General features: G+C 41.3%; 1 protein-coding gene across 2 annotated transcripts; it reads right to left on the bottom strand.

The window, feature by feature from the left end:
• Positions 1-51,614: 51,614 nt before the first annotated feature.
• Positions 51,615-68,275, bottom strand: RWDD3 (RWD domain containing 3). 2 transcript variants are annotated; one of them, XM_040998705.1, is made up of 4 exons: positions 68,098-68,275; positions 55,301-55,788; positions 52,211-52,326; positions 51,615-52,112 (listed from the first exon to the last, which is right to left on the bottom strand). In XM_040998705.1, exons 2-4 carry the CDS (start codon positions 55,712-55,714, stop codon positions 51,998-52,000), a joined length of 645 nt encoding a protein of 214 aa, XP_040854639.1. In that variant the 5' UTR covers positions 55,715-55,788; positions 68,098-68,275; the 3' UTR covers positions 51,615-51,997. The 2 variants fall into 2 exon arrangements, with proteins under 2 accessions (XP_040854639.1, XP_040854638.1); XM_040998704.1 differs by lacking the exon at positions 68,098-68,275 and adding an exon at positions 67,815-67,938.
• Between the last annotated feature and the right edge of the window lie 3,814 nt (positions 68,276-72,089).

Genomic DNA, 72,089 nt, shown 5'->3' with positions numbered 1-72,089 from the left:
GTAACAAAAGCTGCCCTTACCATATAGATATTGCTAAAACTCAGAAATAACAAAATGATACCAGGTGAAAAAATGCCTTAGGTGTGGTCTGCTAACCACAATGAGAGTGTGCAAATTTATCAGCTTATTAAAATATGAAAAATAAGAAAAACATTGTAAATTACAGGGTGTTAAAGGTGAGAATTCTTTATGATAGTAAAGAAAAGATAGAAATCCTTGAAACACCAGGGAACAGCCATGAAGAGGGAGTTTATCTTTTTTTTTTTTTAACACGAAGCCTGGCATCTCACAAATAACGTATGTTCCATATTATGTGGCAGTTGCTATGGTAACAACCTTTATTTTCTGAAACAGTACACAGATGTGTACAACATACTAACTTGCTGGTTATAAATTACAGGTTTTCTCATAGTTCAATAACTTAAGAATGCCACGTTTTTGAAGTCTCAGAAGTTCTGTTGTTATTAAATTTCTTTTATGAGATAATTTTCCTTGTACTTTCAAAATGAGAGCGTTTCCAGACAGGCCAGCGACAGGAGCCATGAGCACATGGGCTAAGTCAGAGCAGCAGCAGACTGGGGACCGCTTGTGCAGAGGCTGCAGGAAGCCCGCGGGAAGCAGCTCGAAGTCCTGCACACGAGCCACGAGACATCACCAGTAAAAGCACGTCACAAAGAAAGTCATACACTGATCTCATCGGATAAGGTGCCACACTTGAGGTTTTATAATAAAGGAAGATTATTTCTTAGAAATGTTACAACATTAACATAACTTTACATCCTATAATGATGTGGGAGAGCACTAACGTGATGTTTCAAATGAATTTTCAAAACTTGCCAAGAGCCGACTGGGGGAGAAATTGTATATTGTTTCATTTAAAATATGAACTTGACAGGTTATAAAAACAAAAGCCAGAGTTTTACTGATTAGCCTATTTATCTTTTCATAATCTAACCTTAATCAGCAAATATTTACCAAGTGCTTTCTATGTGCGGGCAGCGAACTGTCAACATTTACGTGCATATCAACATGTACAGCAATGCAAGTGATAGAATAGCTGAGACCTACATGCAGTTTGCTGCCATTGTTAAAATCTACACTACGTTTTCCATGTGCTGGGTTTGAACAGTTTCTTTAAATAGACCATTCACACTACAGATTTTTCAATCTTCAACAACAGTCATCCCTGAAGCGCTAATCAGGTTAAAGTTTATTCCCTTGGAAATGTGTGACAAAATAAGGTTACGTGGTCATCAGTTACAGCTTTAAAATAATTTCTAGATTTTGAAAAGTGTTCTTATTATAAGAAAATAATAAGTAATCTTCTGTAAAAAGTAGCAAAGCACCCCCAATTTAGACAGTCAAGAAATTACACTGCTAATAGATTTTCCTAATAAACATGAGATCCTTAGAAATGCTATTTCAAGTCACAAAACAGTTACATTCAAGTTCCAAATTGTCTTACAGCAGCAATGACAGAATGAGAAACAACTGAATATCACACAGATAAGAGCAAATCATTCTGGAAAGCTTGCACCATTAAGTGGTTACTAAATTTTTGCTAATGCTTTCCACACACTCACACTCCTCTGAGTGTCTTTCCTAGATATATTAAAAATAGGACCATGACTAATCCATTGAAATCCTTATTTTATCTCAGAGAGAGAGAGAGAGTTAAGTTATCACCTAATGGGAGCTCACAGGCTAGGCTCCCAACCCAGTAGAAAAAGAGTATTCACTGTTAGATGCATTTTAAAAGTATGACTTAAATTACATTGAAGTCATAAGATAATTATGAACTTTCTTCGCTTTTATATTTATATGGCATATTTATTGAATTGCACAGTATGCTTTTACAATAAAGTGCTTTTTACGTTGCTGCCTTTGTTCATCCAAAATAAAACTGACAGTTATCCCTTCATAAGCTATTCCGAGAACATTTTCCCTTCTTTGAAGCTGATTGATGCACTACTTTAAATGTTCCTGCAAATATCTTTTCAATTCAAGTTTTTGCATAATGTAATAAGAAGATAAAAGAATTCTATACTTCAACAAGAGACATTACAAAGCAAGTAGAGACATTATCAAGGGCATTAACATGCTCCTAATAGCAATAAAACCTTTTAACTGTCTGATGTAGAACATGCTCCCACCAAACCACCACATATTATGGTAATTGGCTCCAATTTCTGAATCTTACATTGTAAAGTTACAAAGAGTTAGGGAGAACTGGAAAACAAATCTCGAGTACTCATCTTGTTACCGCTCCCATTATAAAATGTTCCTTTCTACCTCTAACGAGAACTGGGCTTGTCTCCCGTGCTGCGTGCTTCGCTGCGCTATCACATTTTTGCATCCTGTCTCATTTTTATTTCTTCAGACTGATATGAATACATTTCCTTTTTCCAAATAACCCTTTTCCAACTCCGAAACCTCACTGTAACACAAATAGCATTTTGCTCCGAGTTTCTGTGTAACAAATGGGTTCTCTGTGCGTGCCTCTGCCGCCTCACATTCACTTTATGTGTTCTCTCATCACGGGGAGATACAAGCGGGACAAATATTGCATGAGGACGCTTTGATTCTTCTTTACAACACACCACTAAATGACATGAGTAGCCTTTCCGTCCTGGCCGAGAGGAAATATCATTTCAAACGAAAGTTGAGCCTGAGTCCTGTTAAATTAAACGGCCAAGAAAAAAAAGAGTCCGTGGCTCTCTCCATCTTAGGTAGGAAGCAGGGCAGTGGGGAATTGACACGAGCCGCTCCTCGGTGATTAACCCGCAGTTTGTGGTTGTGTTTCTAGCTGACGTGCCCATCACGCAGGGAGCTTCTCCGAGGCTCCTGCTTTGAGCAGTGCACATCTATCAGCACCCGGAATCGGGCTAGCAAAAAGCTGTCATCTCACGTCTCTCCTACAGCCTCTGATTTCGTGTACAAGATGTCAAGAAGCAAAGGACAATGAAATAAAAACCAAAAGAGGAGAACTATTTCAATTAAGAAGCGTTTCTATACCAATTCTTGGATATCACACAAAATAAAAGCTGTCAGCATCAATCTGTGTTTAAAAGGTTGATGCTTGTGCTGCTTACATACAACATGCAAGACAGGGGAAAAAATACAAACCCTTAACGCAGAGCAACCCAACTTCAAAAATTCTTAGCTCCCTCGATACATAGCTGGCTGTTACATTTTCCTAATGGATCAAGGGTGTGTTTGAAAGAAAGATGCTTGGAGCTTGAGAGAGAGAATGAAAACAAAAATCACACAGAAAAGGTGGGACACAATCTCCAGTTCTGTAAGAAAAAAGCAGCTCTATGCATTTACAAGAATTTAATATTTGTCAATACTTAAGAACCCAGTATAAGATTCTAGAATTTACCTTTTATTGCTGATTTTCCAAAAAGCTTTGGATGCCTTTTTCTGGAGAAAAAGAAATGTTTTTTTTTTAAGACTGCCCTTTTACCCCAGTAATCAAATATCCTAAAGGTGAACTGAGAAAAAAAAAAATCTTTATGATATTTGAGCCAACCTTTTAGCTGAAAGTATACTAATATTAAATAAAGACATAAACATTGCCAAAAATAAACAAAAAATCCTTCCAAATGCAACTTCTTATTATGAAAGACATTGCTTTTGTTTTCATTTGTTTTCTTTTTCTCAAATCCATTTAGTCTTGCAACTGACAGGTAAAATTGCATGTATTTATCAAATTGCAAAATGGCAAAATCCAGTTGATTAAAATCTGTTCATGTGTTCATGGAATATGCTCTTCTGAAAACATACAGCTCCAACTTAGACTTGTCCTTAGATGTTGTATTGTGTTATTTTTTTATTCCACATTTTCAATTGAAAAGGATGTTAGATTGAGAGAAAAAGAAAAGATAAATTCACTTCCATCCCACAATTGTGGCTGTTTCGGGGATACGCCCTTGTCAATAGTCCTGAACCTTAACTTTTCTGAAAAATTGAGTTTTTCTGAAGAAGAAAATTTAAAGGAAAAGTCTGTCCCCTATCATTAGATCCGGAACTTTTCTTAAAGTAAAGCTTCCACGAGCAAGAGAAACAGCCTATGTACTATTTCTAATCAAAGGAGAAAAATAACCAAAATGAGCTCGCCTGTGATTTCCTTAATATACTTGAAAGAGATAAAATCCCATTGACGCCTCTAAAAATAAAAATGAGGAAAGGGTAACTTTATTGATTCCCAGCAAGCCAATGAACGTGTAGCTTATTGATAACACTAAACACCATCTAAGCCTTCAGTGATTTTCAACCAAAAGTCTGCCTCTGAATGAAGGTTTAAATCATCATATTAATATATTAGAGGGGAAATTACCATGGGAGACACTTGGAAATTAATTAAAAACCCTGCACTCAGTTTGTTTGTGAGAGAAGATAAATATCACACATGGGAAAAGATGCCTGACAACCGCCAGAGTTCTCAGATCCAAAATTAGACCCTGACAGCGATGTCTTTGTAGGACTCTCCTTGGGGTATGATAAGTAGAGATGGAGAATATGAAGATTTCTGAGAGGAGTATTTATTACTGACACTTCGGAAGCATTCCATGTGTGCCACAGCAAAGCATGCTTCACCTCAGACAGAAATGTCAGGTTTGCTTCCAAGCGCTTTTTTTTTTTCCCCTCTATTCCTCTTTTCCCATCCTCATTCCTCCCTCCCCTCAGCCACCGCCCCCCCTTCTCCTCCAAAATATGATCGTTTTTTAGAAGTTCAACAGCAACCCCTGGTGGAACTCGGCAGTTGTTTCATCCTGAGCACAGTTGTTGCAGCAACTCCCATCTATTCCATCAATGGAACGGAAAAATCGTCTGGGAGCAAGCAGGAAGCACATTGGGGCATGTTGTTGCCACAGGTCAGGGATCAGAATATGGCCCGAAGACGCAGGTGGAGTGCCTTATAATGGTCATTTCCTCCAATCTTAGGAGCTGAAGTTTTGAAAACAGTTATGTGTGTGTAACCCACAGAAACCTCTGTCTCAAATGTCATATTCCTTTTCTGCATGAACACTTTTAAGTAACTGCTCATAAGCAGTGAGTGTCATGGAGCATGTCCATAGGAATGGTGACCACCTCGTGTTGCGATGCATTCAGCTTTGTCATTTAGCAAAAGAGCTACACAAAGTGACACAGGAAGAATTTCTCTGGATCACAGTCCAGAAACACCACAGAATGCCCCCTGTCTGGTTCCATCAGAGTGACAGGCAGGGCTGAACCAGAAAGCCCATGACAGTGGCCTTTGCTGCCAGGGTGATAGTCACCAATGTCCACCAATGAGGAGGAAGTGTATGATTCCATGTTTGCCAAGGGCACGGAGGGTCCGGTCACTTCACAAAGGTCCCCAGCACAGGAGTTCTCCCCCTGACTGTACCTGCTCTAGAGCTGTCTGCCTAGAGACAAAGGCGTTTTTCTCCAAAGGTAGAGTGCCTTTGCACAGTTCTGTTTTTGAGGGGCGGCATCTCTCTGAAGGGGCTGCCTTCTTCCTTCACACAAAGGCCCCCTAGAAACTAGTGGTGGCCATGCTGCAGGACAGAGAGGGAAGACAGAACGAAGAGGTGTCTCCACCGAGACACCTCCCAGAGTGCTGGCGCTGGGAACACGCAGATATTCATCCTGCCTGAGGTTTGTGTTAGGACAAAAGGAACAATTGGAGATTTACTGACCAACATGAAAAGGTTAGTTTTAGTAACTTTACTCAGTATCCTTCACCTGTGTGTTAGGCTTTTCTTAAATCAGGTCATTCATTAAGAGGAAAAGGAAATAGTCCTTCTAAAGCTTAAGGGCTTTACGATAAATACCAAAGTGTTTTTTACATCTCCAAAGTGCTGTCCTTTACTTGGCATGGAGGCCATGGGGATTTCTTCGTTGATCCCACATGAAGCTAAATCAGCAAGCTGACATACCGAGGCCACAGAGAACCCTGTGATGGTCCAATCTCTTAGCACTTACAGGTGCCAAGAGGTGTGAGGTATAACAAGAAAGAAGACTTGGTCTTCAAATGAGGTACAATCTCATGGAAGAAAAAGATAGCATGCAGATAATATTTCTGCAATGTGGTCACAACATGGAGAGTCCTAAGAAACACACTGGGGATAGCAGATCATCGAAGACTTTCCCTTTGGCTGACATTTGTCCTGAGTCCTAGGGAAAGATTTGAAGTTGCTTCTAGAAAAGTGGGGGAGAGGACCTTTGAGGAGGAGAATTGCTACAATCCAAGACATGAAGGCATAAACCTATCTAGTTTATCCAGAGAACTGCAGGCAGGCTTGTGCCTGCCAAGGACAAAATGTACGTTGGGGGATGATGGAGTAGAGACTAAGAGGTGGGGGCAGGCAGTCCTAGAGAGATTTCTCCATCCTTTAAGGAGATTGTATTAACTGTGGGGGAGGAGGAGTGAAAAGTCAAGATCAGAGGACTGTATAGGAATTTGTTGTGATTCAAGTGGATTCTGGTGATGGAAATGAGATTGGAAAGAAAGGATGAAGAATTTAACAGTTAAGAGGAGTAGGTTCTTGTTGGCTACGGACCTTGAAGGAGAAGTCTTGGGTGACTCTCAGCTTTTAGATGGGAGACAACATTGCCAGTTGTGCCATCAGTCGGGTTAGACACTGCAGGGCCCAGAACAGATTCAAAGGGAGAAGAAGTGCTTCTCAGAGCCTGCCCTCCAGTTCCTTCCATCAGCTCTGTGGAACACTGATCATTAACACTGCCCTCAGCGGCACAGCTGGAGCGGAGCCTAACCTATCATGACATTCTGTCACTTTCAGACTGTGTGTCACAGGGACAGGAAGGGCAGCAGGGCAGACAGAGCTGCCTCCCCAGGTGCAAGGCTGGGACCTACTTCTGCCTGTGGTATATATTAGAATCCTTCACAAGACTTCATTTAAAAGAAAGTCACTATTGGAAAGCCACTGGCACCACTTCCTTTGACAAAAAGCAAACGTGGGCCACAGAAGTGCCATGATTTGTCCCTAGACCAGAGCTGGTAGCAGAGGAGAAGCTAGGTCTGGGTACACTCCACTGCGTGTCAGTTCCAAGTGTCTCCTAAGCTACAATTTCCTTCCTAAAGAAATCACTTGAGTTGTTATGTTTCATGACTCTGGCATCCAAATCTCCTCATTAGACACTCAGCAACTTTTTCAATTTTATTCATTCCATAGACTTTAAAATTTTGTTTTGGACACATAATTGTACGTGATTATGAGAACAGTGTGATGTTTGGAGGCATGTATACATAATAAAATAAGCAAATCAAGCTATCATATATATATATATATCCATCATTTGCATAATAATAATTTTCTTGTGGTGAGAATATTCAGTCTTGTTTTCAAATACTTCATACAACGCTGTTAACTATGATCAATTTCCTGTGCAGTAGGTCACTGGAATTGAAATATTCATCCATTATCTTATGTATACCAAAGATTCTTTTCCTCAGACTACTCAAACACTTCTGTTTGAATCCCCAGTTGTAATTTTTGATTCTTGGGTAGATTTTTCGTGATTCCCCTATTTAGTATCAGACAATGGGGCTATTTTCATCCCAAGTAAAAAAGCTTATTACCAAAGTGATGTCTTTCCTGTATTACTGGAGAATTACAGTTTACTTATATGTTTAAATATTTTTGATAATACACTTTTTAAAACCAAACCTTCCAAGGTATAATAAGGTACCATATATAATTTTTTAAAAAATGACTTCTCCTATGCTACATCAATCATTCCATATTCCTTCCAGAACTCAGTGTAGATAAACTCAGCACCCAAATTCAGTAAGCCTACCTTGATGATGCTGAAAACTGTTACCTGAAATAATTGCAATATAGGCTATTGTCAAAAAGCAACACTACAGGCCAGAGTTGCCACCATTTGCAATGCCTCATCCCCTGTGGGAGTGCTGGGTAGCATCTTGGCTTCTCCTCTTCAGATCCATTGCCTGCTGACACATCTGGGCAGCAGCAAAGGATGGTTCAAGTCCTTAGGCTCCTGCCACCCTTGAAGAAACTGGGCTGTGCTCCTGGCTCATGACATCTGACAAGCACCAAACCCAGCCTGTTCATTACAGGTATTTGGAGAGTGAGCAGGTAGATGGGAACACTCTTTCTCAAAGAAATAAAAATACTTTTTATAAAGAAAATTTTGAGATACAGAAGATTAAGCTGACATCCCTGTGGGTGTCAGTTAAGTTCATGGTGGTCTGCTTCCTATCCTGCCCCATCAATAAGCTTGAAAAGACAGTGAAAGATGGTCCAAATACTTGGGCTCCCGTCACCCACATGGAAGAACCAGATAGATTTCCAGACACCTAGATGGAAGATTTCTCTGTTTCTCTCTCTCTGTTACTCTGCCTTACAAATGAATAAAAGATACTTTAAAACAGAAGAAAAAGGAAAAAAATGAGCCTTGGCTTCTTCATATATGAAAGGCTCATCATAATTCTGAGTTCACAATTGAAAGGATCAAATAAATTCTGGAATGTGAAGAAAAAATGTAATAGGCTCATCAAAGTATGCAACCCATGTTAGGAATTATTATGGTTTCTTTTCTGAACATTTCAACTTATTGCTTATCACCAGGATTAAAAATATTGTACAACCCTTACAATAAATTTGCCAGAATTTACTTTAATTATCATGTTAGATACAATCTTCTTTCTGGAAACACTAATGTACCAGGTGTAAGCAAACTTTTTAAATTATTTTCATTGCCCCTACTTCCCAGTCCTTTTATTATTTTAGTTGGGATAGGGTCAAAAGTCAAAGTAAACATCTTATGAAGTAGCAACATTCTACATTCACCTGGAAAGCCCTGTTGATTTCAGAAATTGATTACAAGTAAAATGGCCTAAAGATTCCTTGGAACATCTTTGATAGTAATACTTCTTTTTCTGAATTATCAGAAAGCTCTAGAATACATACACACATCTTTAAGATAATCTGCATCAGTAAAATTTACTTACACATCTATTAAATATATATTTTATGTAAGTAATGTGTATAGGGCTCTGAGAGAAGTTAAAGGTGACATATACACCCTTGTCCTCAACAGGCTTGCTGTCACATAGAGCTGTCAATTTCCTCTGATGGTTTTGATTCCATACATTTCCCATGACAATTGTGAAAACAGCTGAATAAAACTGAATTTTTTCTAAACTTTAAAAAGCCTTTGATTGAACTACTATGTCTTAGACCATAGCTTCAAGAATATATTTTCCTTTATGCATTTTGATATTTGAGAATAATGAATGCAAAAAATTACTGGGAAGAGAAGGTCCGTAATTGACTGCCTAGGGAAACTATGCAAAATCCCTTCCAAATTCCCACCAAGGGTAGAAGAGAAGTGGATTCAGACACAGTCTGAAGCCTTCCCAAGCTTGCTCCCCTGGAATTATAATTAGTAAGAATCCCTTCAAGCAATTTTAAAGCTGCTTAATTTAAATACAGGAAGTGTTTCCTTAGGCTCTATAATACTTTGGCAGAGCTGATCCTATTTCCTGAGATTAAATAGAAGAAAATTCTTTCCTCAGGAGATTGAACCATACACAATAAGATCATTCATTAGAATGTTCATATAAATTCAAAATCTACCACGGGAAGAGCAAATGTGTTCTTCATAAAGGGTAACTCCCTTGAAATGGACTTGTAACTGGTTTTACTCTTGAGTTTTGGCCTTCGTGGAATATAAGTTCTCCAGGAAGAATATCTGAGGTGATAGCTCATTTGCCAATGAAACCAACAACGAGAGAGCTTTGTATAAAAATGAATTATTTTTCCTAAGTATAAAAGAAAAAGTCTGTCAATATTATCTGCATTATAGAAGTTTCATTTCCAATCATGAAAATAAAGTCGTATCTTCTTTAATCTAATTCAGAATCCACTTTGCAATAGGGAATCTCATAAACTTTTGAAAGTCTGCACGTCCAGGAAGGGGCAAGCTCCTTGGCAAAGGCTGCTGCTTCGGTACCTGCCTGAATGTGCTTCTAAACTTTCCTATTGCCCAAGAACACAGAGGGGAGCATTCTTCAATCTCCGACTATCCTTCTGCAAATTTACATCACCTTACTAAATTTGATAGCTAAATAGTGTTCTGACAGTGTTGTTGAGACTCGGGTGTCAGATTTAGAAATGTTATTGTTGAGGCTTACTTTGATGGTGAGATTTTAGAAGCCTATTTCCCTGCTAAACAAATGTATTATAGAGTGATGGATAACAGAGATTCAAAGGATTACAATGAGAGATCAAGAAGTTCACCTGCAATATCTGTCGCATTGACAGCCGACTTTATTGAAGTTTCACAATATTAACTGCCTCTCTGTGGACTGGCTTAGCTGAGGAGGTGATTATCAATTTATCACCAGTCAAAACACAAATTGCTCCATGTACAATGTCTGTGGCATAATCATGTACCCTGAATCTGATCAAATTGAAATGATCCTACCAGGAAGATGCTTGTAAGAGAGAACAGAACATTAACTGGAAAATTCTCTAATGAAATTGTGTCTAATCCTTGGTTTGATTGACCATCTTTCCTGGCACCCGCATGAAGAATGCACCAGTCCAAAACAACGTGAAGACGAAGCCTAAGAGACAGATGGAAAGAATCCTAGAAACTGTTCCCTCGCTCGTCCTGAGTCTTACTGCCACCCCAGTGACAGCAGGTAAGAAACTGATGAATCCTTAAAATCCTCTTTGCACTGAAAAATTTTTACCCTACAACTCCACCCATCAATATGGGAGCTGACTGAGTGACACGTGGAAAGCTAGCTGGATAGCAATGAACAGCACTGAGATGCCTGTATTGTCACTTGGACTCCATTGTCATCAACAGAGCAAAACCCCATCCTATTTCCTGATTCTACACTCTAGCAAGATCTCTTCCTCCACATTTTGAGTTCCATCAGTGGCCACTCCAATTAACATTTGTTAAGAATGTATGACATGTATGGAAGAGATTTAGGCTTTAAGTTTTGTCTGATCAAAGTAACAATTAATAGCTACTAAGCATGTTGTCTACTGTGTGTCAGATACTTTCTAACTAGATAAATCCAAAGATGATCCACAGATAGATTGGTTTAATCTTCTTAATAAACAAACCGAGGAACACTATTCTTTTCCCTCTATTATCAGTGAGGCTAATGACTAATGGAAATATGATGTAACTTGTCCAAAATTATGCAGTCTGAAAGTTGACCCACCAAAGGTGATCCTAGAATCCTGAAAGTTCTGACACTCAGCCACCTTTCAGTCATAAAATGGTTGGATTAAGTTTCTATGTCCCAATTTTAGCTGCTTGTCACTCTGTAAAGAAAGGCAGCATAATCTACAGTCTGTACAGCTTTTCATGCAAAAATACACAGCACTCAATTTTAAAAACACCAGGCACATCAAGAAATAAGGCAAAAAGAAAACAGATTGACTTGGTGTTGCACGCTAAGCTTCTGCCTGCAACACAGGCATTGCAAATGAGTGCCAATCAGAGTCCTGGCGGCTCTACTTTCACTTCAGCTTCCTACAAATGTGCCTGTGAAGTCAGCAAAAATGGCCCAAATCCATGGACTGCTGCACTTGCACAAGAGACAGGAAGAAGCTCCAGGCTCCTGGCTTCTGCCTGTCCCAGCCATGGCTGTTGTGGCCATTTGGGGAGTGAAGCAGTGAATGGAAGAGTCTCTCTGTCTCTCCTCCTCTCTCTGCAACTCTGTCTTTAAAAAAAATAAATAAATAGAAACATAAAACCAGGCTCCAAAATAATCTAGATAGTATAGTTATTAAACATGGATTTATATGTTCAAAAACATGTCAAGTAAAATTCAAAAATGAAAAACTATTAAAGAGTACAAGTTCAACAGATGAAAAATCCATAAGAGATTAAACATAGCTAAAAAGGGCATTAGTTCTGTAAGATACTTCAGTAGAAAATATCAAAAACACACACAAAAAAAGTATTAAAACAAAATTCTAATAAAACGGTGTCCAGAGCTCCAAAAGTGAAGCAGAATGAAAGTGAGGCAGAAAGAGCATTGGAAGAGATGCATATGAGAATTTTCCAAAGCAAAGGAAGGAGATCTAACCTTAAACAAGATAAATATGTGGCTGATCATGTCATAGTGAAACTGTCATGTGGCAAAGACTAAGATTATACATCATTAGATCAGCCAGATAAACGGGCATTTGCCCTACAAAGGTGTTACAACAGAAACCAGCAAGGACAGGAGAAAGCAAAATGGCATCTCCAAGTGCTGAGAAAAAAAAAAAAAACTGCTGACAGCTTTTAATGGTATTAAAAAATAAAGACTTTTGTTTAAAATCGGTAGCCCTGCATTTACAGAAATCCTGAGGGTACTGCTTTAGACAGGAAGATGATCCCAAATAGAAGAGAAAGCATGAAGGTTGGCTTTGTGGTTAGTAGGTGAAGCCACCGCCCTACAGTGCCAGCATGCCATATTGACCCTCATTCATGACTCAGCTGCTCCATTTCTGATCAAGTTCCTTGCTAATGTCCTGGGAAAGCAGCAAAGGATGGCCCAAGTACTTGACCTGCACCCATATGGGAGACCAAGAGGAAGCACCAGGATGCTGGTTTCAGAGTGGCTCAACTGTGGCCACTAAAGCTAGTTGGAGAGTCAACCAGCAAATGGAAGATGTTTCCCTGTGTCTCAACTTCTTTCTGAAACTCTGCCTTTCAAATAAAAGTAAATAAAAGCAATGGAAAGTTAAATGTGTCGATATGAATGACTGACTATAAAGCATTTAAAACACATGTTTAATTAAAATATGTGATAACAGTAAACAGTCAAGGAGGGTGAATGGATTTGTTCTTAAATCTTAGTATTGTCTGACAATACTACTAGCTGATATTGTATTCTGATAAATAGAGGGCATGTTATTAATTCCAGAGGCACACATTTGATACAGAAGTTAAACCACATGTTCATGTCCCACACAGGGGTACCTACCGTTCAGTTCCTGATTGTCATCTCCTAATTCCAGATTCTCGTGCAGTCCTTGGCAGACAGCAGCGATGGGCCAAAAAGTTGGGTATACACTGCCAACATGGAAGACCTGACTGAGTTCACAATTAGCTTCAACACCTCAATGATTGTGGACCTCTGGGGACTCAAGCAGTGTGCTAGAACTCTCTATCTCTGTCTCTGCATGCTTTAATAGGCAAAATTCCAAACATATCAGTAGTTATATTAAGTGTAAATAAACTAAATGCTTGAATTGAAAGGCAATTTGCCTATTTGACCAAAAAATCAAAACTATTAAAACACACGTTGCCTAAAAAAGTGCCTAATACAAAAAGAACATGAAAAGGCTGATAGTAAAAGGATAGGGGATGGCAAAAACCACCATCAAACAGAGACATTTCATAGTGATGTTTAGAAATTAATCCATTAGATAGTACCACTCAAGGATTTAAAGAAGAAATGAATCAAACTAAAAGTATAAAGAGATAAATTCACAATGAAAGTATAAAAGGTAAATTCATACTTTCCTCTACCATTTATTAAGTCTTAATCAGACTAGGTGGTATTATTTCTCACCTTGACTTAATTGCTGTGTACAAAGTCTGCATCTATTAAGGGAACATGGGATATTTACCAAACCTTACCATATGCCAGGCCATAAAACAAGTCCCCAAATCCCAACAAATTGCAGAGTATTGAAACCTTTCCTATATTCTCTGAAGCCAGTAGAACTGTGCTAGAAATCTATAACCTAAGTAATCACTAGAATATCTGCCAGACATTAGGAGATTGGTCAAAGAAGAAATCACTTCAGAAATTAGATGCTAAATCAACTGTATATTTTTGCAGTCTGGTGATTTTCCTCCTGTGTGTTATACCTGGAGAAAAGGTTTATTTTACCTAAAGAAAGAAAGACTAAAGAAAGTAAGACTAGAAATCATCCCTGACCTTCCTTTTTGTCACATCCCACATCCAGATCATCTCTTGACGATCTTGCTAGCTTTAATTCAAAATACCTCTAGGGCTTTCCTTGGTACCTTTGCAACAATGATCTTATTTAGACAAACAGCATCTATTTACTTCAGAGCTTCCAAGTGGCCTCTCTCATTCTGCCCTCACTGCCCACAGTTGGCTGTCAACACCATTACTAAGGGAAACTGCTGAATCAAATCGTGTTAAAAAAAAAAAAACTCTTCACAAAATAGCCCAGTTGGCTTTTCATTTCACTCACAAGGAAAAAACAAATATTGTTAGGACCTTTGTCTCCACTTAATGCAGACCATCCTCCCCTCCCCTACTTCACCCTCTACTGCCCACATCTGCTCCAGCTTCTCTACCTCCTTGCCCTTGTCAGAACGGGCCAGGCAAGTTACTGCCTCAGCCCACTGACACTCAACATTCGTCCTCCCTGAATGCTGCTTCTAGATTCACACAGTGCATCTCTCAACTATCACCATCTTCCTGAATATCTAGCATTGTAGCTCCCTCCACTCACAACCATCTCCAGTCCCTCTTCAGTGAAGTTCATCAAGTATTGATCAAGGGTCAGCGTGAGCCAGGGAGTTCTCTGGGTGCACAGCACAAAATAGTAAACAAAAGAGCTGGAGACTTCTGCATCCATTGGGGCTTAAGTTTTCATAGAAATAAACAACAAGAAAAAAAAAAAACCTGATTGATACACTGTGATAGAAGGAGGGATAAATACTGTGGAGATAAACAAGACAGGGTGTGTGATGCTAATGACACTGCTCAAAGGAGATGAGAAGCAACTTGTGTTATAAGCAGGTGGCTCAGGGCAAGGGCTAGTGAGAATGACACCTGAGCAGTGTTTTTAGTGTTAAGAAGATAAAATATATAGATGCAGGAGGAGAAACATTAGAAATGTTGCAAAAGCCAACAGTAGCAGGTATTCTGACATGGATGAGGAATAGTATAAAGCAGCAAGCAGTGACTGAGGTTTTGTAGAGCAAACAATTGTCCCAGTTCTCCAAGGACTCAGGAATTGCCTGGGATGTATGACTTTCAGAGCTAAAACCAAGAGAATACAGGGTAAACCAAGACTTCCAATTGACTGCCATTGAAGGAAAAAGTAGCTGGAGGTGAAGTCAAAGAGGTAGTGAGGGATAGGAGTGGCACAAAATCACAAAGAATCATTCTAGAACCCTTCACTTAGAGACTGAGAAAAATGAATATTGGGATATTTTGAAGAGCAGTCATGCAGGTAAGAGATGGTGGGAGCCTGGACCAAACAGGTGTCAGGAAAGGTCATGATGCATGCTTATCTTTGGAAAATATTTTTGTTAATGCTGTTTCCTAACAAGTTAGGTGAGGAATGAAAGAGAGAGGGGAAGAATGCCTTGCAGTGTTTTTATCCAACTGGGAAGATGGAGTTTCTATTAGCTGAGGAAGAGTGAATACAGGAAAAGTTTGATGAAAAGGAAATCAGGTCCTTGTTAGATATTCCACATCAACTATTCTGTGTTATGTTCCCCTATTCTTCTTTGTAACACAATAAAAACTACAGATCTTATTTATTTATATCGGTATTCATTTTAGAAGTCAATGATTTTTTAGTTTTGTTCACTGCTAGATCGCCATTATCTAGAAGGAATTCATATATTTCATAATTGATATGGAGTGTCTTGAAGATTATTAGAACTGGACTAGGTTCTAGGAACATAATAAGCACATCATGTGTTCTGAAGATTGCCAGATAAAATACAGAATGCAGGAGGGGAGCAAAGAGGGAAATGAGAAGGGCAAAATTGCCTTAAAAGGCTATTTTAGGGAGCAATAATGAAAAAATGAGAAAGAAAGCTCTACTTGAAGAGTAGAGGTGGGAGTATTTTAAAAATGTGTTCTGCAAGCAGGGATGTTAAGGAGCAGAGGTGAGGATTCTGCATGGCAGAAACAGCATCCACCCACGCTCGGAGGAGAAGAAAAGGTAAACAACATAAAATGTGGGCAAATAAGATAAGGTCTTAGAAGGGTTTATTGGATTTAACAATTAAGAGGTCACTGGTCATTTAACCTCTCTGTGCTTCGGTTTCAATACTTGTTAAATTAAATTGGAAAATAATCTCTAGCAACTTACGCACAAAGGCTCTCACTAGGTGGGGTCTTTTTACACACAAAGACGCACAAACACTTCCACTCACTTAACACACACTCCCAACACACACACTAATCTATTTCCTTAATCTGATTTTTCTATCTCTCAGCAGCTATATTTGCCTTTGGAGAATTCCAGTTCTCTTTGTTTAATTACAATAATGCTTTGAGAAGATCAATTATGAGAGTCTATGGTGCCCTGATAAACTGAGCTGCTGTACAATAAACTGGTTAATATCAGTTCTTGTAAACATTTGTAATGCCTTGTAAATACCTTTTATAATGCAATAGACTCTTTAGAATGTGGATACCAGATATTAAATTTTTTCTATTTTATTTTATTTGAAAGGCAGAGAGAATCTCCCGACTGCTTTTTCACTCCCTCAAATGTCCACACTAGCTGGTACTAAACAAAATCCAGGACCATGGAACTCAATCTGGGCCTCCCATGTGGGTGGCAAGGACCTGAACTGTCACCATTGCTTCTCAGTATATACAGTAGTAGGAAGTTGGAATTGGGAATGGAGCCAGGACGTGAACCCATTCACTTTAGGAGGTCATGTGAGCGTCCCAAGTGACATTTTAACTGCTAAACATCACCCTTGCTCTGAGAGACAGAAAGTCAGAATGAAAAGAGAGGAAAAGACTGTTCCTGCTGCTGCTCGTTCCCAAAAGCCCACAACAACCAGGGCCAGGCCAAAGCCTAAACAAGGATTTGGAAGGAAGCGAGATGTTCCACAAGGGTGGCAGGAATCCAGTTATTTGAGCCATCACTGTGCCACCCAGGGTCTGCATTAGCAGGATGCCAGAGTCAGGAGCCAAAGGCAGGTGTCAAATCCAAGTATTGCAATATGTGATTCAGGCATCATAACCTGTATCTCCATTGCAAAGCAAAATTCATACGTTTAATTGTCTAAAAGAAGATTACATTCAAAACGATGAATGTTCCAAATGCATTTATGATATTATATTTAGTGCATTACACAATATATACCTATATCAAAGCATCACATTGTATTTCATAAGTATAAAGAATTACTGAAACAACAAATATAAGATTGTAAATGAAACCAACTACATTGAAATCAGGCTGTTATTTTTTTTAGTTGATACTGTATTAAATCAGTAATAAGTCAGGTAATTCTCCTAATAGCTATTATAACCTTGAAGTTGTGATTTGCAAAGACAATGCCTTTGGTTGAATAAAACCCTGTGAGTGTCCCTCAAAAGTTCATGGAAAATGTGTACCAAAAAAAGTAGGAATTTAAAAGACATTGGCAATAAAATGAACTCATTTCTAAGTTCTGCTTTTCACACACATTTTGAAGTTCCCTCCCATAATGAATTAAGAAACTATCTGTGTGCATTATTTTTTAACATATTGTTTACTCAATACTATGTCAATTAATTCCATAACATTGTATATTGTTGCTGATGCTATGTGAGGGCTTTTAATTGATCGGGATTTTACTCTGCTGTCTCTACCTTCAGACCAGAGAAGGTCTCCCCAAGAAGCCGTTGAACTTATCTGGACAATAAGATGCTGGTCTCTATGCTTGGTATATGCTTGCAATGAAGGAATCTCAACCGAACTTGAACTGTGGTTACACAACAAGGTGGAGGAATCCACCATGAGGGGAGGGTTATAGGAGGGGTGGGGGTAATCCCAGTGCCTATAAAACTGTGTCACATAATACAATGTTATTAATAATAATTTTAAAAAAGAAAGTATCTGTGATCTCTAGTAATAAAAAATCACAAATATGGCTAATGATTTTGTGATGTGTTGCCAACATTGATCATTCAATAGGTTATTACATTTTAGTTACAGATTAATCTAAGAAAAAAATTATATTCTCTCTGACTTCACAGGTACTCCAGCACCCTGTTCAAAGGTGCTCAGCTCAGACCCAGGACTTTCTGTTTCAATACCAGAGCCCCGTGGTACAGCTCCATCTCTGAGACTCTGATTTGCAGCTGTGCATTCCTGGGGGCACACTGCCATCCCATGGCGCCTGCTGAAGAGGTTAGCATTAATACCATCTGCAACAAAGCAGCCTTTTAGGACATTAGACCCAACCTGCAATTAATGCACTGGTTCATCACAATTCATTAGTCAAACTCAGACTAGATTTAACAACAGATTATTAAAGACTCAAAATTATATCCACAGGGGGAAAAGAACACAGCTTCCAGAGGGTCAAAAGTAATATGAATGGCTTTGCATAAAATCATAAACCTGCTACTAAATTAAAAACATGAAAAATACGTTCAACTCTTTTTTTTTTGTCCTACAGGAATGCTACACAGATTCATTTCTTCCCTATCTCTGGCTACAAAGTGAAAACTAAAAAGATAAAATGTAGTGGTTCTTTTGATGTTTGGCTGCTAACTTACACTAACACATACTGACTAGGGTGAAGAAATTAATGAAATGACTCCCATAATGCATTACTAATTGAATGCTGTCACTGCTTTCACCTGCAACATTCTTCTCACCCACAGGACAGCCCTTGGACCGCCCAGTGCCTGGGGACCCATTCACTTTGACAGTGGTCAACAAAGCAGAACTTGCTACCTTGCCCTACCAAACAGATCCAAACAGGTCTGTTCTCTCTGTGAACAAAAGCAGAATGGAGAAGCTATGACTTCCATTTTTTATGCTCCTTAGAGAATGTACGTTGACCCACTGGGGATTCCTAAAGACTTAGAACCATTCAGAATACTGTCATTTGGCAGATCAGAATGCTGCCACCAACTGTGCCATGCATTTATTTTTAAAAGGCTACTATTTTAGAGTAGAAATCAGAAAGAGTATAACAGTAATAAGAGGTACAGAAGAAACAAATTTAAAGAACTGTATGATTTTGTGTCAACTTTGCTCTTTCCTCATTAAGGCTGCACCATTGATTCTTGTTTTTGCAGAAATATTTGTGAATATTACCAGCACACATTGAACTAGGTTAATTTCCATTTCTGGATATACACTGTTTTATTCAAATTATGTATGTTTGATATTTCTAGGGTATTATTGTCTCAGTATTGCCCATTATAAACTCAAAATTCATAAAGAACAGAGACTATGCCATTGGGACTCGTACCTGAAGGTAATTAATAATCTCTGCAAAAAGTATCTGCTATACAATGTTTATGCCAACATCTAAAACAAGATGTTATGGGGAAGGCAAAATATTACAAAATTACATAATATATGAACAACGAATTTTGAATTAAATTTGTAGTGCATATATATGTATATCTGAACTAGCAGTATATTAAAGTTCAAGATACTCAACATCTTCAGTGAACTTTACAAACGTCATGAGATCTTAACAAGACTCAAGTTGGGATTTTGATAATGCGATTGTGGTTACATCACAAACAGAAAATACATAGTTGAGTTTTGTCTCCAGCTCTGCCAACCTCCAGCACTCTCCCAATAACTCAGGATCATCATTCATCTTAACACGGCACTACTGAAGCCTCCTAATTTTCCAGTGGGTACTTGAATCGTATTCACCCTACCAAGGCACAATACCTCCCACATAACAGGTATATTCCACAAATATTGATAGGAAAAAATGAAAACTCCGTACTGTCTTTCCAAGTAATAACATATTATGTTGAGACGGTCCTTCCCAAACCAACTTAATCCTACTTATTTCCAGTAAGTGTTACCATGGAGGTGAAATGCAACAAAATAAAGGAAAATATTTTCAATTTATGTAGTGAGCCTCCAATTTCATGCAGTTGTTTGCTATTCTAACGCAAGGGGAAATGTACACGCCAGAGCAGAAAGCTGTATTTGCTTGGAAATACAACTATAAAACCCATATCATAAAAGCAGGGGATATTACAGGCACAAAGATTATCAAAATTGAAACAAACCTTAACATTTTGAATGGTAGTGCTCCGGGCAAAAGAGTACTATTGCGACTCCTTCCTGCCCTAAAGTAAAATAAGTGGACAAATTATCGTAATTGCTACAGTGTATAAAACTCTTACAGGCTTCCGCTATTGGGGGACATAAAACAACAGCCCTTGATGTAGATGATGTAGATATTAGCATCGCCACCTTACTGCGCAGGAAATTGAGAGTTTCAGGATCACGCGTAAGGTCACACGAGGGAGTTGAGCTAGCATTCTCCGGCCCAGCTCCGAAGCCCCTGTGACCGGACTGCTTTCTGCTGCTGCTCACAGGCCCTTTCCCCTGGGTTGCTCTCCAAGAGCTCCTCAAATGGCAGCAAGCAAATACTGAATACGCAGTCCTGGGCCCTCATGGATCTTGCTGCCAATTCTCTTCTGTAAGTGGCAGAAAAGCAAAGCACTCAGCGAAGTGCCCGAATTAGCCTCCCAGTTCTCTGCTCCGTGTGTTTGACACTTTGTTACTTTATGTTTCGGAGCCCTCATAAGTGGATGTGGCAGTAATGATTCTTGTGCTCTAGTGACGAATAAGGGAGATAGCAAAGATGAAGCACTCCCCGCTCGACACGTGGAAAGGGCGAAGTAAGTGTTTAAATGTTACATGGTATTGTTTGTCTCTTTTGACTGCAGTGGAATGCAGATTCAGTCACCCACAATTCAGTGTCTTAGTTGAACAGTTGTTAATTACCGGGTTTTGTTGAGAGATCAAAACACTGCCGCCTAAACAACAAAATATGAATGAAAGTGGTCCGACTCTAAAACATGGAATTGTAAAACACAAGGGCTGATCAGCAATTCCTCAGGAAGCACAGACTGCACTCAGGGCTGTCCCACTCCTCAAAGAAATACTGCGGTCTTTCCCTGAGAATGCTTGATCCAACAAGTTGATCCTTGCCAGCCATGATTTTTGCTTTTGATTTATTGTCTGTTTGTTTTTTTAACTACGTGATATTTCATCCCAAAATCTTTCTGGATTTCAGTTTTGGGGGAGGGGTTAAGATACATTTATTTTTTATTGGAAGGGCAGATTTACACAGAGAAGGAGAGACAGATCTTCCATCCGCTGGTTCATTTCCCAGATCTCCACAACTACCAGAGCTGTGTCAATCAAAGCCAGGAGCCAGGAGCTTCTTCTGGATCTCCCATGAAGATTTAGGGTCCCAAGGCTGTGGGACATCCTCAGCTGCTTCCCAGGCAGTGAAGTTCCCATTCAGTTTTTTAACTTAAGAGTTATCACTTTCACTACCCACTGTCACTTAAGAGTGATAGTGAAATACACAGACCTTGGGCACAGTACTTAAGACACCACATGAAACTTCTTCACCCTATTTCAGAGTGCCTGTATCTGAGTTCCAACTCCTTGCTCCAATCCAACTTCATGCTAATGTAGACTCCGGTAGGCAGTGGTGAGACTCAAGGAGCTGTTCCTGCCACCACCTCAGGGGGCCTGGACCGAGTCCATTGACCCTGACAGTTCCCCGGCCCAAGCGGTAGCAGGCATTTGAGTAGTGAGTGCGCCAACAGACGAGATCTCTCTATTTATCTCTGTGTGTCTGTCTTGCTCTCCCTTTCAATTTTTTTGTTTTTAATTAAGATGCAATAATACGAGATATGTAGATGAGCACATGATCAGTGAAAGCAGGACATAAAAAGAAAAGATGCCACAAACTTTGTTCATGAAATCACTAGAGCTCCCAAATTAATGTATTATTTTAACAGTGAGGAAAGAGGGAACCAATCCCTAACCTTGCTACATCATTTTACTGCATCAGCATCAGTGTAGAAACTGAGGCCCCAGATTACCCAGACGATAATTATAATACTGAGATTTGTGCTCACAATCGCTCATCAGGTGTTTATTATTTCTATAACCTCAAACATCCTTTTCTATTACTGTTATTTCTTAGCTACAAACAGTTCTCACACTTTTCACCAAATATATATTTAAAATAATACAATGTTGATAGCATGGAACTCTATCAACTACTTTAGGTAACACTTTCTATCTAGCTCTAGTGTATGCTATAACTAATAATCTACTTTTTCAATTTTTTATTTATTTCACTTTCATTTGAAAGACAGAGAGAGAAAAAGAGAGAGATGAGAGGGAGAGAAATGTTCTATCTACCAGCGCATTCCCCAAATGCCATAACAGCCCAAATCAGAGTCTAGGTCTCCATGCAGGCCTTCCATGTGGTTGGCAAGGCCCATGCTTGGGCTGTCACCCGATGCCTCCCAGGCAGACTCGCAGGAAATGGAATCAGAATTAGAGACAAGATTTGAACTGAGGCACTTCTGTGTGGAATCCAGACAGTCCAGAAAGCATCCTAACTGCTAGACCAAAAGCCTACCCCTAAACATGCAAGAAGTGTCATTAGAATGGATGTCATACCGAATTACAAATTACCAGCAAGCAGCAGTTACACTCAAACCCAAAACAATCCTTGGAAACACCTTATTCACTAATAGAATTTTTAGCAACTACTTGTATTCTCTGCTAAGGGGACATTTTTTTAACATTACTCCAGACTGGAGGACACAACAAGTTCTCCGGCCAGCGATGGTAAAGACTTTCTAGATCTTTCCTTTGCTTGGAACAGCAACGGTGTTTTATTAGTTCATAGGAGAGTAAATGAGAAAAAATAACATAGCCATCTAAGGTAAGATACAAAGTCCTTGTCTGAGGAACCTGCTCCTTCAGTCACTCCCGAGCAAACTGGCTAAATGACAGAACAACTTAAAAAATCCACATACCCACACATAAACCCAGCTGGCAAGCCTTATCCTAAGCCATGGTTCATAAGAGCATTCTCTCTGGATCAGTAAAATGCAAATACTAAAATTATCTTGTTAACCATCAAAATAAAAGGAACCTGGAGAGTCAAGTTGTCATTCTTAATTAAGATAGGCTCTTTAATTCCTTCCCTTGAACTAAGTAAAGTAGATATTAATACTATAAACACTTAACTAACTAAAGAAAGAGTCTATCCATACCCTCAATTAGGAAACACTTAACTGATATATGATATAGCTCATAACTATTGAGCAGTGTACTTGGGGTAAGTCTCTTTGGCCTGCTTTTTAAGTGATTAAATACTTTCAGTCCTCATGGATAACTGTCTTCAGAGTTGCATTTTGCATGCTAAAACATTCTTGAAACCCACAAACCATTGCTCAGATTTAAGGGAAAAAAAAACTGAGCAGCAGTTCATTCATTATGTCTTTATTAAAACTGAACTTCTGCATAGGGTTATGTGTGGCTGAAAATGGGGCTGAGTTTAATAACAAAGCAAGCATTCCTCACAAAAAAATATATGAAATGTTAATGTTTAATGTGTTCCTTAATTATAGAAATCTCTATAAAGGATAACATCCTTGAAATTTGCTATGCAAATGTTCTTAATTTGTGACAAATTGCTCCTTAAAACACAAGTATTAAATCTCTATTAGATTTGTTGGGATAATGTACTAATATGCATCACTAAGGTCTTAGATGTCTAAGTAGCAATGCAGTTTGTTAGATGCAAATAAAGATTACCTTAATTAAAATGCACCATCCTCAGCCTCTCAGTAGATTTAGCTCAGTCTCTATATAGGATAGGTTCATTATCTACCTCATGTTAATAAAAGCATGACCTACTGTGGTTATTTCTTTTAAAATTTAATTTTAATTACTATTTTGCAAATGGAAATAAAGCACTAAAGAATTGTGAGTATGATCCAAAAGCAATTTTGAAAACTTAATTAAAATAACTCTTGAAAGCTTCAAAAGGAATTTGCCACTTACATGGTTTGATCATTGATGTCCTTGTAAATAAAGCACAAGATATGAACTCTATATAAAAATATTAAATGAAATATATATTAAAAATATCATGATTCCTTAGTGTGCATCTATCTTGAACTAATGATCCAAGAATAGGTGTAAGCATAAAGCTTTTCATTCAAAATTTCAGCATTAGGCAAAGACCCTTAACAAAGAGATGAAATGAGTAACCATCATGCAATACTTTTACAATATGTAATCCTTAAGTGCAGTCAGAGTTTTTACATAAAACCATCATGTTTTAATCCTGAAAATTGCGAATGTTTTCAGTTTGTCTTCTGGTCCTAAGGGAACGTGAATATAAAATTAAAAAGCTGATATATGTTGTGTAAAATTCAGCAACAGAGTTTTAGCAGGCAGCTTTCTCTCCAATCTAAATATCAAAGGCTTACACATTTATTATTGATCTTATCTGTGAACATATTGGTTCAGTAAGGAGTCTTTAAACATAACACAATCCATCGATTTTATTGAAACGCGCTACTCCTCATGAATAAGATAAGCATATAAGATGAAGGGTATAACAAAGAGCCTGCTCCAGGCAGAAAACAGTCTTTGTGAAATTCAAAATATGTTTAGCAGCTCTTAAACCACACATCCAGCAATGGCATTGTTCATAATAATGCACTGTGTGTTTTTGTATCAGACTACTTATGAGTTCCACTCAGTAAAATCTGTGAATTTATTAGCAACAATGATTTTTGGTTTTTACTGATCTATTTAATGAAAAGGGGTTTTTACCAGCAATCATTCCCAACCCTGTCAAACATCTTTTTTAAAGAAGTATGCTATTCTATTTAGCATAAAGTCATGGATCTAGTCTTTTATCACAGTGATTCCAAGTTCAGAAATAAAATATAATATTACTAAAGTGATGGGATATCAATTGAATTATTTCTGAATTTCTATAATTCCATATTAACATAGACACATGATTTAAATTCATAGTCACAAATCTGACCTAACAGCACTTACTAAAAAAATTATGTAAATATGGAAAAGGACATTTTAAAGTATTTCTTCTTATTCACCACATAGAAAGTTAACAGATTATAAATGAGTTGTTTTCCCAGACTTCATTCACATGTCAGTTTTTTAACTTAAGATGAATGTTACCCTAAAAGCCATGTAGTGATTAAGTTTATCCTATAATGCAAGTGTGTGTGTGTGTGTGTGTGTGTATGTGTGTGTGTGTGTGTGTGACTTAACCTTATGGAATAGCTTGTAAATCTACAATGAAACATAATAGAAAGCAAAAATTATTTCCATACTAATAATTAAAGAAAATGAAAAGTCAAATTGAATAAAAGTTTATTATTCTTAAATCCACCAAAAATAATATATTTAATTGGAAGAGAAAGTAAGTATAGATGACAGATTCTCTGAAGTCGACTTTTGAGGTTGTTACCACCAGTTCTGAGTAACAAATAGCAAAATTGTTTCAATATTAGTCATTAAAGAAAATGGAAAGTCAAATTGAATGAAAGTAACCTATTATGCATAAATGCTCTAGGAATAATAAATTTAATTAGAAAATAAAGAAAATGTAGATGAGACATTTGTGAGGTTTCTGATGAAGGCTTTGGCACTTTCTCAAGGTCCTCTGAAGGATGCTGTTACAGTTCTGTATCAGGACTTAATGAATACATAACAACATGCATGGATGGTGCAATTACAGGAAGTTAAAAATTACTCCCTTTCCCTTCCCTTATTAAAGATATTCCCATTATTAATTCTATTTTTGCCAGCAATGGTAAGAGTAGATATTAACTTATAATCGAGATGAAAAAAGAGCAAAGAATAGGTATGAATGCATTGGAAGAGAGAAGATGGGGAAGGAATGAGAACAGGAAAAAATAAGAGAAAAGAAATGCAGTCTAAGAAGGAAGCATGCACATACCAGAAGCACATTCATTATGACTTCTAGCCCACTGGTTGATGGAATTTCTATTGGAGTTTGTTGATTAGTTCTCATTGAGTTTATTGTGTATTGTGGTGCATTACCTCAGGACACCAGGAAAATTCCGAGGCTAAGTGCAGTACAGGTTCCCAGCCCCACCCAGAAATGCAAATCACTTACCTAGGAAAGCCTGCTTAATCATAGGAAAAATTCACCTTAACTGAAGAATTGCTACTACAAGTATATACATTCAGATTATAATCTGTAATATAGCATTTCTTGGCTTCTAGTTTCTTTCCCTGCCCATTGCTCCCTTGCAATGTGTTCAATAAATCAGCTCTTCTCATTCTGTCTAACTGCTCTAGTGAATTTTCTTTTTTAAGACTTATTCATTTTTTTTTTATCGGAAAGTTGCTCTAACCAATCTCTTCACTACCTGTAATAATGGCCTCAATCAGTCACTTCCTACGATGTTTGTGTGTCTATGTGTATTTAATAGAGAAGTGAGAGGGAGTGAGAGAAGAACACAATATTCTAACACTTATTTTTATTTTGAAGTTAATTTTTTCAACTGTATTATTTCATTTGAAGGCAGAACTTGCCAAAATAGTGGTTGAGACACACGATCCCTTAAATACAAAATAGAGTGACCTGGGAGAATCAACATGGCGGAATAGGGTAAGGACACGTTTAAACAGACAGAGAAACATTTAATCAGGATGAAGCAGAGAGGACAAATTCCAGGAAACAAAAGAAGACAAAACAACAGCAGGGGGGTACTTGGAGACTGACAGACACAGGAAAGCAGTGAAAACAATGGCGTGGTGCAGTGACATACTCTAGCAGCATTCAGCCATTAACTTGCTCATGCACATGGGTGTTCATGAAGTGTGCAGTGCTGTAAGCACGGGTCTGGAGTTTTCTCAAGGGATAGTATTCTTCAGAATATATCCTGGGAAAGCTGAGCTACTTGAGATTGAGACAAGGATCGACACTGACCACTGTTACCCAAGAATTCCCCTGCAGGTGCCAAGGAATGCTTCCCTCCCCCTGGGAAGGTTCAGGTCTGCTGAATTACTCAATTAACTGGCAAAGGAAAAGAGAAAGAGATCTTCCAACCACTGGATCACTTCTCAAATGGCCACAACAGCCAGCTGTGGGATAGGCCAAAGTCAGGAGTCTAGAATTTGGTCTAAGTCTCCCATGTAGCTGACAGGGACCCGAGTGCTTGGACCATCCTCTGATGCTTTCCCAGTATAGTTAGCAGCAGCCAGGATGGAAAGTGATACTTACATTGGGTACCGGCATCCAGGGCAAGCTGCAACTTAAGATGCTATGCCACAGTGCCAGCCCTTTTAATCAACTTATTAGGTTTTACAATTGCCTTTTTTTCAGAGGCCTGTATATCAGTGTCATTTTTGAGACAGCATTTTTCTGAGCCCTAATATCCACTAACATCCCTATTTTATAATAGTGTTTGGGGATCTAACTGATCAGTGCAGTAAAATAAGACAAATATGGCATAAAGGGGAAAAGACAGTATTTTTTGTTTGCAGGTGAAATTAAAAATCCAAGAGCACCAACTAAAATTCATTAAAACGAGTAAGAGAATTAAGAAGAGTGAGATATAAAATCAATAAATTTCATGTACACTCATACCAATCATATAGAAAATACAATAGAAAAAAATCCCACCCATAAAAGGCATTTCAGAAGGAAAGGGTGAGATTGCTCGAAAGAAAAATGGGCAAGGAATATTAATAAGCAATTAACCAGAATATGCAAATAGTCAATTAGCATATGAGCAGATGTTCGAACTCAATAATAATCAAAGAAATATAAATTAAAACAAGATGCCATTTCCCCCTTATGAGAATTGAAATGAGTGAAAATGTGGTTTATATCGAATCTTCATACAAAATGTGGAGGGAAAAGACACTCTTATACAAGTATTACTCAGAGTCCAGACAGCAGACCAAGAGTGTTCTCAAATTGGAGAGTAATTAATACAGGATCACTCCTGAGGGTATGGATAGGATAGACAGAATGCCCAAAGCTGCAAGCTTAGGGACAAAGTTAACAAAAGAGGTTGAACTACCCATATCTGTGACTTCAGTTCAACAGAGCAGTCAGCCACATCAATAATCTCCCATGGGAAGCCAGAAGAGGCAGTTCCTCAAATGAATTGTCCTCCTTCACTTTGTTCCTTTCCATGCCTCCCGCTGACACAACTATACCTTAATCCTAAAGCTGAGGGACCTCTACCTCCAGGCCCATCTCCCAGAAAACAAGGCAGGGTGGAGAAAGGGTATGAATGGAAGGGAATGCCAGAGAGATCACCTAAGACGTCACCTTGGGGTTAAGTGTAAATGAGTACATCCACACCAGCAACAGAATTCAAACCTAAGCAATCATATGTAACATAATATTGGGTAATTAAAAAGATAAATGGATAATATTAAGCCATTAGCCATGATGTCCCATGGAAGGGTTGAAATACAATACAATACAAGTTCAAGCCACTGAATTGATACTCTTCAACCTCGTGGTCCAGAAGTAAAGAGTTCCCCTTGTGTTTCAATTAAAATTATCCCAGCAAATGTCATTAAGTGAGGTGAGTCTGGATTACGTGGCCAGCCACTAACAAATGCCATGACAGGGCAGGGAGCGGGACATGGCAACCAACTGTTCTAGTATGTGTGCCCATCCTGTGGACAAAGGATGTGAGGTTTTTGAGGATTTTGAGTCTCAGGTTGGGATAGTGGAAGCAAAATTCTCCCAGGAGAGAAATATAGGGGTAGGCAGGAAAAAGATAAATAAATATTATATAAATAATAACATGAGGGAAATTACTTAACATCCCTATTTCCTTATATATACATCAAGAAAATTATGATAGTATGCCCATCAGAAATTTGCTGTGGGATGAACCTGGTAGGTAAATCGTATTATGTTTACTTTCCTTTTTGTTTTGTAAAGAAAACATTTATTCATTTTAATCAGAAATAAGGAAAAATTTCTATTTTAAGGATAACAAGAAGCCAACAATATTAACTGAAGAAGAGCTATCAAGCAGAGTAATCATTAATGAGTTAAAATATATATTGCCTTTACAGTCACCAGCTACAAAAACCTCTCAGTAATTGCTGTCTCTTACATGTATTACCAAATATAATCAAATTTATGAAGTCTGTACAGCTTACATTTTTACTCTAACTCATGTAAATAAAGTACGCTGCACAGAGCAACAGTCTAGATAGCTGCAGCACAAACCCAAGTCCCCCAAAGCAGGATCTCCAACCAAGGCCACGTGGCATCTGCCCCTCATTTTCCTACAGCCATGAGCTAAGAATGGTTTTTGCATTTTTTTGGTTGTTGAAACAACTGGAAAGAATACTTTCTGACACATGGAAATTATATGAAAAGCAAGTCTGAGTATCAATAGGTAACATTGTATTAGCATGTAGTCCTAGTCCTCTGTCTTCTCCTCAGCTGCTTTGGTGTCCCAGTACCTAGAGAGAATCCTTGTAACAGACCACAAGGACCACAGAGACAAAAATATTGACCTCAGGTTCTCTTCTGCAGACAAAAAAAAAAAAAATTAGCTGACCTCTGGTCCAAACCCAAAACATCTTTTTAAAGTATCTCTTACTGCAAAAAAATAATTCTCCCCTTACCCCTTGGTGGCTGCTAGAGGCTAGGGAGTCTGGCAGCCATAGCAAGAATAGTTCAGTGCAAGAAAACAGAAGAGAATAAACATTTCAACTTGGAACTAGGGAGAGAGGAAACCTTCAGGGAAATGATTAAGTCATGAGGAGTTAGACGACTAGTCCTATAAAAGAGTTCCATGTGGAAGTGGTGTCAGCCCCTTCTGGGGTGGAGAACATGGCGACAGGTGCCATCCTGGAAGCAGGCCATGATTCTTCACCTAATTCTGCATATTTTGGCAAATTGATCCTGGACTTCCCAGCCTCAAAACCCTAAGAAATGAATCCCTATTGTTCATAAATTACCCCCATCTAAGATATATTGGGATATCTGCAGAAACTGACTCAGTATCAGCAAATTTCTCACAAATATGAGCTCCCCACAAAGAAATAAGGAGTTACCAGAGAAGGACCGCCAGAATCAAGACAGAATAGTGGCTGGATGTCGCTTGTGTGCAGCATGATCTAGAACAAGTGATTTCGTCTTTTACCCTCCACTTTCTTACTATACAAGTGATAATATGTATGTCGCATGTTATTGTCTTTGTACATGGCAAAGTGTGGTCAAACTTTATCAATGGTGAGGTGTCAACTCAAGTTGGTGTTATTACCCTTAATTTTTTTAAACAGTTTTATAAAAATCATGCATTGGGCCGGTGTGCTAACCTACTGGCTAAAGTCCTTGCAAGCACCAGGATCCCCTATGAGTGCTGGTTCTAATCCCAGTACCCCCACTTCCCATCCAGCTCCCTGCCTGTGGCCTGGGAAAGCAGATGAGGATGGCCCAAGCCTTGGGATACTGTACCCATGTGGGAGACCCAGAAGAGGCTCCAGTCTCCTGGTTTTGGATCGGCTTAGCTCCAGTTGTTGTGGCCACTTGGGGAGTGAATCATCATCGGACAGAAGATCTTCCTCTCTGTCTCTCCTCCTCTCTGTGTATTTGACTTTCCAAGAAAAATAAATCTTTTAATAAATATGTTTCGATTGTCTATTTTTATTATTGCTTATTTGAAAGGAAGACAGATGTGGAGACACTTCTCATCTGCTGATTCATGTGGCCAAATGCCTGCAACAGTCCCAGGCCGCAGGCAGCAGCCCAGAACTCAAGCCAGGTCTCCCACAGAGGTGCCTCCCAGGGTGCACACAGCAGGAAGCTGGAATGAAGACAGAGCCAGGATTTAAGTTAAGGCACTGTGATTTAGGAGAAAGGCATCCCAAATGCAGCTTAATCACCACACCAAATGTCTGATCCTGTTATCTCCTTTAGGGTTTCAAAAATTACTAACTTGAGGGATGGGGGGAAATATACTTCAAAGGAAAAGTTGTAGCATTTGTAAGAAAATTTCCCTGACTACTTAGAGTTCAGAAATCATTGCATATATTTCACAAGTAATATTACAAGTGAGAATTAAACAGGAAATGTTGATGAATTGAAAGAAACAGAATAATTCTTGTTCCAACAATTCACATTTTCTTTGTCTCATTGGCTTGATGAAACCATCGTGACGTCTTGATTGGAGATTGCATATTACCTGGCAGGTTAACCTTTCTACACTACAGGAGTTGGGTTCAAAAGCTGATGACAAAACCACCATGTGTCTGAAAAGTGATCCATTCAGTTCTACTGTGTAAAGTGCTGTGCCTGTTAATTAACCCTTGAATCCTGTCAAGGCAATTGAAGCATAAACTTAGGATGAAGATTTTTATGGCAGAAAAAGCAAAGAAGTTCAGAGTAGGCACCTCCCCACTGTGTGCTCTCTTCCTAGCTCAGTTTGACAAGAAGCTGTTTCTACAAGTTTAGCCCAGATCCACAGAAAAAGAGTAAATGGGGCACTTTGAAATCAAACAAAAACTTAACGCCTCAGATAATATTGACAACTACGCATTTTACGGATGTCTGCTCTTACAGCATTTCCTCTTGTTGTTAAGTGTGTGTTTTTTATGGAGCTAAAGGATAAAGAGCTTCCACTATTGTCTTACTCCATTAAACATTGTAGTATTAGGCCGATAATAAGATATCAACTATTTTTATTTAGAAAGTTATAGACAGTGATCTGTTTGGTTTTTTTCTCAGAATAAGCTTCAGGATGATCCTTCTTATATTTCCATTAGCTATGAAATTAAATAGAGGAAGCAATTTTTAAAAGAGAAATATTGCTTTTAGCCTGAAACCCTTAAGTGTTGAATTTCTGCCTGCAGTGAGCTTTTTCAATTAAATTATAAACCATGGGTAATAGAGATTTATAATGGGAGTGCTGATACAATCTTAACTATAGGGAAACCATCCGACACGCTCTATCCAGTATATGGATGGATTATTTGCATTAAATTATCTTTAGGAAATGCAAACAAAACAAAGAAAAATGTAAAGCTTGTCTCATTATTAGCATAAAATTAAGGTCCTTGAATGCATAATTGTTCCATACCCAAAGCATTAACTGATTTTATTCCTGGAGTTCAAAGACCTCCAAATTAATATGCAAAATGGCCTCATTTTTTTCCTGCATCTCAAAAAGAGACAGTTCTTTGCTGGAGGAAAACACTATGAAGTTTAAAAACACTAATATTGATATAAAAGCCCACACACTCAAATAGTCAAAAATAGTAACACTGGATACTGTTAGAATATTTATAATTCTTCAGTCTATGGATGACTATAAATTATAGAATTAACCAAATAATGTTTGGCACAGGAAGATTAAAGTATTTTAAAGGAATTCACAGTCTGTCCACAAAGATTTACTTGGTTTTATAACTTTCATATCAACCTGTCCGCTTTTCCTGGAATCGTAAAACTTTTTCTTCATATTGTTTTTGTTTCCTTTGAAAGGCAGAGAGACAGAGAGGTCTTCCATCTGCTGTCTCATTCCCCAAAAATCTGCAACAGCTAGGGCTGGGCCAAGCTAAAACCTAGAGTTAATTCTGTCTGGGTCTCCCCTATAGAAATCAGGGACCCAACTATGTGAGCCCTTAGCAGCCTCCAGGGTGCACTTCAGCAGGAAGCTAGAACTGAGTGCAGCAGTATGTGGAACCCAGACATCGATGTAGAGTGTGGGCACTTATACTGGCTTCTCGGCCACTGCTCCTAACAGCTACCCCTAAAACAATATTATTCAAAAGAAAGTAAATTCAGTGCCCAGAGTGATAGCCTGATGGCTAAATCCTCTCCTTGCATGCTCTAGGATCCCATATGGACACCCGTTGGTATCCTGGCTGTTCTGCTTCACTTTCAGGTCCGTGCTGGTGGTCTGGGAAAGCAGCAGAGGTTAGCCCAAAGCCTTGGGACCCTGCACCAGCATGGGAGACCCAAAAGAAGCTCCTGGCTCCTGGCTTCAGATTGGTTCAGCTCCAGCAGCTATGGCCTCTTGGTGGGGAGTGATCCTGTGGATGGGTCTTTGTCTCTCCTCCTCTCTGTAAATCTGCCTTTCCAATTAAAAATGATAATAAAATATATCATTTAAAAAGAATGAAATTCCTTTTTAAAAATTCTTTTTAAAAGAAAGGAATTTCAAGAGAAGGAAATTCTGGATCTAGTAATAAAAATTTAAATCATGTTACTCCATCTAATTTTATAAAACACCTCCAATTTACAAGGCCCCAGTTGCTGAGATTTGCAACAAGAAAAAAACAGTAGCATTTGAAATGTATACTTAGAAAGGGAGCTAACATGGGCAACCCTTCAGGATTCTATTTTGGTTCTTATTTTTCTAAATAAATATGAGAACACTATAATCCTAGAAAATGGTTACTAGATTTCTTTAATAACTTTCTCCCCAATGTAGATAACACTAAGCAACCATTTTATTATGAATATTTACAGATTTTCAAAAAATTTAAGCTGTTTAGAGTAACTGACACATGTTACAAATCAAGCCATAACTATCACAATTTCATCATGTTTCATAATTCATCTTGACCAAGAAATAATGTTCCTACAAAATAAATATGAGATCATGCAGTCCCAAAATGTCTCGCGTTTTTACACAATGGCACATAAATCTATCAGACCCAACCACAACTATAATACCAAGTTCACTTTCAAGATTAGAAATAATACTCCCTTAATATGCAAAATTCATATCACAAATATTGATTAAATGCCCACTTGCTGAGTCTTGGATGTGGGTTCAGTGAGTCCTTTAAGGATTAATATTTTATGGTTCATGATCATCAATGTATGCAGTGTGGGAGGTGGTGTGCATCCTTTAAGAAGTAGTACCTACAGAGGGGACCCCAGAGTGGAGCAGGTGGACAGGAGGAGGCTTGTATCCCAACCCTGAAAACTCGCGGGTCCTCACCAAGGACTATCAGTACGGAAACCAAGGACTACATCCCAACTGCCAAAGAGACCACGGGGAATTGGAGTGCCTTCGGAGGCCAAAAACTCTGAGGTCATCCACCCCTGTTTGGATCTACCACATGGGATGGAAGAAGCCCAAATCCTTCCTCGCAGGATCCAAGGTCATCAGAACAACAGCCAGGAGCCCTGAGCGGTCCGCAGAAACAGAAAAACAGTAAACTTCCTTCAGTACTAGGGAGAGGAGCTTTCTCTGGTCCTTACTTAGTTCCAACTTTGGGTCCCCATACTCTCTTGCAATGACCATCATTGTCGCTTCGGAGCTCTCCCCCACCCCCAAAAAAGCAAACAAAAAAAATTAGAACAGATAAACAGAGAACAACAAGGGAAGCTTAGAACCAGAGAGGAAATGGTCAGCCTGGACTCACACATACCTTACTAGGCAGGACACAAAGATTAGTTACTCCTCACTAAGGTATTGAAGATTTCTCTGCACACCCCTCCTAAAACTGTTCTGCTCCTCAACTGTTGACATAGGCTTTGTTAAAGTTATAAGCCAGTTTAGACTATCCTAAAATCTGCCAAGTTCAGCAAAATTATGCTTCAACACTATAAACTGCTAAATACTAAAATAAAAATAGACACTGAATAGTAAGTACCCTATAGCCATTTTAAGGTGTATAGCAGCCGGTTCTGTATATAAACTAAAATTGAAATGTCAATGAAGTAGTCACAGGATGTGGTTAAGAACTTGCATTTTTTTTAACATATTAGTTACTCAATACATGTCAATTAATTAATTCCATAATGTTGCAAATTATTGTTGATGTTATGTTGGAGCTTTTAATTGATCGGGATGATATTCTGCCAGCTCTACCTTCAGACCAGAGATGGTCTCCCCAAGGAACCATTGAATTTATCTGGACAATAAGATGTTAGACCCTATGCTTGGTATATGTTTGCAATGAAAGAATCTTGACTGGATTTGTACTGTAATACTGCAACAAGGTGGAGGAATCCACCACGGGGGAAGGTTTGGGGAGGGATTGGAGGAATCCCAGAGCCTATGAAACTGTGTCACATAATGCAATGTAATTAAACAAAAAAACAAAAATTAAAAAAAGCAGTAGTAGTGTCCATCCACCAGCATGTGCAAGAATTCAATAGGTGCAACATGGGCCAAGATAGGTCTTAGTACCTGCCAATTCACATGAAAGCCGGGGCTGAAGGTGAGCCAGTCTGGGCTAGGTTGTAGCACCCACCACTGAGAGCCAGGAATGGGTGCTGGCTGGTCGGACTAGGCTGCAACACCTGCTGACAAGTGCTGAGACTGACAATGGGTCATGTCAGGTTAGGCCACAGCACCCATTGGCAAGAGCAAGCTCCGGGGCTGGGAGTGGACTTGGTAGGGGAGCTATGGGGACTCCCTTGATAGGCTGCAGCTCCTGCTGGTGAGCACAAGAGTGAGGCTTGGGGGAAGGCCAGGATGGATAACACTGCAATATCTGTTGGCCTGCATTTGGGCTGGGTCTGGGGGTGGGACAGGATGAATCAAGCCATAGCACCCATGGGTGTGCATAAAAGCTGGATGGAGGCAGGACAGGAAAGGCTAGAGTATAGCAAACACCAACATGGACAAAAACCAGGACTGGGGGCAGGACTGACTAGGCCAGAGCTCCCATTGATGAGCGTCAGGTATGGGCCTGTGGCAGGCTGGGCTGAGTTAGGCCACAGCATGTGTGGTTCATGTGAGATGAGATTGAGGGCAGAACTGACCAGGCAACTGCATCCATCATTATGTGCACCGGCTGGTGCTACTGACAGACCAAACCTGACCCTAAACTAGCTGGCACACAATGAAGTCAAGTCTAAGGGCACCTTAGGTGACTCCCAGTTAGACAACTGAACTTAAACCCCAGTCTCAGGGAAAATCACAAGATATGTGATCATACCTTGGAGTGTGTGTGTCAGGACTGGGCCTGCTCAGTTGTTGACACCTGCACAACAGAGAACATACCCAGGTACACACAAAGACATGAGAGCCAACTCATCTAAGCCAGCAAAGGACATTGTATACCTCATCAAAAATGGAAAGTAGAACAGGTTAAACAACTTTTCTGGCCAGACTTCGCAGTAAATTTCTAGGTCTGTAGATATACCAAGGTAGACCTGGCCAGCCAAGAGACCTTAGAAAGATTTTCTCCACCCTGGTGCAACGAAGCTGACAACATATCAAAACTAACAAAACCACTCAATCAGCACCTTCAGTAAATTTTTCTGGGTCTCTAAGGTGACATCAAATGACCACCTCCATCCCTCGGCACTGATGTAATTTAACAGCAAAGAGTGAGTGCCACATCCCCTCCCACCCACACTCCCACCCAGGACACAGGAGGAAGAAAAAACAAAAGAACTGAAGCATTTTTCCCACCTACTTTCCTCCATATCTCAACTCTCCCCATCGTAATGAAAGGTCCACATGGGCATGCACTCTTCTCAACTATATAAATAATATTAAAAATGAAATAATTTTTGAGAAATCAGGTTGAAAGCGGGGGGGGAGCTAAATAAACCTCTGTTTTTTATAAAGAATCTAGCCACAAGTATTTTGTTATAATGGCCAATAACAGCCAGATACATACTGTGTGTCAGAAAGTATGTTGGGCTTCCATCATCCCACTTGGACCTCATATTTACGTTTCATACACACTTATTTTCTCTCCATATTCACCAGCTGTTAGTATATTAAAATTCCTAATTAGAACATCCTGGATATAAATTCTTTCTAACTACATTAGAAGTTATTGTTATCCAAAAAAATCTTCTAAAGTAAAGCAAAAAAAAGAAGGAAAAACAATTTATCAATATGTAATTCAAGTCCTTAACAGATAATCAACACTCAAGAAGAAACTGAGAATGAATGAATGAATGAATGAATGAACAGTCAGATGAAAATTTTAAAACAAACTCAGGGCAAGTCTGCTTCTTACTCAAAATTAGTAAAAGACATGCAAGCTTAAAGGTATATTCTAAAATAGAAGAAATACAGTTACTTGTTTAAATTATATATATACATAATTATATATATAACTAAATATAGAGGGCCCAGCGCCATGGCCTAGCGGCTAAAGTCCTCGCCTTGAACACACCGGGATCCCATATGGGTGCCAGTTCTAATCCCGGTGGCCCTGCTTCCTATCCAGCTCCCTGCTTGTGGCCTGGGAAAGCAGTTGAGGACAGCCCAAAGCCTTGGAATGCTGCACCTACATGGGAGACCTGGAAGAGCTCCTGGTTCCTGGCTTCGGATTGGCTCAGCTCCAGTCTTTGTGGCCAGTTGGAGAGTGAATCATCGGGGATGGAAGATCTGTCTCTCCTCCTGTCTATATATCTGCCTTTCCAATAAAAATGAATCGAAAAAGAAAGAAAGAAAGAAAGAAAGAAAGAAAGAAAGAAAGAAAGAAAGAAAGAAAGAAAGAAAGAAAGAAAGAAAGAAAGAAAGAAAGGAAGAAAGGAAGGAAGGAAGAAAGAAAGAAAGGAAGGAAGGAAGAAAGAGAGAGAAAGAAAGAAAGAGAGAAAGAAAGAAAGAGAGAAAGAAAGAAAAGAAAAGAAAAGAAAAGAAAAGAAAAGAAAAGAAAAGAAAAGAAAAGAAAAGAAAAGAAAAGAAAAAAAGAAAGGAAGGAAGGAAGAAGCTAAGTCCTTGCCACTAAGTTCTGGGTTCATGACTTCAGTGCAGTCCTGCCTGTTGTGGGCATGTGGTGAGCAAAGTATGAGTTCTCTCTCTCTGTCCTGCTTCAAATAAATGAAAATAAATACACGATTTTTATGCTTTTACTATCACATACTGCTGTCAGGAAAAAGCTACTAGCCTTAGTGCAAATTCTGTGGATGCAAAGGTTAAAATTAGCACTGCATATGCATAAAAATATTCCTTAATTAGTTGTATTTTAAAATCTTAAAATGGGGGCCCAGCGCGATGGCACAGTGGTTGAGGTCCTCGCCTTGCACACCCGGGATCCCATATGGGCACCAGTTCTAATCCCGGCAGCCCCGCTTCCCTTCCAGCTCCCTGCCTATGGCCCGGGAAAGCAGTGGAGGACGGCCCAAAGCTTTGGGACCCTGCACCCGCGTGGGAGACCAGAAGAGGCTCCTGGCTTCGGATAGGCATAGCATCAGCAGTTGCACTCACTTGGGGAGTGAATCATGGGACGGAAGATCTTCCTCTCTGTCTCTCCTCTCTGTATATCCGCCTTTCCAATAAAAATTAAAAAAATAAATCTTTAAAAAAAATCTTAAAATGGAATGTAACAAGTTATTTCATTTATAAAGCCCCTTGTATTTTACCAAGCACTTCCACACAAGCATCTTCCTCTTAAGGAAGAAAGATGAGGCTTCCATGAGGAATCACCACCCACGGCTCACTGCCCATGGCAGGCCTATTGGAGTTCTGGCTAGTTAAACCTTGTCTATCGCATCAAATTGAATCCCAGATGCCACCCTTTAAGAGGGACTTTGACCAATTAGAATGTAATGAAAAGGAAATGTTCAAGTGAATGGGAGAAGCTATAATTTTTGATAAATTATTCAAGCAATTTGGGAGGTAAAAAATAAGAAAGGCATAATATCTGCTTTCAAATATTTGAAGGGCTGTCATGGAAAGAATAATATACTAATTCTGTGTCGCTCCAGAGGCCAGGACTTGGATGAACACTTGAAAGTCAAGGAAAGTAGATTTTGATTCAATGCAAAAAGGAATTGTTGTCTCCTTCACCGCCCAGGACAATGGCTGCAGTGTCATGCAGGTGCTGCTGATGTGCGGAAGTGTTAAACCACAATCTGTGTATCTATCCCAGCTTTGACTTTTGAAAAGTGACTGTACTGGGTGGACAGTTGGCCTGGAAACTTTCTAAGGCTTAAGTCTTATTTTTATAGATAAAATGAACCACAAAAAAATGTAGTACTTCAAAAGGAGATTTTTCTTAATGGATCATCATTTCTGTAACGGTAAAACATTTTTCACTAAGTCCTTAACATACACATAAGATTCTGAATTACTTACAATGCTTACTCCCAAACAAAAAAATCACTCGGTTGTTTCAAATATCCAATGTGTGTGAAACAAGTCTAGCATGTTTCATCCGTCATGTGTTTTATTCATGCATAAATCATTGAATGATTTTTAAAAGCTTTATTTGTGAAACAAGCCTTCTTTAAATTTCTCATGACTACAAATTTGAATACAATTTTACAATTCAAAAATAAGGCAAACCGTCTCTCCTCTCAAAAATGCCAGAACAGAATGGAACACCTATTTTTCCTAGCAGGATGTAATTATTGGACAATAGTTATTGACTGATTCCTTGAGTTTTCTTTGCACTATGTATTAAAGACCAAATACAAGGGTCAGATTTGTGGCATGGCAGGAAAAGCTTGATCCACTGAGTCACAACATCAGTGGCTTTTCCTGCCATGCCACAACATCAGTCTGTGTGGAGTCCTTAGAAGTCTAGATTTTCTTATTCTGATTAAGTTTTTGAAAGCATTTAACTCTTATGTTCATCTGTGTCAAGATTTGACAGCCATTCTCTGCTACAGTGAAGGTGGGATGCTCTTACTGTTTGGTCAAAGAAAAAAAGCCAAGAAAGTAGGTGCAGATGTCCAAACCCATGGGAGATGTGAATAAAACTCTTGGCTCCTTGGGTTCACCACACCATTGTGGCCATTGCAAAGTGAACCAATGGATGAAAGATTTGCGTTTCCCAGGCCATTACAAAGCTTCCACTTGTGATGCTGCTATCCCATTTAAATGCCCCATCAAGTCCCTTCTGACTCAGCTCCCTGCCTGATCCGCCTTGGGACCCTGCCACCCTTGTGCAAGATCTAGGTGGAGTTTCTGCCCCTGATTTCCTTTGTCCCAGTGGAACCAGCATATGGGTGATCTCTTTCTCTGTCTCTCCCTTTCTTTCTCTGCCATGCTGCTTTTCAAATAAGTAAAACAAGTACAAAGAATTCTAGACAAAAAAAAATTAAGCTATAAAAAAATAAATCCAAAATAATTCAGTCGCATTTAGGCTCTTTCTTTTGCTAAATACCAAATGGCACATCACCAGGTCTCATTTTGACAGCATATGATAGAAAACTTAAAATGTTGCCAAAAGCTGCAAAGCTATATTCTTTCAACAACAACAACAACAACAAAAACGCTCTCAATGCTCTCAGGGTAAAGTCCTGTGTTCTGCACCTGTATCATCCTCAAGTTCCCCCTTATAATCCACTCTGTGTCAGCAAGTGTGTCCCCTCATTTCACATCATGGAAGGGGAGTGTTGGGGTACAAAGTTCTCAGGAAGCCATCACTTTCAAGAATTCTTCCTAGAAGTCACAACCAGCCTCATGTCCACACAGAATTTAATCTGATGACTCTGCCTAGTTTCCAAGAGAACTGGAAAACACAGTTTTTACTTTAGATCATAAAGTACCAGGCTGAAGATTGGATGTCAACCACTAGAATGGAGATTAGGTTGGTGTCTAACGGTCACCATCACTACCAGCTTTTCTCTCTCTGCAAGACACAATTTTTCTCTGGGCTGGGGAATTCAGAGACTTTAGCCATTTTAAGAGGAAGAAAGATTCAAGTCTGAAAATGAGAGGACTGAATGGATGACAGTAGAGATGGTGTGAAGGTGTTGAGAGGCTGTGTGGAGGGAGCCCCAGGGGCCTCTCCAGGTGCAGAGTCAGGGCCCTGCTACCATCCAGGTTCCATGGCAGTGAGTAGAACATCTCAGCAGTGCAGAAGAGGTTTGGGAGTCATTCTGCCCTGTTTTCTGAAACAAACTCCCCAGTAGTTCCCCTGGTTTATGTCCTGAGGCTTGGTCTGTCCCACATGGTCCATCTTTCCTACCATGACTCTGGATACTCAGAGGACCCATGAAGCATAAATTATGTTGCCATAAGGATGGTATTAATGACACACCTCACACCAGCATGAAACAGATTTCCATCAGAACTAACATTGTGGTGAACAATACCCTCCTTGTAAGTGTTATCTCATCAGAAATAGCTTCTAAGTTACTTTATTTCAGAATAGTTAAGAATATATACAGGTGAGTAAAAATAAACATTGGTGTGGTATTCCCACCAAGAATTATGATCATTTAGAAGCGTAGCAATCCCAATTGTTGTTGATGGAAAGGAGCACCTGACACCTGCATGCATTGCTCACAGGAGTATTAAATGGTACAACCACTTTTGAAACAGTTGGGCTCTTTTTTTTTTTATAAAGTTATACATATGCTCATCATATAAATTGTACTCCTAGATCGGTGCCAAGAGAGAAGAAAATTTGTGCCTGTGGGAACAGTTGTACCAAATATTCTTAACACTATTCATAGAGTTCATGAACAGGTGAGTGGATAAATAAATACATGCTGTGGGCCACTGGTTCGCAATAAAAAGAACAAACCATTGGTAAATAATCCAGTGTCAATGAAATACAGATAGTCGAAGGAACTTGACTCTGCAGAGAACACATGATGCAATAACACTTTTGTGCAAGAACAGGTACATCTACAGCGCATCCACAGTGACATACATCATAGCGGTGATTGTATGAAGAACGGAACAGAGCAGAAGGACTGCAAACAGAGAGAGAAAATATTGTGGGGATGAACAAAGGTTCTGTTAGGTTGAATCGAATAGTTTGTGTCAAAAGAGAAGGCTAGGGAATTCTCTCCAGGGAATTTCCCAAACGTTTTTTGAGAAGGGCTACTGAAGATTCCAACGCAAAGAACCCTACTGGCGTGGTGCTCAGTCCAAAGCATTGATTCGGGAATCTAACTCACACAAGGAGGCTACAGCATGTCCTCAAGAGTGACAGTGAGAAAGAACGTTCTACGTGTGTCCCAATGATGGGGCCGTGTCATTCACAGGAGGAGTTAAGGGATGTGACTGGCCAGGGCTAGTTTCTGCGTATTTTCAGCATCATTGATCTTTCCTTGTTTATAACAGTAATGTAAACAGCTTTCTTGCAACCTGAGAAGGTTCAAGATCCCAATGTGGTTTCAAGCTCACTGGGAAGAAGATATAGTTGTCCCAGAGGCCACCATTGTGGCAAAGCAAATCAAGCTGCCAACTGCAGTGCCAGGATGACATAAAGGCATTGGTTTGAGTCCCAGCTGCTCCGCTATCAATACAGTTCCTGTTAATTCACGCAGGAAAGCAGGGGAGGCTGGCCCCAGAGCTCAGGGACCTGGGAGGGTCTAGCCACATGGGAGACCCAGAAGTTCCTGTCCTAGCTTCTGACTGGCCCAGCTCTAGCAGTTGTAGCCACTTACAGAGTGAACCAGAAGATAAAAGATCCCTCTCTCTTTCAAATAAATTTATACATACATACATACATAAAGCAAAGTTGTAAAGAGTTCAACAACAAAACAGTCCAGTTAAGAAATGGGCAAAGGACATGAACATTTTTTAAAGGATGGAATGGTCAACAGACACATGAAAGAAAAGGATCAAGATCATTAGCTATCATGGAAATACAAAAAAAAAAAAAAACAACCACAATAAAATTTCATCTCAGCCCAGTTAGAATGGCTAACACAGAAGTTAGAAAACAATAAATGCTGGTGATCATGTGGAGGAAAGCATAATGTAACCCACTGTTAGTGGAAATGTTAACCCGTGCAACCATGACAGAAGACAGTAAGAGATCCTCAGAAATCTAAAAATAGATCTAGCATAACATCCAGCCATGCAATTCCTGGGAATTTACCCAAGATAAATAAATCCACATATGAGGAAGTTACCTTTATCCCCATGTTTATAACAGGTCAATTCATAATAGCTAAGATATGGAATCAACTGAGATATGGAATCAACTTATGACTGGCTAAAAAATGTAGTATCTATACACTACTCAGCTATACAAGAAGATGAAATCTCATCTTTTGGAACTAAAGGGATCCAATTGGAAATCATTATGTTTAGTGAAATAATCCAGTCCTGAAATATCATGTTTTCCCTGATCTGTGATAACTAATACAATTTTAATATTATAATCTAAATAAGTGAGGTTAACATTCCAAGATTGATTAATGCATACAAGCTTTGTCCATTCTCCTGAGAAACTGTACTTTGTCTGTTTTTTTTTTTCTGCATCATATGTACTGATGTCTTTAACAAACAATGCAAAGTGAAATGAAAATACACCATTGTAAAAATTAAGCTAAAAATAAGGAGGGAGATGGATGGGTGGGTGGGAATTGCGAGTAGGGGGGAGGGAGGAGTGGTAGGTGCTGCTGTGCTCCTAAATCAGCACCATGAAGTAAGTAAATGAAAATTGTTCAGTTTATACCCATCTTTTAAACGTGGTATGTACACACTATGGAAAAATACTCAGCCATAAAAAAGAATGAAATCTCATCTTTTGTAACCAGATACAACTGGAAGTCATTATACTTAGTGAGATAAGCCAGTTACAAAAAGGTAAATGCGGTGGCGCAAGTGGTTAAAGGTCCTCGCCTTGCACGCCCAGGATCCCATATGGGCACCAGTTCTAATCCCGGCAGTCCCGCTTCCCTTCCAGCTCCCTGCCTGTGGCCTGGGAAAGCAGTCGAGGACGGCCCAAAGCTTTGGGACCCTGCACCCGCGTGGGAGACCCGGAAGAGGCTCCTGGCTTCGGATAGGCATAGTATCGGCCCGTTGCGCTCACTTGGGGAGTGAATCATTGGACGGAAGATCTTCCTCTCTGTCTCTCCTCTCTGTATATCCGCCTTTCCAATGAAAAAATAATAAAAATAAAATCTTAAAAAAAAAAAAGGTAAATACCACATTTTCCCTAATTCATGTTAATTAATACACAGAGCACAAAAAATTTAACATGTGTAAAAGAAATTGACATTTTGAAATTTGATTATTATTTATAGAGCTTTTTCTACTTACTACTTGTTAAATTATTTATTTGGTGGATCATTAACTTTATCATTGTAGAATTAACTGAATGTGTGTCTTAAACGTTTAGAAGAAAAAAGAAAGGAAGGTAAGGAAGGGATTGAGGGAGAAAGAGGTGGAGGGAAGGAAGTGTGATTATCTCCTTAGAATTATACCTATGAAATACATAAAATCTGTTCTCTTCATATAAATAAAAATAGAAAAGTGCATAAACAAAATTCGCTTTAAAGGATTGATACAAAAAGAATGTCAAATAAATGGATTTTACAAGTTTTTACTTAAGCCAATAGTTCATTAGTTTTTGCTGCTGAGTTATGTTCAATTTATGGATATGCCATGATTTGTTTATTTTTTTAGTGATTCCACATGAATTGTTTCCAGTTTTAGCTTTTTCAGAGTAAATCTGTTATTTAAAAAAATCAAATAAAAATCCAAGATTAATCCTGGGGGCCTAGAACCACTTTCAAAACAAATACCAACCACCAGAAAAATGAGATTATTAGCAATTTTATTTTTTAAGACACACTTAAGATGTTGGAAAACTATCTAGGTGGTACTGTGGAGTAAATAGTGAAAAAAAAATGTGCAGAGTTGTTCAGTCTCAAGCGTTAATGAGACTCAACCACAGAGAGAAAAATGAGAACTTGACAATGGATGGAATTTTTAAGGAGTGAAGAAGTGAAAGTATACCCACATGGAACTTTGATAAACCACTAGCTTTTTTAGTTGCATAACGGTCTTATTGTAAATAGGATCAGAGGTCAATTAGCCCAGAACAACGAAAGAGTAGTGTTATCAGACACCAGAGACATACCAGGTTGGAGTTCATACAAAAGAGAACAAAACTTGTGAGTTCTACCAAATCAGTAGTTCAGGTGGCTTGCTAAAATGTAAGCTTAGCACTCTGGAAAGCTACTCCAGAGCAGATGCGCTCGCTTAAAAAAAAAATCAATACGTGCCTTTGAATCACACTTTTTATACTCTTAAGACTAGCAGAAATATCTTTTTTTTTTTTTTGCAAAATCTGTTACAGCCAGTTCTGACTCAACAGAAGCCAAGCAAAGCTAAGTAAACTACAGTTTGTCAAGTTGTTAACTTATTGTGCAAACGATATCTTTCTTACTAATGTCACTACAAATTCAGAGTAATATTTAATGTCTTGCAGCAGTGAATACATAATAAGGAGGCGATTGCTGTGAGTGAAGCAGATGTGAACTGAAAGCCACATCCCTCACCTCCATAAACAAAACTGCTGATGGGATGCATCTTGACAGGTGCAACAGTTAATTTTTGCAAAGACTTATTTATTTATTTATCTGAAAGGCAGAGTGTCAGAGATTGGGGGTGGCAACATATTTCACTCCCTAAACACATACAACAGCCAAGACCTGGGCCAAGCCAAAGTAGGTATTCCAGAAGACCATCTGGGCCTCCCACATGGGTGACAGAGACCCAAGCACTTGGTCAATTATTATTTGCTTTTTCTAGGGCTTTAGCTAAAAACTGGATCAGAATTCTAATAGTCAGGACTTCATTCCAGACACTTGCACATAGTATATAGGTGTCACAGTCAATGGCTTAATCTACCACATAACAACACTCACCCCAGCACTGGTTAATTATATATGTCAATTTAAATTAGCCAGATACTCGGTCAAGTATTCTGATATTTCTGTGAAGCTATTTGTGAATTATACTTACATTTGGTCAGTGAACTTTAAATAAAGCAGATTGCTATCCATAATGTAATTGGGCCTTTTCCAATTTGTTGAAAATCTAAATAAAACAAAAGGCTGACCTACTCCACTTCACCGCCTCCGTCCCAACTACAAGCAGAAAGGAATTCTGCCAACAGATTGCCTTCAGATCTCAACTGCAATGTTAGCTCCTCCCTGGGTGTCCAGGCTGGCAGCCTCCAGACTTGAACATCAACGCTGGCACTTACCAACATACCCTGGAGGTTTTGAACTTGGCAGCCTCCATAACTGCATGAGACAATGCCATAAAATTTCTCTATACAAGTTTTTTTAATGTAAACATATGTATGTGCAGGAGAAAAAGCTAGGCTGGGTTGACTGTACCCACTGATGCCTGCACAAACCACAGTGGGTGCAGGTTGGTTGGGTTTTGCCACAGCAACAGCTGGCAGGTGCTGGCATGAGGGAGCAAATTCTGTTGAACTAAACTGCAGAACCAGCTGGAGAGTGCAAGATCAGGGAGTGGTTCCAGTAGGGAAACAGTGGGCATCTCCTTGGGTTGCCACTCTAACTGGTGAACAGGAGAATCAGAACTAGAAGCAGGCATGGATAGACAGAATGGCACCCGCTGGCACATGTGTGGGCTGGATTATGGGCTGGTTGGGTTGAACCCTATAGGCTTCAGTGCCCATGGACATGTACAAGAGCTGAATGGAATGTGGGACAGATTGGACCAATCTGCTTTACATTCTATCAAGCATTGGAACCAGGACAGGGGCGGGCCAGGTGAGGATTATTGTGGGTGGCTCCAATCAGGCCGCAGCTCCTGCTGGTTTCCATGAGGGCTAATCCTGTGGTGGGCAGGATCATGTAGGAAATCCAAGTGGAGTTGTCAGTTTGTGACTTCAGCCTGGTGCAGCCCTTGCTTTTGTGGTTGTTTGGAGGGTGAACCAGTGGTTAAAAGAGTCTCTCTCCCTCCCTCTCACTCTCTTTCCCATCTGTCTCTCAGTAATTTTGCATTTAGAAAAACCCATTTTGAAAACATATATGTACTTATTCTGTTGTGTGTTATCTTACTATGGTTTTCAATTTGCATTTTCCCTGTTAAGTGATGAAGTTGAGTATGGTAACAGAAGCTTTTGGATAACTGTATATACTCAGTTGTTCAATATCTGTTCCAGATTCTTTCGCCCATTTTTCTGTTGGTTACCTATTTCTGAAAATTAGACCGCTATACACTTCATGTGAACAAATATCTTTTCCCATCCAGGTTCCGCATTTCTACTGTTTTTAACTATATATTTTTTAAGAAGAGTTATCCTCAATTTTGATGTAGTTCAGTGTATGCATTTTGTATATATTATCATGTCATGTTTTAAGACTAAGACTCAAAGGTCAAGAAAAAAAATCTACATTTTCTTCCAAAATGGTTTTATCTTTCACATTTAGTTCTCTAATCCACCTGAAGTTAATGTAAGATATAATGGTGAAGTGGAGACAGAACCTATCTTTTCCCCCATTTTCAGTTCTTCCAGAAAACAGATGCATGTCTTGGAGACGAGACAATAATCGTAAGACTTTGGAAGGCCAACTTTGTGCTCCTGCCATTAAGGTACAATGCTTGTTAGGCATCTTTGGATTTCAGAGAAAATATTCAGCTCATATTTGAGTGTCATGCTGATTTAGAGGTCTGACTCACAAGGAATGGATGCTATCAAGTCATGTAAAATGGTTTAAATGAATTGGAACTTGGAACTATCACTTAGATATATTGAGCTTCATGTGATACAAAGCCAGCAAGCTTTCCTGGACAGTGCCTGTGGTGAGTGGCCTAGATTATAACACAGATATTGGGTTGCTGCTACATACCAGGACTAATAAGGATTATGTCATGAAACCAAGGGACTTCCTAGATTTGCTTTCAGACTCCCTGAATAACAGGAAAAGTTAATAAATAACTTCACCACTACCGATTCTGACCCCCTCCAAAATGAAGATTCAGCTACCCTAACAGGTAAAAACAAACAAACAAACAAAATAAAAACAAGTAGCTCAAGTGCTAGCCAGAAGCAAAGAAAAAGAAATCATAAACATCAACCAGTTTCATGACCCAACAAGTACCAAATTAATTACACTTTCATTGCTCATGCTGTATATTCTCTATGTAGTAACTATTTTCTTACACATATCCCCTGTCGTGCTCTTCAGGAAGTGGTGGTGCCAAGGAACTTTATAGCTGAATCTTCAGTTTGCAAAGTATCCAGGAGGGATTCTGACTAAACTAGAAGTAATATCAATAAGGATAGTAGTAACTGGTAGGAATCTGTCTCTCCTCTTGGGAGAGGTGAGAGTTTTTTCTTTACACAGAAGATATTAATTCTAGACAGAAGCATAAGATATTAACTCTAGACAGGAACATAAAGCTGTTATTGTTGTATAGAAGCTCAAGTGCAGGTAGAAGAGTATGTGAAGATTCTTCCAAGCTAACGAGGCAGGCCCTTCTTGTAAATTACCACTGATACTCTGCTCCCTCTCTTTCACTTCTCTCACACCTACATCCTCCTAATCTGCTGTTTTCCTCACCCTGGGATTCTGCAAAATGCATGTCCCAGGATTCTTTGTCAGCTCAATTCCTGTTTATTAATTGGAGATTCATAAGTTGGGGCTACTCTGAGATCAAAAAGTAACACTGGCTTTGGCATTGTGGTGGATGTTGGCAGGGTCTGGCCACCATGGCATTCAGGGTGCAGTGATTCCAAATCCTGACAGATAAGAGACAACACCTACCTATAATGTTAGCTGTACTCTCCAGCTGGCATTGAAGCCAATCCAACCCAACTGCAAGTCTCCAGGGGTGTAACATCAGGTGCAGGTTATTAGCCACTTCTGAACTTTAAGTATCTCAGTCTCATTTTCATCTCCCTTATCCCTATGCCTTTTGTTCTGCCCTTGTGAACTTATAATGAATGTCTGTTTTATTGTTTTTAATATTTTTTAGGTTAGGTTAGGTTAGGTTAGTTAGGTTAGGTTAGTTGCAAATCAGAGAATCAGAAAGACAGAGAGGTCTCCCACCTGCTGACTCATTTCCAAATGGCTGTCAACAGCCAGGATTGGACTAGGCTGAGGCTAGGAGTCAGGAGCTTCATCTGGGTCTCCCACAACCAGTGGCCAGAATCCCAAATACTTCAGCCTCCTTCCACTGCTTTTCCAAGTCATTAACATGTTAGTGGATCAGAGGCACAACAGCTAGGAAATGGACAGGCATCCCTATGGGAGGTTGACGCTGCAGGTGGTAGCTTAATCCACTATGCCACACTGATCACCCCAAGCAATATCTGTTTTAAATTTAACATGCTTCTGATTTCCTAATTAGAAGTTAACTGGTGAACTACCTCTTGAATTTATGCATTTTTTCAGCTCTAGAAATTTTGTTTAATTTAAATATGTCATGGCACCTTTACAATTTCAATTTCTAAGCTTGATGTATATGGTCTTGAATATTTATACATAAGCATTTCCTGATCCATGTATGTTCACTTCAGCAGGTGAAGTCTCTGCAGCTATATCTTTATTGCCTATTATTACTGCTATTTCCTAGTTAGTGCCTGGTTTTTTTAATGTATCCAATTATCTCTGCTGGATAATGAATTTTAAAATAATTTGTAGAATTATTTTTAATCCTCCAGAGAACTGCAAGAGTTGAAAGGTTAAATCATAAATCCTTATCCACATTCAAGGATTAAAATATTTCCGGACCTCAGTTTCCTGCTAATGGCCTCAGAAAGCAGTAGACTCAAGTATTTGGGTCCCCACACCAACATGCAAGATCAGAAAAAAGATCCTGGATCTCGCCTTTGGACAGATTCAGCTCCAGCTGTTGCAGCCATTCAGGGAGTGAACCAGCTGATGAAGAATCTTTCTCTCTGCTTCTCCTTCTCTTTCTAGCTCTTTCAACTACAATAAATAAATATTTCTGGACCTAAACAGATTGTCCCAAGTTTAGGATAATTGATCCACAGTTTACCCTTACTCCTATAGTGCCTTGGAGACCCAAACCTTGAGCCACCTTTTATACCCTCCAAATCCCCAACTTCGGACCTTAAAGCTTCAAGCCACCTGAAATTCAGCCAGCACTTTGGTTAACTTTTAGATTGGCAAACACAACCTAGGAATAAAGTAGCCCCAAATATTGAGCTTGCTTGAGATTCTTCTCCCCTCCCACAGTTCGCCCAGTCATTCTATTTTCTTTTGGTACTTGAAAGGATCTATTTTAGATTTTTATCTTAGCTTTCTTCAGTGAGAAACTGCCTTCCATTCCCAAAGCAGGCATTATCATTTCCATCATTATTATCATCGTATCATTTCCTAAGAACCCCCAGCTGAAAGGACAGTGACAAGGTCTAAGGCAAAATATCAATGAAAATAATCAAGATTCTCTTCCCCCACCTTAAAATTAAAGAAACGCCAAATAGATCCTTGATGCATTTTTTTTGGTATAGATTTTCTTTTATCGAGGTCAATTAGAATGATATAAATTGCAAACACCCTCAAGGTTTGGTTTCCATTGTGGTGTGCAGTTATGAAGCACCGTGATGTAAACAAAAAAGTAATAATTCCCCAAACTTCTTGAACGTGATGTTAGCAGGTAGAATTGTAACTAATGAGTTGAAGAAAGCCATCACTAATGCGCACTTTGACCATATTCAAGCTCTTTAGATGCAGACAGTGATATCTAAAGACTTTGAAACACATAGAGCAAGGAGACACCAGAAGAACCAAGGCAAAATCAAAAACCAGAAGTTCTGTTGTGATAAAATTTAAATCCAGCATCCTGTCACAGTCTCAGATGGAGATAATTTGATTGTCACTATATTAGGAACCCTCCTCAACCTGTCTCAACCACATGGCAATATTCTCAACCCTATTCTCACTGTTTTGTTTCACTAAAAATCCAATTAATCAGATGGAAGGGGTAATAACCATCACAAACTTCCAATGCCATTGTTCCAGTTTTGCGTGTTAATGGGATGGCTTCTCTTTGTCATATATGCTCTTGTCATAGATAATATCATCCTTACTAATTCCCTGGGGAAAAGAAATCATAAATAACCTGGGATAAGATAAACCAAAATCTCTTTGATCAGTAGAAGTCCAGAAGAGGATCAATAGGTGGGTCTAATTTTCTTAAAAGGATGCCCAAAAATGAGACGAGTGGGATGAGGCTGCCATGGACACAGAGCAGCACTGTCAGGAAAGAGCACTCAACATGCCAGTGTTTCTTCACTTCTCCCCACCATCAGTAAACTGTACAAGGGCCTCACCGGCTGTCCTGCGACACGGGACAAGGCATCCACCTGGCCTTTCCGGCAAGACTCAGTCCCGGCTTTGAGAACCCAGGTGGCTGCATGCACACAAACATCCTTCCTCCAACACAATGCCACCTGCATCTCCGCCAAAGGAAAACAATGCTTTTAATACAAGCTTTTTGTTTTAAGGCATCACCTCTCCTTAGGTCATAATACATATATTTGATTATGTTTTAACAGATTTCACCAACAATAAAAAGTAGAGTCACTGTATCATTTTCTCTACCTAGCAAGCCAGATTTTTTGGTGTAAAAATTCCTCCCCTTATAAATCCAGAAGTTAAATTAGCTCTCTCTTTCTATGTAGTTTTCAGAATCCCAAAGAAATTTGTAAGTTGGGTTTGACAGAATTTTTTTAAAGATTTATTTTTATTATTTTTCATTGGAAAGGCGGATATACAGAGAGGAGAGACAGAGAGGAAGATCTTCCGTCCCATGATTCACTCCCCAAGTGAGTGCAACGGCCGATGCTATGCCTATCCAAAGCCAGGAGCCTCTTCCGGGTCTCCCACGCGGGTGCAGGGTCCCAAAGCTTTGGGCCGTCCTCCACTGCTTTCCCAGGCCACAGGCAGGGAGCTGGAAGGGAAGCGGGGCTGCCGGGATTAGAACCGGCGCCCATATGGGATCCCGGGTGTGCAAGGCGAGGACCTTTAACCACTTGCGCCACCGCGCCGGGCCCAGGCAGAATTTTTTTAGTTTGTATTTAAACTAATGACTTACACAATCCCATATAGAAATTAATGTTGTGTTTTTCTTAACATTCAACTTAAACCATTAGGCATAATAGGCTGAACGGGGGCAGCAAGCATGATGAAACACTGAAAACATAAATCAAAAAACACACAAAAATAAATTGTTTTAAGAAATAATTTAATTACCAATAGCAACAACAAAAAAAAGACAGCCAGAAAACTGTACAGTTTCAGACAAATTCTTTACATAAAAACAATGGCTCATTTGCCATTATCTTTTAAAATCTATTTTCAAATGATGTTCCAGCTATCGAAGCTTATTTTTGCTGGCAAACAGAAACACAGGGTTTCTAGTGTTTGATACTGCATAAAACACAACTGGCAATTGTTTCCAAAATTACGACGATGTTTTCTTTAATTCAGAGAAACTTTAAAATCATTCCATTATGACTTTTTTCCAATTGCCACGCCCAAAATCCAATACAAAAACAAACAAAAAAACCTGCTGTTTTAGTGAAAAAAAAAAAAACTCCTGTTTTCCATTTCATTTTACCAGCCCAAGTACAAATTCAGAGAAAAGCTGCTTAAGTCCTGCGGTTTCAAATTCCTTTTGTAATTCATCCAACGCTGAATACTCTTTGACTTCAAATGCCAGAAACCTGCATTATACAAGAGAAACTCATGAATATGCCCAGATTTGTCAGAGTATAATTATCGATTCAGTTGCTTTTCCATCTGCAATAGTACTAAATTATACCTTTTGTGTTCCGTCTGCACTTTTGTTTCAAACAGTACACTAATCATTTTCTCTTTGCATTTCTTTCCACTTGAGTCCACATCTACTTTCGAGGTTTTCTGAAGAATCAGGTACTCCTAAATGATAAAATCAGAATGTCAAATACGCCTCTTACTCCAAAACTCAGAGTTCTAGTTTTAAACAACCCATAAACTTGCAATCTGTCTTCATGCGTAAAGATGACTCTCTTTCGGGATCAAGCAGTAAGAGTTAGATAATGTTTCTACATATTTAGCAGAAACACATGCTAGTCAATGAAGCAATCAAGAGTGATGTTGGAGCCAATGAGCGGCTTAACAGGATAATCCTCCACCTGTGGTGGGAACAGCCTACATGGGCACCAGTTCATGTCCTGGCTCCTCCATTTTCAATGCAGCTCCCTGGTCATGGCCTGGGAGAGCAGCAGAAGATGGCCCCAGTCCTTGGGCCCCCATCCCTGCAACCACATGGGAGAGAAGAAGCTCCTGGCTCCCAGCATTTGGACTGGCAGTTGCAGCCATTTGGGAAGTAAACAGCAGATGGAAGACCTATCTCTCTGACTCTTCCCTCTCTCTAACTCTGACTTGTCAAGTAAAACAAATAAATAGTTTCCTTTTTAAAATGATGTAATCAAAGTATTCCAGTTTAAGCTAGACTCGGTGGCCTTCTAGCCCAGCCTCCAGCTTGCCTATTCAATCCTCTGTGCCATAAAGTGGGACTCACGGCAGGATTCAATGGCAATATGCAAGAAGCACTTGGAGACCAGCATTGTGTCACAGCACATTAAGCTGCCACCTTCAACTCCAGATCCCCGGTTTCAGTCCCGGCTGCTCTGCTTCTGATCCAGCTCCCTGCTACTGTGCCTGGGGGAAAGCAGCAGAAGATGACCCAAATTGCTGGGCCATTGAGATCCACACAGGAGAACTAGATTGGGCTCCTCTCCCCTGGCTTTAGTTGACCTCCTTTGCCCCCAACCTGTCATTCTTTGGGGGAGCAAGCTAGTGGATGGAAGATCTCTTTCTCTCTCTCTTCCCCTCTCTCTCAGTCTCTCTGCATTTCAAATAAATAACATAAACCTTAAACTAAGAAAAAAAAAACCACTGAGAAGAGTACCTGGCATACGGTAGTGCTCTGGCACATATCATATTTAAGAGCACAAGCTATTACTGTTATTACTAATTCAGTATCTGAATAAACTTACCAGGCCTGTAACACTTACATTCCAAACTTGATGGCATCTATAAATATGTTTCTATACATTCTCAGCCCTTATACACAAATTACAAAATTGGGGGCAGATGTTTATCACAGTGGTGGAATATAGCTTGGAACACCTGTATCCTAAACCACAGTGCTTGATTCAAGTGCTGGCTCCTCTGGTTCCAATCCCGCTTCCAGCAGGCGCACACTTGCTAGCTGAATCTCTCACACCCAGCTGGCAGACCCAGATTAAGTTCCATGTTCCTGACTTTAGCCTGGCCCAGCCGGCTGTTGCAGGCTGTTGAAAGAGAACCAGTAAGTAAAAGATTTCTTTCTCTTTCTCTCTCTCTCTCTCATAATAAAAAACATATATAACATAATGGGGTGTGGGGCAGCATTGTGATGCAGTTAAGTCTTCACTTGGGGCCCCTGTGTTTGACATCGGAGTTACTAGGACGGAATCCTTGCTCCAATTCTGATCCAATTTCTTACCAAAGTACAAACTGGGAGGCAGCTAAATGATAGCTCCAGTCCTTGGGTCCCAGGCACTCCTGCATGAGATGTGGATGGGGTTCCTAGAGCCTGGTTTCAGCCTGGCCACCCCTGCTGGCTGCAGGCATGGGGGTGATCCAGTAACCAGAAGCACTCTCCTCTTTCTGTCAGTCTACCTTCCAAACAAACTTCTAGAAGTTTTTGAAAGTCAAAAAATTCAACAGAGATTTTTACAGTAAGTTTTAAAGGCAACTAAAAAGGAACTCTTAGAAAAGTGCATTAGCACAGCTCTAATCATCCAGATAGAAGGTAATGAATTGATGATTTAATCCAACTGACAACATCCACAAAACAGTTGCCTTGAGCCAAACAGTTAGAGATATACTCCTAAGTCACTTTAAAACACATGGTTCCTTAACCAGGCCCTGACCCAGAAAATATATATATTATTTGTATTTATAAATATGTATTTATACATGTAACCTCATATATCACATTTGAATTATTGCTATATTTATTTACTAGAGCAGGGCATGAATGTGGCTAGTCCAGTGCCAAGATCATTTTGCAATAGGAGCCCATTGTGAAAAAAACCAATATTTGTCATGCTACAAATATTAAGATTATAGGCTGTTCAAACTACATCTCTTAGAAAAGTGTTCAGGTGTAATTATCCCTGACCCAACCTACTTGAAAGTAAAAAAGTAATCTGTGATTTGCAGCCCTTTTAATATTTAAAATATAATGAGCAGTTTTCCTCATCTCGCCCCACATGAAACGGGCCGGATGAGTTTCGAGTAGGAACTCCGGGATTCTGAATATGACGATTCTGAAGGCAGCTGCTGAGAGAAGTCAGGTGGAAAGCACAAGGCAGAAGGAGGTGACAAGCTGACAGGCCTAATGACGCTCTTTTTTCCTAACACTGAATCTCAGCTATAAGGGACAAGCGCCTTTTGCCAGTTTAGCAGAGATACCAAATTAATGTGTCACGGTGGATTTTTTTCACTGCCACAGAGTTACAAATATTGCAGGCTACTAACAATTCTACACCCGGATCAGGAAGGAAGTATCAATGCGCACACACTTTCCTACACGTTGAGAAAGTCGAGCCTCACAGCCGATGGCAGAAACACGCGAGCCACAGAGAACTTCGACCCTGTCACTCTCGTTCCGTGGCAGGATTTTTCCACAGTCTAAACCTACTCTTCAAGCTTTGTTAAGTCGGTATTCAACTAGGAGTTAGACATTCTTTGAAAAGGAACTGTAGATCCGCTGACCTAATAATAATAAAAGTTGAAACATGATCACTCTACCCCGCTGTTATACTTCTCTAAGCACAACACAGCCAGCCTTCTGTAACCTCACTGCACTTGCAGGCACCTTGAGGTTGTGTCTGTCTCCCTGTAGTAAGATCAGTATAATTTTCCCCAGGAACATCAGTCTTCCCGTCAGCCTCAGGTCTGCAGCCCATTTCTCCACAGTTTTGGTGTATCTGGCCTTCGCTCGCATGTGATCTAAGTGCAGAAGAGTCATCCACAGTCTGTCATCTCCAGTCGTGCTTGGTGGAGAAGGACACCCGTCGCTGTCCCCCGTGGCTTCTGGTGGGTACAGGATATTCCCGAGATGTTGCTGGACCCAGAGCACCAGCTCGTGCACCATGGGCTCAGACACAAGCTGTGCCGCCTGCTCAAGCAACTTCCCCTTCACAGCCTCACGCTGGGCCCTGGTCAGGTGCTCGGAGTGAACGGAGATTCCAGGTAGACACAGCGGGTAGCTGACCGGCAGATGGAACATGAGTTCTAAGGGCACATGTACCCCCTTCAGTCCTTCCGCCTTGGTGTGGATTTTGACCACGGTCCCGTGTGTCTCTGGAAGGCATCCAAAAATGATCGTTAGCTGTGCGCAAGTCGACAGGAAGAGGACATTGACAAGTCAGTCATTCTTTTCTGTAGGAAAACAATTCAATTATCTTATAGAAACAGCACATACCCCTAAGAAAGCATCAGCACTTAGGCCTGCTAGCTCTCCCTTGTCAAGAAGCTGCTACCAGAAAGGGTTCTCATTAGATAATCCCTTTGAAGTCAGAGTCAGCTGATAATTCTAGAAACCCTTAAAAAAACTCTTGAGATAAATCTTCCAACAAAGGACCACAGGGTATATTACGTTATTAATTAAAAGTCATTGTATGGGGGATGGTGTGGTGGCACAGGGAGGTTAATGCAGTGTGGGCATCCCATATGAGTGCTGGTTCACATCCAGCTGCCCCACTTCCAATCCAGCTGTTGATGGCCTGGAAAAGCAGCTGAGGATGGTTCAGGTTCTTGGGTTCCTGCATCCAAGTGGGAGACTCAAAAAACTCCTAGCTCCTGGCTTTGGATCAACTCAGCTCTGGCCATGGAGGCCATCTGTGGAGTAAACCAGCAGATAGAAGATCTCTCTCCTGGTCTCCCTTCTCTGTAAAATCTGCCTTCTTGATAAAAACAGATAAATCTTTAAAAGGTTATATCTGACCTCTGAAGGTGATGCAGTGGCAAGTCCAAGCTAAAGCAAACCCCGGAACTGCACGCAGCTGTGGGAGCCACAGAGCTGCTGAGGGCAAGGACTACAACTTCTGGCTCAGTTGCAACACATAATCATCAGTGTAAGCCAAAAGGCTGAAGGCATCCAGAGGGAGTGGATGTCAGTGCAGCGCTTCTGCCTCCCCAGGAAGGGGAAGCACACACACTTGGGAGACGACCACTCTGCTGGAGATTCGCTTGGCTTCCCCCTCTGACATGTTCCACACCGCTTCTTCCCACTCCTCTGAAAGCTGATCAAATGCCAGGCTGATTCATTCAGCAGGGGGCAGAGGCGCCTGGCTCAGACCAGCAGAGCAGCCCAGAGCGGGGTGCACGTGTCTCTCTGATTTGCGTCTCTCAGGCCCTCTTCTCCCTCCACCTGCTTGTGTTTTACTTTTCACAAAAGAGGCACTTGACTCTTTTTTGGCTTTACACTTGGATGGCTAATCAACAGCCACAACACCTGGAACTTGAATGTATCCCCTTTGTAAAGAGCATAACAGATCATGTCCACATGCCCAGTCTCCCCATTCCAAGTACTTAAAAAAGCCAGTCACACTGAGTCACGCAGGATCAAGCACATCTGCCACAGATGGCTTTTCCTTAATGGACTTCTCAGGACCAGCTCAAGGAACTGTTACTTTAGGATGCCACTCAGAAACACGAGCAATCACCATGAGGAAGACTATACGAAAATGACATCAACGAAATCTGTGTTCCATCAAGTAAAATGTAGAAACACTTTCCAAACTTTTACATTTTAGATGTACTCTTCTAAAATCAACCATATCTCAAAACCTTTCGTTCTTCCATCCAGTTACTTCTCCTTTTCAAAAAATATCTTATCGTTGAGTTCCACTCCCTCCATGTCAATTAGATCAGCCTTGTCTCACTGTGTGCAACAAGTACTGTAAACAGGCCTGCAGGATCATCGGACTGAATAAATGCCTCAGGAACTGCCCCATGAGTCCAAGCACTCTTGCAAAGGAAATGTAACTTCTAAAGATCTGCATCCATTCATCCATCAGCATCCACCGAGCACCTGCTAAGCCCAAGGCAGTGTCTGCATCCCTGAGGAAAAGGCTGAATCGAGGCATGCATCCTGTCAAGTGATTTGACCGCATGTAAGATGAGGACGACATACACGGAGTGATTTCCTCCACTTCCCCGCCACACCTAGAAATCCCCTTATTGATCAATACACACAGATAAGTCGCCTGTGTGAATTAAGAGATCACTCTTCAAGAGGCTGGCATTTCTCACCACCCTCCAAACAAAGGGCACTGATAACTTCGTTCAAAGATGTTTGCACAACTGAAAATCTGCATACCATATGATCCAGCAATAGCACTCCTAGGAATATATCCAAAACACCTGCTGCACGAGAAACCTACATGCACCCCCATGTTCACAGCAGCACAATCAGTAATTGCAAAAACTTGGAAGCAACCGAAATGCCCATCAGCAGAAGACTGGATAAGAAAGCTATGGTTTATTTATGCCATGGAATACTACTCAGCTATTAAAAAAAAAAAACTGAAATGCAGTTCTTTGTGGCCAAATGGGCCCAACTGGAAACCATCATGCTAAGGGAAATGAGTCAATCCCAAAAGGTCAGATACCACGTTTGCCTTAATTTGCTGTCAATTTGTAAAAGGATACCTGTGAAACGTAGTATTACATTGTTAATTAACCCCATAATGTTGGAAATGGTTGGTTATGTTGTGTTGTGTTGTGTTGTGTTGTGATGTGATGTGTTGTGATGTGATGTGATGTGATGTGATGTGATGTGATGTGATGTGATGTGATGTGATGTGATGTGGATTGTGATGGCATTTTAATTGGTCGGAACGATAATCTGCCAGCTATGTCTCCAGACCAGAGTTAGTCTCCTCAAGAGACTGTTGAATTCAGCTGGGCAACAAGATACTGGACTCTATGCAAGACACATGCTTGCATTGAAAGAAACAAGACTAGATTTGATCTGTAATACTGCAATAAGGTGGAGCAATCCACCATGGGGGGAGGACAAGGGGAGGGAAAGGGGGAACATCAGAGCCTATGAAACGTTGTTATAAAATTAAATGCAATAAAAAAAAAGATGTTTGCAGAGCATCCCCGAAAGCTAGACTGTCTACCTCCAGGTCACAGGGGAGACACATCTCCTGACCAGTATAATAAACACAATGTGTTCCTTCAAGACAAAGGGTGAGCCTGGAATGACCAGGAGCCGCCTATGGGAGCACAGGGCTCCGAAACACAAGAATCCTCCGCTACAAGAAAACCTCACTGAAGCACACAGATCCACCCTGGGCCTGCCTCCACCTCACCTGCAAGCCCAGGAGACAAGCAGGATCACTGGGAGCGAGAAGCCATGCTGGTGCTGCACAGGGGGCTCTGAAGCTGCCCCCTTCCTCGCTGAATCCACGGAAGTCCACTAGTGACCCAGCAGCTACAGACACCTGATTACTGAGCAACTGCAAGGCCATTTTTCAATGAATGCATTTGGTCACCACCACACTCTGACCTTCTTACTCTTCTGTATCCAAAAGAATTGCTTTTCTGGCCTTCATAGGAAGTCCTACAATTTCTTTTTTTTTTAAAGATGTATTTAATTTTATTGCAAAGTCAGATATACAGAGAGGAGGAGAGACAGAGGGGAAGATCTTCTGTCCAATGATTTACTCCCTAAGTGACCTCAACGGCCGGAGCTGCACCAATCTGAAGCCAGGAGCCAGGAGCTTCCTCCAGGTCTCCCATGTGGGTGCAGGGTCCCAAGGCTTTGGGCTGTCCTCAACTGCTTCCCCAGACCACAAGCAGGGAGCTGGATGGGAAGTAGGGCTGCTAGGATTAGAACCGGCACCCAAATGGGATCCCAGTGCGTTCAAGGCGAGGACTTTAGTTGCTAGGCTACCGCGCCCAGAAGCCCTATTATTTCTAAGGCACTGTTTCAATCATGACCAGTTACCTTATGCTTGCACTTCCTTATCCCTCCCTCTGATGCTTTCATCTCTTCTGCTTACCAATATTTTTCTCATTTCTTAAAAAAAAAAAAAAGAAAAATCCAATGTTGCTAATTTCCTTTACTTGTGGATTAGGGAGGCGGGCGGGGGGGTGGGGAGGCAAGATTCATTTTATTTGGAAAGTCAGAGTTAAAGAAAAAGGAAGAGTCACAGAAACAGTTCTTTCATTTGCTTGTTCACTCTCCAAATGACCACCCAGTCAGACCTGAGCCAATCCAAACCCAGGAGCCAGGAGCTTCTTCCAGGTCTCCCACATGGGTACAGGAGCCTAGGTACTTGAGCCATCCTCCACTGCTTTCCCATACCACAAGCAGGGAGCTGGATCAGCAGGTGGAGCATCTGAGACAACAACCGGTGTGCATATGAGATGCTGGCAGTGGTAGGCAGAAGTTTATCTGGTTACACCAGAATGAAGGCAGAACAGAGACAGAGAGATCTTGATTTTTCCATCTCCAAGCTTCACTCTCCAAATGCCCACAACAGCCATGGGCTGGACCAGGCTGAACTGAGAGGCTGGGCGCATCATCCAGGTCTCCCAACTGGGTGGTACTAACCTCCCGGGTGCACAGTAACAGCTTGCTGGACAGGAAGCAGAGGTGGGACTTGAACCTAAGGACTGCAACACGGGATGTGGGCATCCCAAGCAGAAGCTTAGCCCTGCCCCCACGATGCCTGCTCCTCAATCTTCCTAAAATATAATTCTCACCAAGAGTACATTTTCCCATAAGCCAAAATCTCCATAACTACTTCTTCTGTGGCTTTTAATGTCTCTTTTCTCTGAAGCTCCTTTCTTAAATATTACCAATGATTTCTTCATTGCCACTATACAGAAAAAAAAATTCCACAGGCTTGGGTTGTTCAAACACAGCACATCCCAAAAAACACCTGTCTTCTAGACTCGCACATGGCTGACTCCTGAAATATGAGTTCATAATCTCTAATGTTCTGACCAATAATGCACATGCTGTTTGTGGTCCTGGGATCTTGAGCACTTTATGCCAGCCTGATTAAATGGTTTATGCTAACTGTGATTTATAGTGGATAGGAGCTGCAGTCAAACCATACAACATTCCCATGTGACTGAGCTCCAGTGAAAACTCTGAACACCAAGGCTCAAGTGGGCTTTCCCAGCTGGGAACACTCTGCCATGCTCTCCCTCACACACTTGCTAAGAGAATTCACAAGTCTACATGATTCCAACGGAGGAGATCTCAGGACTCACTACCAGTTTCTCCTGGATTTCATTCCAGGCACCTTTCCTTTGCCGATTTTAATATGTATTCTTTGGTTGCAACAAACCACAGCCAGGAGTTCAACAGCTTTGTTGAACCCTACAAGTCCTTCCAGCAAATCACAGCATACGAGAAGTGCTTCAATGGCTCAGCCTGCCCAACCCTCCCACCACAGTTAAACCTCATCTGAACCTCTGCTGGTCTCCTTCTCAATCTTCCCCCACCTGCCAGATACCACATCATCCTGGTTCTCCCTGTACAGTTCTGTTTTGTCTTCCTCTACTAAAGGCACAGGTATACCTTAAGGCACAACCATGAACATATTCCTTGTTATAGGGAGCCAGGCTGGAAATCTTCAAACTCGTTTTGACTCCTTTTCCCCCCACTTGTTTCCCACGAACTTTCAATCATCAAACTCCCCACATCTCCCCTCCTTTGTCTCACACCCCCAACCCCTAGCACAAGCCACCTCACTGCCTGCCTCTCCCCTCATCAGCCTAGCTTTGGGTCCCATCTCTACCTACCACAGGGCAAAGAACCTCTCCCAGGCTAACGAATGAATCACCAACTCCCATAGCCAACATTTAAGCCCCAACAACATCCTCTCCAACCTCCTCGCTCCTGACTCCAACTCACTCACTCTCCCCTATATCCTTAACAGTGTCTCCAATGTCCCATTTCTAGGCCCTGCTCCTGTGATGGCATTTTCCAAGAAGCCCCTTAACTTTCCACTGCAGTTTCAACCCCTATAGCATCTCTCTAAGGCCTATCTTACAAGTTGCACGATACTTAAAGGAATTTATTTTATGGTCCTTTCAAATCCTGAAGTATTGCAGCTGAACTAAACTAACATTTTCTGCAGCACTGAAATACTCAATATTCCTTTTCAACAAAGTGGCAAGGGTACCAGTGCAAGAAACAGTTGAGCTATAGAATTATGCCTTGGGAATCGTGCTAATAGAGGATCATCATGGGCACCACAGGGGAAGAATTCTTCGGCACCTGTTGTAGATAGGTGCATGTTCTGCTCTCCAGAACCTTTGTCTAGGTCTCCTTAGGTAGCAAAAATGGCCTTTATACATGATTAAATCAGTGCTCTTCCAAAGAGAGGGTTAGCATATCTTATATGAAGGTGAAAAAGCACGTTATGGAAAACTGTGTATAGATTTCAATTTGGCACCAAAATAAGGTTACCTTTCAACTCTGTTTTTCCACAAACTTTTGAAGTGCCTTCATATCAATTCCCACCAATTCCTACCAAGTACAGGGGACTAAATGAAGGGAAAACAGTGGTGGAAGGCAGGCCCTGCAAGGCCTATCCATTCTTCACTTTTCCCTTTCAATTACTTCCTGATCTATGTGAACAAACAATAGGAATGGGAGGACACATTGACTTCGATTTTGAAAAATACTGAAACCATTAGTTATGATGTAGTTTCCAAAGAAAAACTACTGTAATTCTTAGAACAGTTGGCAAGGATTAATATTCTAATTGGGGTTCTTGGAAAAGGCTGTCTCCCACATACTCATGTAGCTGCAAACTCCACTTACAGAAAATGAAGCCACCTCCCTAAGAAAAATGAAACGCGCAGTCACAGACCCCACTCAGCTGCTACTTAGTGCGGTAATGAAGTTAGACACTCTCTGTAAAGTCATTCTTCCCTAAAATTCTGGAAGCATAATGACTTCCCTTTTATTTCCCATTGCCCTACTTTCTACAGTAGGATGGACTTTTTGTTATAGGATTTTTTTCAGCTAACACATGCAATTTAAATCTGATTTCTTTGTTGGTGATAAAGACATTTTGGGTTTTTTTTTTTTTTTGCCTAATAAAAACAAAGATGCCTCTAATTGCCTCTATTTGCTTTAAAGTTATTAACAGCTTAAAACCAGAATGATTAACCAGGAAGCAACTGTGTTCTAAGTCTATTCCTAATCGCTGTTCCCCCAAAAAATCTCAAGTCATTAAGTTTATCTCATTATTCCCAATAAACATCTATATCCTATAAAACTTATACCTGTCCCAGAAAGCCAAACTTGATTGTTTTCAAGGCTATTTTCATGTATTCTAAAGTCCCTACCAAGAGGTCTGGCCTTCAACATTCATAGGGTTTTTCATAAGCCACTCTTCCTTTGAAGTTTATCTACTTCGTAACTTAAACATAAACTCAACTGGTTTCAAACTTTATCCTTCCTTTCAAATACAGGAAAGAAATTACATCCCTAACGCCCCTCCAAACTATAGAAATTCAACTGCACTGAATCTAAAATCCCACACAAATGCTATTTTTTTTAAGACTTCATTCTACTTCACAGTCTAGAACACACGGGAAAAAAAGAATAATAACTGAGGTCCAGTAGCAGAGGAACTGGAAAAGGTAACTAAAAGTTAAGAGAATGGTTCTTAGAGTCCATTACAAAAATAATTGACAGTGGCCAACAAATACATGGGAAAGATGCTCAGCCACTGCATCCATTTAGGTAATGAATCAGCAGATGGAGGATCTCTGTGTCTCTACCTGTGTAAAACCTTCCTTTCAAATAAGTAAATAAATAAATCTTGAAAATAGAGAAGATTAGATGAAAACATTTTGCACAAAGAAATGGTAAATGCCCCAGGCACTGGAACCTTCACCCTGCCTGGCCACTACACAACGTGTGCATGTACTGAAATAGGACATAGGACCCCACAAACACACACACACTCTTCCATCAGCTGAAACACTGTCAGAAGAACTCATTTGCATGCTGAACACAGCCCTGTGCAGAATGTGCAGAAACCCACTAAGAGGCCCTGGCCCCTCTCATCCTCCCCTCTGCTCCTAGGTAGCTCACCACCAGAGCACACAGCCCAGGGCCTGCCCGGACGGTCAGCTGGACTTGGCAGGTGCCTAAAAGTTGGTCACAGAGGAGAGAAGAAACTAAGAGCAAATGAAGTTGACATGGCCCCTTCGCCCTTGGACAGTGAAGGTGCCAGGCAGCGGCTCTCAGGCTCAGCAGTGAGGCAGGAGGCAGGGCCGAGCAGATTTCAAAGACAGTCAGGACTCTCGCTGCGGGAAGCCCCAGTCCTCTCCAAGCATGAGTGTTCATGAAACATAAATGCCTCTCGGACAGGCCGCTGCAGTGTATTATCTGTGCTCCCTCGTTCTCTCAGCTGCCACGCCAGCAGCCCTCTCTCTCCTAAGGAACACCATACACTGTGCAGCCCCTGAGTTACTGTAGAGGCCAGGGTGCACTGACAGTACCAGGTGCACAGTAAATGACTATGCCAAAGCTGGTGTCAGCACAGACTGTACAGCCTGGGGCCGTCGAGCCCTCAGTAGGTCTTCAGGTAGCCCTGGCTCACAGAGTGTGGGCACTTGGGTCTTCTGTACCTTTCGGTAGTTACAACTAGACCTCTTACCATGAGCTTACTGTAACCTCCATGGAGTCCACAATGTAGACAAGACCCCTAAAATTCTTGGCATTCACGTGTCAAGTTCAACCAAACCCAATTATCTAGCCTTCTTAACCATGTAACCTTGACCATGTGGCCTTGCGTCAGCAGCCGGAGCCTGCCTGGACTGTATTGCAGCCAGAAGTGCAATCCTTGTCAAGCGGTCTCCACGTTCCAGTAGCAACAGGGACAAATTTCTCAGGGGCAGGCCAGAAAGCAGCAGACAAGACCGTGTTCCCCCGCAGCCTAAAGGGACAGCGGCAGCCCACTCAGTGCGGTCTGTTACGGAAAGCCTTCCCTTAGCCTTACGCCCTGGTGGAGAGCATCAGACACACCTGTTCCAACCACTGACTTGCTCTACCTCACACAGAAACCTTTCAGCAACAAAATGTCCTCAGCTGTTACACTGAATTCTCTTATAATTCAATTACTTATTGATGCCAGAGCACGGAATTAAATTAATTAGGAGGCATGGCTTCAAAGCCACGCTCAATTTAGCAGCAGACAAAGGACCCACATTGTTCTCAATATTAAGAAACTGCTCTTTCTAGGCACATCTGCGTGTGCCAGGCCTCTCCGACCCAGCCACAGGACTCTACACGCAGCTGTGCGCTCCCGACCCAGGCCACCACCACGCCCTGCTCCACAAGGTGTGCTGGGAAACTGCAGGTTCATTCTCCCAGCACATTCCCAACTGAACCTCCTAAAGAACTTCAGAACTAAGGATGCCTGCAAACAGCTGCCTCAGGCAGAAGTCATTATCAACAACAAAAGCGGAGAGGAGATGGTGAGGAACTAGGAGAGTTTTCCAGTGGAAAGAGGGACAATAAGGAAGCAAGCGAGAAATCTTTTCACTAAGGACTCCAAACTATTGCTTCATAAAGACAAGGGCTGTGTCACCGCCCAGCAGCGACACTAACGACGAGGCACACTCTTGAGGGTCTGGGGGAAGCTGGAACCACAACCAGACCCCTCACTGCCAAAAGCGGCCGCGTTTAAACCCTTCTCTCTGCTGCCCCTTTCCCCATTGGTCTTAGCTTTCCTCCCCGCTTCTCCAGCCCTCTCTCCGCTACTTTCCTTCCCATTCCTCTCCTCATAGCTCTATATTGCTTCTGTACTGCTTTTGTACCCCCCTGCTGCTTTTCTCTCCATACGCCTTAGCTTTTCCACCTGAAGATCTTAGCCCCTCTTCCCCTCTCTGCTGCTCCGTTCTTCCCATTCTGTTCGCAGTCCCACTCCTCTAGTTCTGGCCCTCTTTCCTCTCCCCGTCCATCCTCTCTTAGCTTTTAGTAGCTGCTTTTATACCGCTCTCCACCAATCACTTCTCCCTGTGGGTCCACTTGGCGCTACCTGATAGGCCAGTAGCAATGACATAATTGCAGTGAGGGCAACAGCCTATCCCTGTGACTTCCTGTTTACCTGCTGGCGAGACTAACTCCGCCTCCTGGCCCTGGGCTAGCCTCCATCTTGCGACGGCCCCTCCCAAACCCAGGAGCGGCTTCAGCACCCCGATTCCCACAGGGCCGAGTCCTGCCAAGAGCGGTTCCTCTGCAGTATCAGGTTCACCATACCTAGAACACAACAGGGCTGTGTGTGTGAGTGTACCTGGAACATGACAGTGCTGTGCTATGTGTGTGTGTACCTAGAACATGACAGGGCTGTGTGTGTGTGTGTACCTAGAACATGACAGGGCTGTGTGTGTGTGTGTGTGTGTGTATACCTGGAACATGACAGGGCTGTGTGTGTGTGTGTGTGTGTGTGTATACCTAGAACATGACAGGGCTGTGTGTGTGTGTGTGTGTGTATACCTGGAACATGACAGGGCTGTGTGTGTGTGTGTGTGTGTGTGTGTGTATACCTGGAACATGACAGGGCTCTGTGTGTGTGTGTGTGTGTGTGTGTGTGTGTGTGTGTGTGTATACCTGGAACATGACAGGGCTGTGTGTGTGTCTGTGTGTGTGCCTATGACAGGGCTCAAGGTGAGTATTTGCATGTGTGTGTATGTGTGTACCCATAACATGACAGGGCTCAAGGTATCTGCGTGGGTGTCTGTGTGTACACGCATGGTTAATTCTCAGAAGGACCACACACATAGGGTTTAGCTGGTGCCCTGTGAGTGACTAACACATCACACCGTGCACTGTTCACTACCTTCTTTTTTTTTTAAGATTTATTTTTATTGGAAAGGTAGGTAAGAGTTACAAAGAGAAGGAGAGATGCGAAGAGCCTCCACTCACTGGTTCACTCCCCAGATGGCCACAATGGCCAGAGCTGAGCTGAGCTAAAGCCAGAAGCCAGGAACTTCTTCCAGGTCTCCCACATGGGGGCAGGTCTAAAAGGCTTTGGGCCAACCTCCACTTCTTTCCTAGGCCACAAGCAGGGAGCTAGATGGGCAGTGGAGCAGCTGAGACAGGAGCCAGCACCTATATGGGATCCTGGTGCTTGCAAGGTGAGGATTTAACTACGGAGCCATCACACCAGGCCCTGCGCACTACCTTCTTAAAGCTCAACCAATTCACGGTCACAATTTCTTGTTCAACTACAACATGAGAAGGTGTCCCCCCCATGCCCTCTCAAATGTACAGGATCTATCTGAACGCTCGGGAAAGAGGAGTGGCATTGTAGCAAAACAAGGGTAAGCCAACTGCAGCCCCAGCATCCCATACAGGAGCCAGCTGGATTCCCAGCTGTTTCACTTGCAATCCAGCTCCCTGCTACTGTGCCCAGGGAGAGCAGCAAAGCAGAATGGGCCGCTCCATTCCAGCAGGAGACCTAGCTCAAGCGCTTGGCTCCAGACTTCCACAGAGCCACTGTTGCTGTTTGAGGAATAAACCAACGGTTGGAAAATTGCTCTCCTCTCAGTCTTGTAGCTCTGCCTGTCAAAGAAATAAATCCTTAAAAAATATATTTTTTTCCCTCTTTGTAGCTCTTTCAAATACATAACTCTTAAAAAATAATCACAAAAAAAATTTTTTAAAGCAAGCCAAGGGAGGATTCGCAAGTATTTACATCACTGTACTTTCTCATGGGAACAGACTGCCAAAAATAGTGGAAAGAACCTTTCTAGACCCTAAATTCTTACAGGCTTGTCGAAGTCTGTAGGGAGGGAGGATTCCACACACGTGGGCTTAAGGACTAATACGGCCTCCAAGGCCTGACTCAGCCGGCGAGAAAAAAACACCAAAGCAATCAACTCGGCAACACTATCGACAAGGGTGGGATTTCTTTTTAAAAATCCCTCAGCAAATCTCTCCCGTTAGACTTGGAAAAGTGTTTCCAAGCGCAGTGTTAACAGTACAAGCAGCAGCACAGGTAAGCATGGGGGAGCGCCGTGCAGGCGCGGACACGGTGGGCGGAGGGGCAGGCGAGGACACGGTGGGCGGAGGGGCAGGCGGCGGACACGGTGGGCGGAGGGGCAGGCGGCGGACACGGTGGGCGGAGGGGCAGGCGGCGGACACGGTGGGCGGAGGGGCAGGCGCGCCCACCCGGGGCACCTGGGGTGGCCTCCCGTCCTCCCACGGCGGCCACCCAGCTCCCGACCCCAGGGCGCATCACACCAGGCCCGGGCTCGGGCGTGCGCAGGCGAGGGCACCACAGGCCCCGTCCGGCGGGGGCGCCTCGTCCCTCCCACGCCGGGACAGTCACCTGAGCGGCTCAGCACCTCCCACTCGTGGGGCCCGCAGAAGATGGCAGCCAAGGCCGAGAGCTCGTCCTGCACCAGCTCCGCCATGGCCGCGCCAGCGCCGCCGCATCCGCACTTCCCCTTCCGGCTCGCGCCTGGAGCGCTGCGGCCCAGCGGCCACCGGGGGGCGCGCGTCGCCACCGAGCGGCCACAGGGGCGGACGCCTGCATCCAGAGGCTCCAGCTGCAAACCCGAGCTTCTAGCCGTTTAGGTCAGGCTTGATCTCTGAACGCCCAGGCCCCTCACCTGGGTCTCTGCCTGCGATGGGCGACTATCTGGCTTGTAGCTTTCTAGGAGTCCGAGCTGCAGTCGTCTCAGTTCTAAGCTTCGTACACACCCTTCGGCCCAGACTTGACAGGTGCAGGAGCGACTTGCTGATGCAGGCCACTAGGATGTTACGGATCTGACCCCGGGCCTTCTTCAGTCCCCCAGAAAAAGAAGCCTGCAGGGCTTGGCCCCGCTTCCCATCCCAGCCAAGGATGGTTTTTCTCGTGTGTGTGTGTGTGTGTGTGTGTGTGTGTGTGTGTGTGTGTGTGTGTGTGTGTGTTCGTTCTTGTTGCTTCAAGTTTCGCAATCCTAGGAGCCTGCTTGAACGCAGCACCTGGGCAGAAGGGTTGCAGCCGCCTTGTGTGGGGTACCAGAGCTGGACGTGCGCTGGGTGTGAGCTAAGGGATTCAGCGGGTGGAACGTGGTTCCTGTTTCGCAGCCTGTTCAGCCTGCTTTCCTTTTTCTTCTTTTTTTCCAAGTGTCAGTTAGCATGCCGCAGCCCCCAAAGCAGCTGGCCTTGCTCAGGAAGGGTTCTTCACTTCTGTTTATGTCAGAAAGAACATTTCATATGATAAGCCAGAGGCCTTAAGTGTCCCGCCAGTGACTCCCAAGTTTTGACCTATGGAAGCCAAAACAAACTTGGCTGATCTGGGCACGCTGATGAATCCAAGTTGTCATCATCATCATCATCATTCACACTGTTGCTAAAAAAGGAGATATGAAAAAGGAAATGCTGCTGCCTTTCCCAGAACAGAACGGAAATCTAAAATGCAGAGTGCAGGGAGGAAAGCAGGGGGTGCTCGTTTTCCCAGGATGCCATGGGTCACGGTGACCCGAGCAATTAGGAGCACTGCCGTGCGCACCATTGCAAAGATGAAGGCTTGTTTAAACTCGTAATTATCTCTGATGTGACTGATTTATGTAAAAAGAAGACTTTTTAAGAGTTTTCTCCAAAGTAGCAGCAGCTCAGTAAGTTCATAAGCAACTGAGAATGGCAAACAAAAGGATACATTTCTAATTTAAAAAGTCCCGGGCCCGGCGCGGTGGCGCAAGTGGTTAAGTCCTCGCCTTGCACGCCCGGGATCCCATATGGGCGCCGGTTCTAATCCCGGCAGCCCCGCTTCCCTTCCAGCTCCCTGCCTGTGGCCTGGGAAAGCAGTCGAGGACGGCCCAAAGCTTTGGGAACCTGCACCCGCGTGGGAGACCCAGAAGAGGCTCCTGGCTTCGGATCGGCATAGTATCTGCCCGTTGCGCTCACTTGGGGAGTGAATCATCGGATGGAAGATCTTCCTCTCTGTCTCTCCTCTCTGTATATCCGCCTTTCCAATGAAAAAATAATAAAAATAAATCTTAAAAAAAAAAATTAAAAAAAAAAAGTCCCTGCATTATTTGGTTATAATGTGAAGGCCAGGGTTATGGAAATAGTCCTCATCCCACTTTAATTTTCCAAAATCAACGCAAGTGATGTGAGTTAACTAATCAGCACGGGCAGATTACAGCATGTCAGAGCGCTGGGAGGGAGTCGCGGCAGGCGGCTGTCAGCAGCGGCTGCCTGGAAAGTGATGTAAACGCACGGCAAGCTATTACCATATTTAAAATGTTCTTGTCAATATGGCTCTTCTGTGTTCTTCCTTTCTCTGTTGATTTCTTAACCTGCTTTTCATACTTCATTTAACATGTTTAAATAAGAAAACTCCGTGTGAATGTCTTGGAAGCTGACACGGAAGTCCATGACTAAACCCTGCACCCTGGCATTTGGAGGGTCATCGCAGACAGTATACTGTCAGCTTGATATTTCTCACACTAAGAAAATACCAGCTACATGTCAAATCTCTAAAGTCCAGCTTAGTGTAATAGATCTTGTGTTCACAGACTACCGAAAATTCGAAGTATGGAAATGTGCGGTGACTGTGTGAAGTTGGTGCCCTCTCTAGCGTCTTCCCCTTTGCACACACAGCAGGGTGTGTCTGGCTGGGCATCGCTGTCATATGAACCTTTGCTAAGTACTTTGCAGCCATACGCCTTTTGTTGACACCCTGGAGCTGCTCTTCAGTATTTTGGGAAAATAGCAGTGCTCGCTTTCTCATGATTGGCGTGTGAACTTAGATACTCAACTCTAAGCTTGAAAGGTTTTCTTTTTTCTTTTAATATTTATTTATGTATTTCAAATGCAGAATTACAGAGAGGGAGGAAACAGAGATATTGTCTGCCTGCTGGTCACTTCCCAGATGGCCACAATGGCCAAGGCCAGGCCAGCCAAAAGCAAGGAACTACAATTCCATACGGGTCTCGAATGTGGGTGGTTTCCCAGGTGCATAAAAAGGGGTGCTGAAAAAGCCAAGGATCCTGACACTGCATTGGGATGCAATAAAGTAAGTAATCATATTAAAGTGATGATAAAGTTAAAAAAAAAAAAACAAAAAAGACACCCCAAACAACTACCTAAGTAAACCTGGACTCCCAGAAACTGTGCTTCTGTTTGTGTCAAAGGACTTGGGTAATTTACTCACTTCGCAAAGTGTTCTTGGGCCCTCACTGCCTTCAGGCATGAACCTGCAAGCTGAGTTTAAAGATGCAGAGAGAAAAGCAAAAAATGCTAGCTTTCAGCAGCTTTAGCTTTCGGCAAACCCAGGAAATTAAACCCAGCAAAATTGAGCAGCTACAATTTCTTTTCCCAAGTTGTGAATATATGAGAAATACTGGGCCCGGCATAGTTGGTCCCTAGTGGCGAAAGTCCTCGCCTTGAACACACTGGGATCCCATATGGGCACCGGTTCTAATCCCGGCAGCTCCACTTCCCATCCAGCTCCCTGCCTGTGGCCTGGGAAAGCAATGGAGGACGGCCCAAAGCCTTGGGACCCTGCACCCACGTGGGAGACCTGGAGGAAGTTCCTGGCTCCTGGCTTTGGATTGGCACAGCACCGGCCGTTGCGCTCATTTGGGGAGTGAATCATCGGATGGAAGATCTTCCTCTCTGTCTCTCCTCCTCTCTGTATATCTGACTTTGTAATAAAAATTGAAAATAAATCTTTTTTTAAAAAAAGAATTACCACTGTCCCTTGTTTCTGTTAAATTAATCATGACACAGGGAAAGCAATGGGTGAAGGGTGGGTGGTGTGAACCTCCACAACGTCCCAAGGAAGGATCACTTGGTAATGTTGGGAACGATGTGGATGTCACACAGTTCACAGACCTATGCGTTGTTTTGGAATGTTTTGTTCTGTTGCAGAATACAAGTTTCAAATTTATTTTCACCATGATATCAAAACAAAAGCCAGTGAAATCCCCCAGAAGACACTGACCCTGTGATCATATGACCTTGAGAAGTATTTGTCTCTATGCCTGTTATCTGTATTTCCTTCCTAAATATTGAGTGCTCTCTGCCTGTGCTTGAATCCCATGTACCAATGATGTCCAAATGGTCCCTGTCTGCTCTGTGGAAGCCCACCCCTGTTTCAGGACCATTGATGGAGAAGCTCACCTTAATAATGGTGCCAAAATCAGTCTACTGTGCCGTGAGGCACAGAACTTAGAGTGTGCTCCAGTTAAAACAACACTGAGAAGTTCTTTCTGAGTACTCCTGAAAATAGTCTTTTCTGTTACTCTATTTTCCCACTGTACATTACCAATGTAGCCAGTTTATATTCCCCGAGTTAGGGACTGTATGATCTGTTATAAATTATTTTCTAAAAGGACTGGAATGGTGATATGGCGGGTTAGTCCACTGCCTGTGGTGCAGGCCTCCCATATAGGCCCCATCTGTTCAAGCGGTGTCTGCTTCACTTGGTTTTTTGGTTTTTTTTTTGTATCATTATTAGTTATTTTTATTTTTGATGATATTTTGCGTGGTTGATTAGGGTGATAAGGATCAAGGGCTACAGAAAGGTGGGTGGAATCACCATTTCCACATTTTTTTTCCTTCCTATATCTGGAGAAAGGGGAGAAGCCACACCCAACCTCCCATCCATCCC

Source organism: Ochotona curzoniae, unplaced genomic scaffold, assembly GCF_017591425.1.
Source record: "Ochotona curzoniae isolate NIBS_2020 unplaced genomic scaffold, NIBS_Ocur_1.0 scaffold_1037, whole genome shotgun sequence".
NCBI classification, from domain to species: Eukaryota; Metazoa; Chordata; class Mammalia; order Lagomorpha; family Ochotonidae; genus Ochotona; species Ochotona curzoniae.
This window is presented reverse-complemented; position numbering and strand designations above follow the sequence as displayed.

Coding starts and splice junctions, on each gene's coding strand:
- RWDD3 (XM_040998704.1), bottom strand. CDS start 67,899: ATGGCGGAGCTGGTGCAGGACGAGCTCTCGGCCTTGGCTGCCATCTTC. Junction 52,327..55,300: donor GAGACAGACACAACCTCAAG/GTGCCTGCAAGT, acceptor TTTATCATTTAG/GAGTACCTGATTCTTCAGAA. Junction 52,113..52,210: donor GTGCAGACGGAACACAAAAG/GTATAATTTAGT, acceptor TGTATAATGCAG/GTTTCTGGCATTTGAAGTCA.